The 63,830-nt window shown below is 43.3% G+C and overlaps 1 protein-coding gene across 1 annotated transcript; it reads left to right on the top strand.

The window, feature by feature from the left end:
- The first annotated feature begins 10,307 nt into the window (after positions 1-10,307).
- On the top strand, positions 10,308-63,486 carry Plcxd2 (phosphatidylinositol specific phospholipase C X domain containing 2). Its single transcript, XM_036203592.1, has 4 exons — positions 10,308-11,049; positions 45,651-46,111; positions 53,463-53,704; positions 62,048-63,486. The coding sequence occupies exons 1-4, from the start codon at positions 10,887-10,889 to the stop codon at positions 62,202-62,204; spliced, it is 1,023 nt and encodes a 340-aa protein (XP_036059485.1). The 5' UTR covers positions 10,308-10,886; the 3' UTR covers positions 62,205-63,486.
- Positions 63,487-63,830: the final 344 nt, after the last annotated feature.

The following is a 63,830-nucleotide window of genomic DNA, read 5'->3' as shown; positions in this document are numbered from 1 at the left end:
TGGGATTCGGTATCTGTGGTGGTCTTTTGGGGGCCCCTGCAATCTGGGCATAACATTAGATACCCTGGAGCTAGAGTTAGAGGCACTGTGAGCTGCCCGCTGTGAGTTCAGGGAACTGAACTCCAGTCCTCTAAGAAGCCACAAGTCTCTTAACCACCAAACCATCTCCAGTCCATCTCCAGATATAACATTTCAATCAAAATTTGCAATGCCAGACCAGCAAGATGATTCATTAAGTAAAGGTACTTACCACCAAGCCTGATAACCTGAGTTCAATTCTCAGAAACCACATGGCAGATGGTGAGAACTGACTCCAACAAGTTATCCTCTGACCTCCACATACACACTGTGGCACCCCCACCCCCACCCCAGACACACACACACACACACACACACACACAGAAAGAGAGAGAGGGGGGAGAGAGAGAGACAGAGAGAGAGAGAGAGACAGAGAGAGACAGAGACAGAGACAGAGACAGAGAGGGAGAGAAAGAAATTCAAGAATGAAAACACAGGTTGCAAGGACATCCTGGTTGAGGAAGATCAGGCTATGACTCCTAGCCTGGACTCCACCATTCTGAACTAAGGACAGCTGCCTCGGCTTACCCCAGCATCCCCAGCTTGGGGGCGAGACCTGGACAAGGTAGTGTTGGGGAGAATGCTATGAGAGTTAATGGCAAGGGACAGAGTGACTGACTAGGAGGGAACAAGTGCCTGGTGGAATAAATAATTATCAAAAGCATAGACGTGTCTCACTCAAGGAAGCTGAGCTCTGCTATTTTTGATTCAGAGTGTGTCATAGACCAATGCAGCAAACCTTTTCAATCAACGTTTTTCTAAAGACTCTTCTGGTGGCAGAGCACTGATCACTGAGGCTAGGAGAAGCCAAAGCCTTGCCGACTGGCTATGCCAATGACTTAGATTGAACAACTGAATCACATATATCATATATATATATATATATATATATATAGAGAGAGAGAGAGAGAGAGAGAGAGAGAGAGACAGACAGACAAAAATATATATGTATATATGTTCAATTATAGTGTAACACAGATCAGTAGTATCAAGCAAGAATCAACAAGTAAAAAGAATAAAAGCAAGGAATCACTAAGGCCCCAAATAAGTAGCTACAAACAACGTAGCCAGGCAAGACAAAGTGGTCTAAAATGTGAAGGACAAAGGTATCAGGCTACAGAAGAGTGTGTGTGTATGTGGGGGGGGGGGGGGGTTCAAAGATCTCTTGTTGTCTGCCTCCATGATATAAGTTCATCTGACTTTGATATCATCATTAGCTCATGAGACTGACTGGATCCTGTAGGTAAACTTTCTCATGATCAAACAAAGAGCCAAGAGGAGGTTTAAAAGAAAAATGAAGTTGTACCCAGAGGCTAATTTGGGGGACCAACAAAGAGATTATTAGAAAGTGACTTGTAAAACCACAGTCTCAAGCCTCTGGTGGTAATAGCATGACTTTACACTACCAGATGTGCCATGCTTACTATGGATCAGTCCTAGAGATCTCCATTCCAACAGAAGAGGCTCAGCAGAAGAGAGGAAAGAGAAAAGAGAGAAAGAGAAAGGGAAGTATATACATCCTTGTAAAGATGAAGGACATCTACAGAATATGGCTGGGGAGACCCTAATGTTCTGTGGCTCGGTTTCCCACTGTGCTGGCTAGTCTTATGTCAATGTAACACAAGCTGGAGTCATTTGAAAAGGAGAGAACCTCACTTGAGAAAATGCCTCCACAAGATCTGATGGTAAGGCATTTTCTTAATTAGTGATTGATGGGGGGAGGGCCCAGCCCATGGTGGGTGGTGCCATCTCTAGGCTGGTGATCCTGGGTTCTATATAAGAAAGGAGGTGGAGCAATCCACGGGGAGCAAGCCAGTAAGCAGCACCCCTCCATGGCCTCTGTGTGAGGTCCTGCCTCCAGGTTCCTGCCCTGTTTGGGTTCCTGTCCTGACTTCCTTTGGTGATGAATAGCAACATGGGAAGTATAAGCTGAATAAACTCTTTCTTCTCCACTTGCTCTTTGGTCATGGTATTTCTCTGCAGCAATAGAAACGCTAACTAAAACACCCACCAAGTGCTTCAACAACACCTCACTGTCTTCTTGCCATGCTTAAAGTCACAGGGACTCATTCCTACTGGACAGGAATATATAGCCACTATTTCCTAGCTCTGGATTTTAGAGCATGTTTCTCTTCTTTATACTAGATTGGACAAAAACAAAAAAGAGTAAACTTTACTTTCACGTTCATTTCCAAAGCCCCAAGGAAGGACAGGCCGCCCAGCTAGCGCTTCAAATGATGGCTGAAAAGAAGGGGTCAAGACAATAACTGGGTTCAGTTGCTGTTGAGATGAGAATAGAGCAGACCACATCATTTGAAACCAAAGTCATCATCAGAAGGCCAGGAAACACTCAAGCCTTTTCAGAAAAAAAAAAAAAAAATGTTGTCTCCTTCTATAACTCACAACACCAACACCAAATCCAAAGTCAACCCAACTGGCTCAAAGCAAACATTCCTTCATAAGGTTGAGTTTGTTAAATGATAGTACATGGGCAGGGATCTCTCTAATTATAATTACAGTCTGAGTGCTCACTTATGGACGGGGGGGGTGGGGGGGGGGGACGGGACACGGGGGACACGGGAGACACGGGAAGGGGTACAGGGAGGAGAGAAAGAACAAAACAAAGATAAGGTGGAAGAGGAGCTGGTTTTCCTGCCAATTTAGTTCAGACTAACTATTTGTTAAAGCCATAGATTGATATAGATATACAACGTGTATAATAATTGATTTTTCTGTCTTTCTACCAGTTTTTTTTGTTTTTTGTTTTTTGTTTTTTTTCCCCAATAAAATTTTGTTTGGTCTTCCATAGACTTAGTCTCAAATAGTTAAGACCTAAAAATCCCCAGGGAAGTTTACTTAAAGGATGGGAAATGTCACCCCACCTAAGACGGTCTGCACAGGCTTGGCACTTGAGCCAGGAATGGCAGGAACAATCTCTTCTGTTGCTCCTGCTGCTGGTGATTTAGACCTGTTGGGGGTCACTGGAAACTGAAAGGCAAGCTTCCGCAGGTCTGTAGTGAGGCTTCACTGCCAGCAGGGGGCTCTCTAGCATCTGAAATCACAGCTTTTGCTTAAGCGTTAAGGGCTTTTCAAGCGTGAGCTGTAAGGTGGGTCTTACTGCAGGGGTAAAACAGATTAGAAGGAAGGGATGGATATGAAAACACATGTTACCATAATCAATTTGGGGGAATCACCTTTAGGAAATTCTGTAGTAACACTGTGTTATTGCGAGAGGAAATTTCCTTTATGAAACAAAAAACGTGTTGCGCCGTGCATTTGAAAAACACAAAGGCTCAACAGCTCTGACTAAACACGCACATGTGCTCACACATGTAGGCAGCCACTGGCACGTCCCATTCTGCCTCACTCTGCAGTTATCAGTAGTGGACCACAAACAGAGGGTGGGTGTGTGGTAAGAGCCTCTGATTACTTCCTGCCTAAGACACGGCTATCTTTGCCAGTTTCACACACGTGTGTCCCGTCCTGCCTGGTACAGTCAAGGGACTGAGTCACAGTGACAACAAAGCAATGGGTTTTGGGCTCCGGCTCTGATAACAAAACAAGTGCACCAAACACATTAACGCTGCTGCCTCATGGGCAGGCATGTGTGTGTTGCATCACGTCTTCCTGAAGTTTTGCTGATGTGACGTGACAAAATGAAATAGTTTATACTGCATTTGCACTACATTCCATCTTTTACATCCCACCTCATTTCAGTATATTACCCTCTCCCTGCCTAATCTACTCTAGGAAAGGAAGGAAAAAACAAAGAAATACACATATATGGTGGTGGGGACGGGGACAGAGAGAGAGAGAAGAGGAGGGAGAATACAGTGTATCATATAGCCTCACAAATCTCAAGCAATATCCTTGGCCAGACGTACCTGGATCCTGACCCTGTTTGAGATCTGTACTTTTTTCACCTACTGCATAACCCGGAAGGTAAGACTACATGGTTTAGTAGCTCTGAATCTAAAGGCAGCCCCAGTCCCAATACCACTGAGGCAATAATATTACTTCCTTTGAGGATCTTTAGTGCCTCCAGTTATGTGAAATTCAGGCTAGGTATCCTGCCAAACAGATTTAGTCAAATGGTAAGCCACTTAGGCAGCTGCCCTGGCACTCGCATTAATCATTTATAGCACGAATTCAAACAAATCAAATAAACCAGCTTCAGAACATAGATATTTCAAAATCTAGAGTGGCCTTTAAGAAGGGACCAAGAGCTGTAGTCATCTTTTCAGGAATCCATTATATTCCTTATTCAAGCCTTCCAGAGGACATTTCAGAAAGCAAAATTTGTAGATGGATCTATAGGAGGGAACAGGTTTGGCATATATATATAAAACAAAAAGGGATTAAGAGCTTGATGAGGCTTTAACGTAATGGAATCTAATTTAGGAGGTTGTCTGGCTGCCCACCCAGGCTCCAGAATTATAGGTTCTTGGAAGGAGTAAGGCAAGCAGCATGCTTAAAGAAGACCGTGCGTTCATTTCTCAGGCTCTCCCATTTATTTTTGCTTAGACAAGTGATTTCAATCATTTACCTAAACTCTGCTCGTTTCTCCATCATTCACCACTCTGTTGTAGTAATCATCCTACAATACCATATAATTTTATCTCCCTTGTTCTAAAAACTTACAATAGTTTCTTTTGTCCAAAGAGAAGGGCCAACTCTTTAATATGCTTTGGTCATAAACATGCTTTGCCTGATTTATGATAATAATAGGTAACATAGAGTAGGGAGTCCTTGGCATAATAGTGGAGAGCCTTGGAGTCACAGCTTTGCTTCTAAGGAACTGTGAGGATTCAGCCTTTTCGCCTAAGAGAAGCAAGAGACTGAATTCCTCAGGCTGGTGTGAATGTTCAACGAAAGTAATGGTGTGATGTGTCCATTTCCTCCCACATGCCACTTCAGTGGGCTTTTCTTCCACACCTAAACTCATTGACATCGCTGTGCTCATGTTTTCTCAGCTGTTCCTTGTGGTAATATTTATTAGTGCTGAAAAGTGATATTTTAAATGTATGTTAATAAATATAGTTTGCCTGGGGATCAGAGGTCATAGTCAGCCATAAACAGAAGTCAGGCAGTTGTAGCACATACCCTTAATCCCATCACATGGAAGGCAGAGACTCTGTGTGTTCAAGGACACAGCCAAGTGTGATGACACACACCTTTAATCCCAGTACCAACTATAGAGACCTGGAGGTCTGTATAGACAGGCAATGACGAGGAAGTAAGGTGGCTGGGTTAAGAGCCAATGAGAAGGCAGAACAGCAAGGCAGTAAAGGTGCAGGTTAGACTCTTGGGAAGCTACAACGAGGTGGTAAGCTAAGGTTAGTTGGTGGCTATTGCTCTGATCTCTACAGCTTACACCTCTGTATTTGGCTCTGTGTTCCTTACTTAATAAGACTGTTTAGAAACTCGTCTTGTAGTACCTGCCTTTCGACTCCATCCCACCCCCACCTTCCAGGAGCAGGTCTTCTTGGAACTCGTTCTTCCTTGAATGCCTCCTACATCCTTGGCCTTCCCGCTGTCACATTCTATGTCTTTTCATTGTGTCCGCAAATGTCTGGGCTATGGCTTCATCCTGGGTCATCCCACTACTTACAGTGCACTTTTCATTATTTCCTGCCCCACTTTTCTACTGATTATATACTGCCTGGGAGTTATTTGGCTTTCTTTCTATTCTGAAATCTGTCAGAATGATTTGCACATAGTAATCACTTCCAGTTGGTTGTAATTATTCATTAGCATTAACTTTAAATTTTCCTTCCTCCTATTGGTTTCCTATCCCCTTGACTTCAACAACACAGTAGCATGAAAACATTAACTACTCAATTTCTGAATACTAATTTTTTATTTGAAAATTATGTCTGTAATGTAGTTTTGTTGTTGTTTTTAGAACAGGGTCTCTCACACAGCCGCCCATTATGACCTGGAACTCACTATGTAGCCTGCACTGGCCTTGAACTCTTGAGTCTACAGATTCAGTCACCCAAGTGCTAGGATTACAGGCATGATCCATCACATGGAGATCTTTGGTGCTTTCTTAATATGTTCATTCTTTCTGAGGCAGGGTAGAAGGAAAGGGGTTAGTGAAAGAACCTAGGAAAGGAGAAAGTCAACTTCCTACACTTGTTGCCAAGAATCAAGTATAGGAAGCCAGCTGATCTGAGACTTTCTTAAGAGGCCCTGATAAAAGGGCAAAGTCCAGGAATAGACTTGGCAAGACCTGTCTGAATATGGAGCTAGTGCCTCGTTGGAGTCTAGACTGCAGCTTCTGGGGACCTGACTCTTCTCTATGGGCGATGGTTATCAGCTCTTAGAGGGCTATGTCAGAAGTAGACCTTGTTCTCTTCGCCAACCTTGGCTGACTTAGCTCTCCACTAACCCTGACCATGTTCCCCCTGCCAATAGTCTAAGTGGTGCTGTGTTTCTTAATACACTGGCTCGGCACAAGTCATCAGCTGATGTGAGATCTCCGGGGCCCAGCTATTGCTTTTGTCCTCCTTAGTTCTCATCTTCTTTGTTCTCATCCCCAGTTTTTCCAGTCAGTGCCTCCCCATTCAGGACCCTTCTTCCTGCTGCTTTGGGATAATCAAGAAAACTTCACAGGCTGGATGTGGTAGTCTATACCTGTAAGACTTGGGAGTCGGACACCAGGGTATCATGAGGTTCAGGAGTCCAAGATCCCATTTAGCTACATAGTAAATTCTAGAGTATGTGTGGCCCTTTGTGACCCTTTCTGGAAAGAGAGAGAAAAAGGAAGGAATGAAGAAAGGGAAGATGGGAAAAGGAAGGGAGGACAAAGGAGAGAGTAGAGGGAAGGAGGAAGGGAAAATATTAGCCAATCAAGATTGAGCAGCCTGGAGCAGAAGCGCATACAGCCTGGAGACACCTGTACCTCTTTCTTTGGCAATCAGACTATTGAAGCAATGGATCCCTAGAAATTAACTTTTCATCTCTGGAGAAAGACTTCCAATTTGCCAGATAACCATGCAGGAGAAATTTGGAGCCAAGACAGCAGGGGTGGAGTGGGGCGGGGGGGAGTGAACACAGCTTGTCTGGACTGCTCAGTAATGCATATCTCTTATCTTCTAGTTACACCTTACCCTCATAAGGACCCTGAAGATGGACTTAGGAGGTCGCTGGATCCCTCTGTACATCTTCTCAATGTATATGGTTACATTGAGCAAATCTCCTTTCTCTGTTTTTCACTATTATTTTAGCTCATACAATGAGTTATCAAGGGCAGGGGCTGACCTTGGTGAGCTCCAGGTCTGGTAAGAGACCCCCAACTCAATGAATAGTGTGGAAAGCAATCAAAGAGGACACTGGTGTTAACTTCTGGCCTCCAAAAGCACTTGCACCCACATCCATAGCTGTGCGCATAAACACTCAGATACACATACCCGTACAAAACGATCAAACCAAAGGGAACAGAAAAGTGAAAATAAGGATACCTGTGCTAGACAGTTTCATGTCACCTTGGCACAAGCTAATGTCATTTGAGAGGAAGGAGCCTCAATGCAGAAAATGCCTCCATAGGATCGGGCTGCCGGCAAGGCTGTAGGACATTTCCCTAATTAGTGACTCATGGGGGAGGGCCCAGTCCATTGAGGATGGGCCATTCCTGGGCTGGTGGTCCTGTGGTGTTGGTTTTGCTCTTTTTATTTGGGGGGGGGGCACTCCACCCAGCTCCCACATAATCACACACGGAAACTTTTTCTTTCTTACAAATGCCCGGCCTTAGCTTTGCTTGTTTCTTGCCAGCTTTCCTTAACTCAAATTAACCTTTTTTTTCTCTGGGGTTTTATCTTTCTCTATTTCTGCATATCTTTTCTCTCCTTCTTACTCTGTGTCTGGCTTTGTGACTGGGTGGCTGGCCCCTCAACTCCTCCTCTCCTTGTTCTCATGCTCTTTTGTTCTTCTCCTCCCAGATTTCTCCTTCTATGTATCCTCTCTGCCTGCCAGCCCTGCCTATCCTTTCTCCTGCCATGCTATTGACTATTCAGCTCTTTATTAGACCATCAGGTCAGTAACACAGCTTCACAGAGTTAAACAAATGCAACATAAACAGATGCAACACATCTTTGCACCATTAGATAAATGTTCCATATCATAAACAAATGTAACACATCTTAACATAATATTCCACAACACCAGGGTCTATAAGGAAGCAGGCTGAGTAAGCCATGGGGAGCAGGCCAATGAGCTGCACCCTCCATGCCCTCTGCATCAGCTCCTGCCTCCAGGTTCCAGCCCTGCTTGAGTTCACTATGTACCTATGAACTTCTGGTCATCATGCTTCCTCCTCTGGAGTGCTGGGATCATAGACTTGCACCACCATGCTTGGCTTCTGTGGTTCTGGGGTTGGAACCTTGTCCATGCTAGGCAAGCACTCTTCCAACTGAGCTACATGCCAGCCCTATTCAAATCTCATTAAATTCCAGCTTGGCTTCATAAAGATTTAGCCTGAAGTTATTTTCTGCAGTGTAAGTCAAAGGTCCCTGCTTCCAGTAAGGAGGGTTTCTGAACAGAACTCCTCAACTCTTGCCACTTCATTAACAAGAAAATCTACAGGAGAAGAGGGAAGTACACAGAGCACTTCAGAGCTGAGCTACTAGAGCGCATTTGGTTTGGTTTAGCTTCCAGAAAACTGTTCTTGTCTGGGAATTCAATACATACCTATATGTTCAAAGGAAGACCAGAAAGGTGGAATTTCCAAAGCAAATCTTGAGATACGGCTCCACTGAGGGACTTCTTGTCTTATGTGGAGATTTTGTTGAGTCTACCAGCTAGGTGACATATTGTTGAGATCTTGTGGAATCATTAAAAGAACCATATAGACTGTGATGCCTTTTAAACACCAGAAGATACAAGATAAACATTATACACTTTCTTTTAACGAGCTGTCGAACAACACTCCTCCATGGAGACTTAGTAATTTTATGCAGTGAAGCTAGTTTAAGTGAATGTTAAGAACAGCCAAGAGGAAGAAATGTATGTATGTCAAAAGGCATTGTTGTGAATCAGGAACTATGGCTATGGAAAGGTGGCCTGGGGTACAGAGATCAGTTGGTGATTAAATGACATCTGGCCTAGGGTTCTGGACAGGAGCCTCTGGTGTTCTGCTTGTGTGAGTCCTGGCCACTGTTCTCTTTTCCCCTAGGCACTCCTGAGTCTCTAGGTCTTTCCTGCCATAAAGGACACCTCATTTTAAAATAAATTTGCCTGTTTGTCAAAATACCACTGTGGGTTTTTTGTTTGTTTGTTTGTTTGTTTTTGTTTTTTAATGACTTGATCCCTGGGATCCACATCATGGAAGGAGAGGACTGGAGCATTCAGTCTTCTGAATTTCACATGTGCATGTTCACAGATAAACACATATAAGAAATATAGAAATGTAATCAAAATCCTAAGCAATCATATCAGGTCATAAAATTCAGTACTACATTTAAGTACTGTTTGAAGTGGGGACATTTCAGGCAGCAGAGAAATGGGTCTGGTATTCTAGAGACCAAGTTAGGGAACCTCTTTTCAAAATGAGGTTTGCAAAGGCTGCCCCATGTGACCTGCCTCAGGCTTGTTTCATCCATTAAAAGGAAGTGTATCAGCAACCCTTTCTGCATTGTGGTAATACTGTGAAGAGCTGATGGGACAAATAATTCAAAAGAAGGTTCCAAACAACAGCAGTACAAATGTAAAACACCATTCATTTCCTCCTCCGTAAAGTGGGAATAACCACACTGATCGGCTGTGGAGGGCTGGGGAGGGGAACTGTCAATTTGCAATGTTTCAAACACAAACCATCCTTGGTTGTTCCCATCCAAATATGAGCCGCAGCACCTCTCGGCCTCTCTAGCTCTCCTGTTCTGGCTGCTTCCGTGGTTTGCGGAAAATGTAGTGTTTTCTGGGTAATTTTCACCACAGTGAGTGCAAGACGGAGGAAAGGGCGAGAACTATTTTGTGGTCGCGTTGAAGATCTAGGTGGAAAAATCAATCTGAAGACAGCCGGCACGGTGCACATTTCCCCTTTGGGAGCAGCAGGCCTCAGCGCGGTCGGTCCACGAGCAAGGAGGCTGGAGTGGAGAAGGGAGGAGCTAAGAGCTAGGGGAGGCGTGGGAGAGGGATGCAGGGGCGGGGCCCCGGGGCGTCGGCCAATCAGAACGGACCCCGCCAGCGGCCAATCATAGCTCGCCTAGCCTGGCAAATCTGCCCGGCAGTGCGGGGCGGGGCCGCCAGAGTCCCGGGGCCGCCGGTTACACTTCGGAGAGCCTTTCAGGAAAGCACAGGGCAGGGGGCAGTCAAGCCCGGTGGGGGCGGGTGGCAGGCAGGCCCAGCCTGGGTACTAGCCCAGGGACACCCACGGAAACACCCATGAACTAGAGATGGTGCAACCCGGGCGCGCACGTGTGTGCAGCCCGCTGCACGTCTCTATACCCTGTGGGCACCTGTCGTGTGAGTAGCTGCGGGTGTGGCTGTTCCTGGGTGCTGTGGGTGTCAGTGAGGTTTGTATCTTCAGGCCTGCCTCCCCCGTCTCCAGAGGGAAACTAAGAAGTTTAACTGAGCAGGGACACTGAGGAGATTAAGGGAGTTGGATCTCAGAAGCGAGGCGAAGAGGGTGGGGACTGCGGGCACAGCGGGTAGGGAAGCACCTATTTAACCCATCTCCCAGCCAGAAAAAGCGTCTTGAAAAGGCTGGCGTGACCCATGTGCTCTGAAATGTCTAGAGAGCCCCGAGCGGTGATGATCACAGAGTGAGTGGCCCTGGGCTGAGCCTGTTTAATTCGTGGACAAGAGGGATGCTAGCATTTAGAAAGGCCAGGAGGAAACTCAGGATGGGAACCATCTGCTCTCCCAATCCCAGCGGGACAAAGGCGGCCTCGGAGGTCTGCAATGCCGACTGGATGGCCTCGCTCCCCCCTCACCTCCACAACGTCCCCCTTTCCAATCTGGCAATCCCAGGTATTCGTCTATAACTACTTGTTCACACTGTGTTTAATTCTGCCATTTTAGTATTTGTTAATGGGCTGGGTTGTTTTCTGTTGTGATGAAATAATGATTGTCAGTGATCTATCTCTTTTATTTCCAAATGAAAACCTTAACAGGAAGGTAGCTGCTTGAAAGAGAGTCAGGCAGACTGCATCACTGTCAGAAGAATGTAATCACTGCACTGTTGTTTTCTTGTTTTTATTTTGTTTATACCTCACAGCCTCAACCTAAGATTGTTAACCTTCTTAATATTGAACTCTGGGTATGTGAAAGACTCACTGACTTGACTCATTCAAGGAAAAGGGGGAGAGATCAAGGATAATGGATAAAAAGTCGTTAACAGTCTTAGCTTTGGATCAAAACTAAAGCTGAAAAATATTTCTTTTCTCATTTATCTGACCTTGTGTGAAAAAAAAAATCAGATAAATATTAGAAAACAGGTTCAGACTCAGGGCTGGATATGGAGGCACATAGTTTTGTTGTTGGAAAATCCAGAAATAGAGGAGGCAAGCTGTCCTCACAGGCAGTCATTAGGTGTGATGAAGTGATAGCGTTTGAAGCTTTGTCTATATATACACAGGTGTCTGCCTGGCTGATCTAGAACTGTAGCCTTGAAAAGCACCTCTGCTCCTGCTGCATCCCCTGCCAGAGGCTTTAATGCTTGGTATCACTCTTCTGTAATCAGTTCATCTTTTTGCCGAAAAGGTTGTTAAAGCATAGTTATCTTGGGAAGGATGTTTAGACCACATTGAGTTTGGCTTGGTGAGGTGAGCAAAGTCCTGTGATGCTGGTACTTAGCGAACACTCAAGGAGCAAGGGGTGGACCAGTTCCTTCTCTTTCTTGGACCTTCAGATTGTCAGACAAACTCACAAACATTCCCTGGACCTATCTACTTTTTTTTTTTTTTTCTGCATTAAAAGATGACCTCATGCCACTTCTGTCTGCTTTCTATGCATAGGGAAGAGGGATGCTGGCTTTGGATGCAGGTTTTGCCTTCCTCCCTCTCCTTTTGGAGCTCTTCCAGGATTGTTGTCCTCATGGGCCCTCACTGCTGCTGAACAAGGGAAAGGTTGCAAAATTTTGTTGCAGTTACAACAATCCCTTCTGTTTTGCTGGCCCTTAACTACAGTTCCTTGGGAAATGCCAGATGGCCATGCTTTAGAACATGTCTTTTCCATGTTTAATTGATGCTTACAGAGTCATCTCCCAAACGATGCATGGGACACTTTTAACATGAGTCATTTGCCTTCCAGCTCCTCGATGGAATTATTTTGCTGAGTGATATGGCAGGCAGTTCATGTTTGCAAACAGAATGGCATCTTAGGCAGGTCCTAAATGACCCTGTCATTCAGGGCATATCCCGGTAGGCTGGGCTTCCTTCTTCCTTGTACTTTGGACAGTTCAAACTATAGCTCTACTGGCATTGACTCTGAATTCTGACTGACTCTACAAAGAATATGAGTGTTTGTTCTTGATCCATAGTATGTTTCAGTTATCAGAATTGCCAGAGGAAACACAATTCTTGAGAACCACTGCCTTACTGGGAACTCAGTATTAGTTCTAAGAAGCACTCAGGGTTTGTTGACCCTACTCTGTGAAGCAAAAGTCTTCCTGCTAAGTGGAAAAGAAAATAGTGTCCCTGACTTCCCTAAACATGTTGCATTTACTGCCATGAAATGTCTTTTTCCCAGAAATGGAAGAGATACATGTAGGTATGTCAGCTCAGAACAGGAAACTCAAACATTAAGTACCATCCATATATGCCCCACCCCGAATTGCTGGTTATCTTTACTGCACCCTGACTTTTAATATGTCCCAGAGAAAGGCTTGAAGTCAGGTTTAGCCTAGCTTTGATGAGAAATAAACATTCATGGAAGGTGTTCAGGTAGAGGGCTACATCATCTGCCCCTTCCTCTGCATTATTGTTACCTTTGCCAGAACCACCACAACCCCCAACACATACACACTTTATTTTTTTCTAGCCTTTCTTTGAGAAACATCTCCCTTGTGTAGCCTAGCCTGGCTTCAGCCTTCCAAATTGCAGCCATGGGCCACCATGCCTGGTAGTAACTATCCGTTACTGAGTTCCACCCTGAAGTACCCACTGTCATACATTACCTCAAGTATTTATACTTCCCATGAAATCAATAGATATTAGTACCTTCATATTTGAAAAAAGAACTTAAGGGTTGTGGTGTAGCTCTGTTGGTAGAGTGCTTGCCTAGCATGGATGAGGTCCTCAGTCTGATCCCCAGCAACATATAAATGGAGCGCAGTACAAGCAGGAAGATTAGGGGTTCAAGGTCACCCTCTGTTGCATAGTGAGTTTGAAACCTGTCTCAAAAAAAGAAATAAGGAAATTATCATCTAGAAAATTTACATTGTTTTCTCAAGGTTGCATATATGCTGAGTGGCAGAGCTAGTATTTAAATGCTTATGTAACAAAAACACTCATTCACTGCCTCGGTGCCCTTGAGGGGCCTTGGGAAGTACAGAGTTGTAGAGATGATTCCTGGCTGAAAGGCAGATTTCTGAGACCATGCTCTGCAGTATGTGAGAGGAGTGGTAAAAACTGGGTGGGTTTTTGTTGTTATTATTCATTTGTTTGTTTGTGACAGAGTCTCATGTAGCCTTGGCTGGCCTGGGACTCCTGACTCTTCACCTCCACTCTCAAATGCTGGGGACTGCAGGCCTTTGAGAGGGGACTGTAGTCCGCCACACCCAGCCTGAATTAGGTGGTTTTCATCTGAGCAATCATATATCAGTTTGAGCATTAGCTAGATACAGAGGAAAGCTGTCTAGAGGTATGTATAGAGAATATACATGGGAATGATATCAGGTACATAGATATTAGATATATGATAGAGATAGATAGATAGATAGATAGATAGATAGATAGATGACAGACAGACTTGTTTGAATTCTAACCCAGTAAAACTGAAATTCAGAATTGGTGCTTTGATCCCCTTGTGTCTGTGGGCTGAGCCAGATCCATCAGGAGGGGGCTATGGCAGCAGTCCATTGGAAAGGTCGGGGAAAGGATGAGGGGTCTGGCAATCATAGGTCTGGATGGAGTTAATTATGTCAAATGTGGGAGCACCTGCTGCATGTGCCTAGGCATTGATGGGAGACAACACATGTGGACGTGTGCTTTCAACAGAGCCCTGGTGGATTACTTTACTTCCGCAACTGTTAACCCCACCTGTTAAGCTCCACAGTCACTCATATTGAATTATCTTGGAGGAGAATCTCAGAGTTATTCTCATTCCCAACTGTGCCTAGTCATTTGATCTCTATAAGGTGAAAGATCTTGAAATTATAGATGCTAGTTTTTAAAATTAAAGTTTACTATACAAATACTTTCCCTGATGCTATTGATATTTTCTGAGAGGGAAAAGTTTTTCTTTTATTTTCTTTTATCTTTCTTTCTTTCAACTATATAATGTATACCATTTCCCTCCCTTTCCTCCCTTCCTCCCTCCCTCCCTCCCTTCCTCCTTCCCTCCCATCCTTCCTTCTTTTCTTCCTTCCTTCCTTCCTTTTTCTTTTGACAGTGTTTCACTCTGTATCCCAGGCTGGCCTGGAACTTACCAAATCCTTCATCTTCTGCCTCCCAAGTAGATGGTTAGGATTACATTGTGAACCGCCACACTTGGCTCTATACTGATTTTGAGTGAATTTGTTTTCTCTGTATATGTTACTGTTCTGCCCTTTTCTTCCTCTTTTTTATTTTTTCTTTTCTTTTTGGGAGTGTTTTGTTGTTTTGTTTTTCAACAATGTTCTTTCTCCTTTATTAAAGGTAAGATATTTGGTCTTGGGAAGAGCCTTCTTGAGTTGAAGGCTCTTGGGTCATAATGTTGATTCTGGCTGCGGTATGAAGTAGCAGTATTTCCACTTGTGATTAAGACACCGATTAAGACCTGGGCAGGGTGACTCACATTTATAGTTCTAGTGCTTGGAAAGTTGAAACAGGTGAATTGCTGCAAGTTCTAAGCTACTCTGGGCTACATAGTAAGTTTCAGGCCAACCTGGGCTACAGAATGAGACTCATCTCAAAAAGTAAGCATATTAAAAAATATACTGAGTTCAAAGAAATTATTAATCTTTTTCAGATTAAAGATTAATTCAGAGTTTGAGAGTTTTTGGTTTGTTTGATTGGTTAATTGGTTGGCTTTTGTTGTTGTTGTTTTTCAAGGCAGGATTTCTCTGTGTAACAGCCCTGGCTGTCCTGGAACTCACTTTGTAGACCAAACGGACCTGGGACTCACAGAGATCAGTCTGCCTTTGCCTCTACTGGGATTAAAGGCATGCACCACCACTGACAAGCTTGATTAAAGGTCTTAAAAACCAGTTCTTTATTAAAATATAGAAGTATTGGAAAGGATTTCTGAGTCCTTTTAGATATGAAGGACATTTTTTTATGTCCCTTTAAAACATGAAATTAATTTTAGTTCCAACAAGAACATAATTGTGTGAAAGGAAGCAGGATCTACCTCATTGTATCCTGAGTGCATTTTAAGAAAACCCCACTTTTAAAGATCTACCCAGCATTGCAAAGCTACCCCTGCTGACCTCCCCACCGTATACAGTTAAGAGCAATCTGAGATAAATGTCAAAACAGATGCAGGTAATGTGTGGCAGAAACACACAGAATGGGCAGAGCAACTCCATTTCATATTCTCAGCTTTGCTGGGAAAATGGCATTCGACCTAGTTTTGAGTAATGATTAGAGAGGGGTTCGGGTAGCTGGAGCCTCTGACTCCAGCACTCGAGAGGCTGAGGCACCAGGAAGGCCTCTATGAGTGTGAGGCCAGTCTGGGCCACAGAGTGAATTCTACATAAGCCTGGGCTACGTGAGACCCTGAGAGAGAGAGAGAGAGAGACAGAGAGAGAGAGAGAGAGAGAGAGAGAGAGAGAGAGAGGGAGAGAGGGAGAGAGGGAGAGAGGGAGAGAGGGAGAGAGGGAGAGACAGAGAGAGACAGAGAGAGAGACAGAGAGAGAGAGAAGGAGAGAGAGAGACAGAGAAAGAGACCGAGAAAGAGACAGAGACAGAGAGTTAGTTAGTAGGTGGGTCAGGACTACAAGAGATATTACTTGAAGATTAGGCTCGAAAGGGGCAGCTCCAAATAAAATATTTCAGTTGAGCTAAATGATGAGGGACGTAGATGAAGGCACCTTTCCCTACTCCTTCATGGCCCTTGTCAGTCTTTCGTTGGGACGTTCTCAACCTACTGTTTTTCTTCTCGTCTGTAAATTAGTTGCTGAAAGCATCTCTATATCTCTTTGTGACCCCAATTCTACTGAGTATGTGGTAGAAGCTCAGACACTTGTGACTGATAAGTGAATAATGCAAAAGGCAGCAGAGGAAGAATGGCGGTGTCTGACAGTCATTTTCTGTAGTGTTACATTGTTTCTTTCCACAGTCATCCTTTTCTGTAGTGTTACATTGTTTCTTTCCACAGTCATCCTTTTCTGTAGTGTTACATTGTTTCTTTTCACAGCCACCATTTTCTGTTGAGTTACGTTGTTTCTTTTTATTTTTAGTGTTCAGAGACAAGGACTCACACTGTCGCCCATGCCAGACTTGAACTCACTATATATAAGCCAAGTCTGGCTTCTATTTGAAGCTATCCTCCTGCCTCAGTCTCCTGAGCACAGCTCCTCCTCCAATGTGGTCAGAGCTAAACTGAATAGACTGTTTAGGTTCACCTTTAGGAAAAAGCCACAGGAAGCCATGTGAAAACTTTTGAACCCGCTCCTTGTTGGTATTCACTGTATTCCTGAACCTCTAGATAGGCCCTGTCACAAGCACCCTAGGAAATGAAAATTCTAGGTCAAAAAGATGAGTGTGAGGGTTAGAAAAGAAACAGGCCTTTGGTCCAGCATCCTTTCTGCTTTCCTTCTTCCCTTACCAGCCTGGAGCATCTCACCTTTCCCGTTGCTATCGCTTGCTGCTCTGGTCTCTCCTTCCCCTTTTCACCTTTCTCCCACTGACCTGGCCTGCCCCTGCCTTACCCACCTTCTTCAGGGCCAGCCTGTCTTGGGTGACTGACACAGCTCTAGTTCCCAGACGGTTCTGTCTTCTCAGGTTGCTGGCATTTTCTCCCTCCTCCTCCTTTCTACCCTTCTGCAATCCTGTCCTTGTCTATGAAGTTGAACTAATGACCACTGGTGATTTCTGCAACTATCCTCCATGTGGGTACACACTTTCTTCTCACTTGGGTGATGTGGAGACAAAATCACTGGGGATGAGAGGGACCAGGATGAAGGGGCCCTTGCTCAGATTTGGGAGTCATAGCAAGTGTGGTGCATCTAAAAGAAACTGAGTGATCACTTCAAAGGTGAACAAGGAGACTGTGTAAGGTGTTGGGTTGGCTCTGAGTTGAACCCAGAACCAATCCATTCACCTGGTGGACATGAGGCTATGAAAAAGCAAGGTCAAAGCCAAACCAAATAATGCTGACTCCATAATTAAAAATGTATCATAAGACACCAAGTGATTTCTTAAGTAGGAATGCTTGGTTTGGTTTGGTTTGGTTTTACAGTGCTGGAGAATGAACCCAGGGCCTTCTGCATGCTAAATAAACACTTTCTCACCAACCTCTATCTCCAGCCATCTTTTCACTTTTTAGTTTTGAGAATGGGTCTTATTAGATTGCCCAGGCAGGCTTTGTTTAGACTCACTATCTTCTGGCTCAGCCTCTTTAGTAACTAGTGTCACAAACCCACCAGCCCAGCTAGGTCTTCACTTCTGGTAGTCCTGGGGGAGACAGAGCAGCTTCAACATGGGTGTTTCCACAAACAGCCTTCTCTCCTGAGACAGCTCTTCACTTCCTGAACACATGTCCCAACATCACAGAAAAAGAACAAGAATTCAGGCATCGCTTGTACCTGTTAGAAGTGGGATCCTGGACTAGATGCAGTGGTGAAGGCCTGTAATCTCAATGTCAGAGAGACTGAGACAGAAAGATCTTAAGTTCAAGGCCACCCCAGGTTATGTAGCAAGACATTGTTTTAAAACACCAAAAGCTGAGAGGCTATACCTCTGGTAGGGAACTTGCCTGGCATGCACCAGGCCCCGGGTTTCATCCCCAATATTCATCCCCAATAGCACCACGAAATAAATATCAATACACACACACACACACACACACACACACACACACACACACACACACGCAGGATTGTGAATTGGTTAAGAATTTAAGTGCTCTACCAAATTGCCTGGATTTACCCCTTCCAAGTGTTGAAACCTAACCTTGGTCAAGATAAAGTATCCCACCTTATTTGCTAATGTGAGAATCAATTTATATGGTGTTCATTTTGGTACAAAATATGCTCCATACGATTATTACTATGTGTCTTTTTAAAGCCAATCACAAGATCCAAAGCTTGAGCCTAGATGGATCAAGGAAAGAGGCCTGAGGTGCAATCTATACCCTCAGGTAATTTGCAGTCTAATTAAGGAGCCCACTATCCAATTAAGCCCTGAGAGCCCCTCTGATCAGATTAGCATAATTTGACAGGCCATGCCCCTAGGAGGGTTAACTTTAGGGACAGGATAGAAAGAAGACCATGGTTGCCTAGCTGAAAACACCAAGGGAGTCTTAACCAAGGGAGTGTTAAATGCAATGTTTAACAGCTGGTCAAGAGAGCTGGAAAAATCTCCTTTGGTTGTTGACTCTGTCTTCTCCACCTACCCCTAACTCAGCTGCCAGACCTTGTCATCTGCAGACATCTGAAGCCTCTGGGAAAAACTCAGCTCTCTGTGACACACCAGGCCATGTTTGTGGTGTCTCTTCTGTTATTCCCTTAGCAGCTACCCTCCTTGACTCCATCATTTTGTTTCCTGAAGTATTACAGAATGCTTTCCTGTGAGCGTATATGTATGTGTATTTACATACATACATACATATATATATATATATATATATATATATATATATATATATATGTATGTATCCTCACCCCATGACTACAGGAGTGTATTCACCATCCATGCAAACAGATGCCTCAGCTTCCACACACCAACACACATGCACTCCCCCACAGGTACCACACAATTGCTCTGATCTTGGCCTCCCCCCAAGAGGGTCCAAATTCTGGTGTCTCTCATTGCTCATTCCTCATGAACAATCTGCCACCCTTCCCACCCACAGTTTGGTGGTTCTTTCCTGCCTGCTCCCCTGCCAGATCTTTCTGAAGCCAGAGGTTTGGTTTCTAACACATGGTCTGACCTGATCTCTGCCCAAGTGACAGATCACCTACCTCCACATCTCTCTCCAGCCCTGAGGAACCTCTGAGCACAGGCACACTGAAGGTAATGGGGGTGATGTGCTTTAGCTTTCTGTAACTTTGCCTCTGCAAAAGATTTCAAACAGCTCTCCAGATGCTGACTCAGTGACAGCTTAAACCAGGCCTCCAGAGATTAGTTAGAGACACTAGAATAAGTGGTGTGTTTCTGTGTGTGGAAAGAATTTGAACACACATCAGGGAACAGATTTAGGTGGTAGGAATCCGTCACTAAATATGTGTGTGTTTATGATCCTGGCTAAGTAGGAGGCCAGCTGGGTCTCACTTGTGGTGTTAAAAGTTTCAAGGCTTTTGGCTATATTGCTGAACAACTCTGAGAATCAAATGGTATGGCGGGGGAGGGTACAAGTGAAGGTATCCAGGTGACTCCAAGAGGAAACAGCTTGGGTTACAGAGGCCAGCAGCGCTCTCTAAGTGGGACATCTAAGTCAGGTCAACAGAGCCCCTCCTTTGTGGGTACATTGTCTTCCTGGAGCAGAAAATTTCTAAAGGAGTAACTGCTTGCTTGCAATTTCTGCTTACTCTCTAGAATTGTGTGTGTGTGTGTGTGTGTGTGTGTGTGTGTGTGTGTGTGTGTATACTATGTTCTATCAGTATTTTTTTTTTTATGAACAAATCCAACAATATTAAAATTAAAAAAGATAGAGCCAAGTGCAGTGGTCCACACCACTTGGAAGTCTGAGGTAGTTGGATTGCTACAGATCTGAGGACAGCCTGGGCTACACAGTGAGTTGCAAGCCAGCGAGGATGAAAGAAAGAGAGAATGAAGGAGCCATTTGTACCTCCTAAGTGTTTCAGAGTACAGCCACAGTCTGAAGTAATGGAGGAACTCAAATATTCAAGACTCTATCAGCCTGAGATGAATATCTTATGAACATGTATTATTTGAAGTCTTATGTTCTAAAAGCAATAGTCTTCAAGTGCAATTGCAAACAGATGGGGAAGAATGCCAAACAGAAACAGGTGAAAGTCTTTTCTTTCCAAAACTGTTTCAGTCTTTCTGAGAGGTGAGTTTAGATCAAGCACAGAGTCCACGTAGAGCCTCCTGGGAATTAGTGAGCCTGCAATATTAATTTGACTTTAATTATTGGTGGGTTTTTTTTTAACCACTCTTGCCTTTTCTGGCTCTCATTGCACATGTAGAAAATTATAACGTATTTAAAGGAAAATCATGAATTTATAATATTTATTTTGGTGCCATATGTTGTATCAGATCAGGTAAAATATTCTTCTCCCTACTCTTCGTGAAATGATAATCTTAGAAAAAAAACCTAAAATTCAAACATGACCGAGAAGAATGCACAGAAGCTGTAACACCCAGGAAACTAGCTCCCAGTCCTGTTCCCAGAAGGAAAACAAGGCAAGAGATTGTCCACGGCAGTGGAGCAGGGGTCACAAACTCTTACACACTGCAGAGTGTTCCCTCCAGAAAATTCTACTCACTCAAAGCCAGGATTCCTGGCTTCCTGCAGAATGTCAAGATCAGTGGTATGAAATAGAGGTGAAGTTTATTTTACTTTCTTATTTGGAGTGGGGACTGAGACAGGCTGTGAACTTGATAAATAGTTGAGGCTAGCCTTGAATTCCTGATCTTCCTGCTTCTGTCCTCCAAGTGCTATGACTGAAGAAGGGTGCCAGGAGTATGCTAGCATGCCCAACTGGAGTTTATAGACTTTGAACATAGATTAGGGTGTGTGGGTATGGTGATATATTGTGTCCTCCAATATACTGTACATTCTAATAAACTTATCTGGGGTCAGAGAACAGAACAGCCATAATATTAAACATAGAGATTAGGCAGTGGTAGCACATGCCTTTAATCCTAGCATTCCAAAGGCAGAGATCCATCTGGATCTCTGTGAGTTCAAGGCCACACTGGAAACAGCCAGGCATGCCTTTAATCCCGGGAAGTGATGGCAGAAAGCAGAAAGGTATATAAGGCGTGAGGACCAGGAACAAAGGTTGGTTAAGCTTTCAGGCTTATCGAGCAACAGTTCAGCTGAGATCCATTTAGATGAGGACTCAGAGGCTTCCAGTCAGAGGAAACAGGATCAGCTGAGGAATTGGCAAGGTGAGGAAGCTGTGGCTTGTTCTGCTTCTCTGATCTTCCAGCATTCACCCCAGTACCTGGCTTCAGGTTTGTTTTTTTAAATAAGAACTTTTAAGATCATGCTACATGTGGGTTAATAGAGAAATGCTTAGGGAAAAAGTGAATATATTCTTGATTGCAGGCATCTCAAGAAAGAGTCATACTTAAATGTCTTCATAGCAGGCATATACATGATTTGGAGCTCCTGAAGGTACATCTCAAAAGATGGCAAGGAAGTTAAATGAAATCCTGGGGTGTTTTGGCTGAGTTACAACTGAGATGGTAAACCTGTAGGCCAAAGGGTTTCTCAAGGGAATTAAGACATGTTATTGCTATAAAGACAGGTTAGTTTACAAGTCTTGTTTGTGAAAAATATTCAAAATTACATGTTTACATCTGGAAAAGGAGAAAGGCCCCACTCAAAAGTCATATATCCATAAGTATCTTTGGAGTCTATTTTAATTTCCCATCTGAAAAGATCTATATCTAAAAAGGAATGCTGTGTAGCCAACTTTTCCAGAAAATAGTAATTATGCTGAAACTCAACCCTCAGCTACTAGGAACCTTTAGCCAGACTCTGGGGTTGGAAGTCTCCTTTCTCTTCCTGAGTCCTCTCAATCTTCCTTTTTTTATTACCCTACATCAAGGGGACCTTTGAGTAGACTCATAAAAAACTAGAAGGTGCTGGAGAGAGGGGAGGAGAGTCACGTGCGAGAGGAACTGAGGTTTAGAAGATGGTGGTGACCTTGAAGAAACCCAGACAATCTGGTGTGATCAGAATAGATTTCATTTAAATAAAGGGATGGAGATGAGGAACGGAAAAGCAGGCAGGCAGGCAGACACAGGATCCTAAAGAGCTCCGTATGTCATGCCAAAATTGAGTTCTACATTCAAGTCAGCCACTAGAAGCTTTGTTCAGGAGTTATTGAAAGACCCCTGACTGCCTTAGAGCAAAAGGAATCAAAAGGACCCATCAGCTGTTAGAGATAGCTGGAGGCCATAAAAAAAAAAAAAAAAAAAGCAGCCTTGCCTTTGTTTCCTTTACTGTGTTCAACCCATGTGTCGATTACCTTCTGTACAGCAGACTCTCTCCCAGGCACTAGTAATTCAAAGACTGTCAATAAGAGCATGGTCTCTGCCCTCAAAGAGCTAGTTGGAGAAATGCACGTTTAATCAGCCTGTTACAGCATAATGTGCATGTAAGATAAGAGGGGAGGTTCCGGCTGCATCTGGAAGAGCATATGGCAGGGGCGTCCTAACAAGAGCTGAGAGTCCAGAGAAGCCCGTTAATGCACTGAAATAATTCATTATAGATGTGTCTCAGTTGACGAAGGGGAAAGGATAAGGGGTAAGGTCATAAAGTACTTAGAGGTCCAATAATCTGTGTTAGGGGCTTAACGTCTCCTTAACAAGAGTATGAAGAGGTCCTGGGGTGGGGGTGGAGCTTAGTTGTGAGAGATCTGAAAAAGCACATACCCAGTTCTAGTGTAGCTGTAAAATAGGACCTAGTGGTGCAAACCTGTAATCCCAGTGCTTAGGAGGAGGTTCATCAGAGTCTCCATAGTGAGTATGGGGCCAGCGAAGGCAACATGAGGCTGTCTCAAGGAAAGGTAAGGAGTGTGAAGGATTTTAAGCAGGTGACTGAAAATGTCAACCTCGTGGTTTAAAAGGTCACTCTGGCTGCAGTACAAAAGGTATGGGAATAAGTAGCAGCTGTACCAAGGCACATGGCAGGGGTCATCCAAATAGGAAGCAACCTGACCCAAAGAACAGTAAGGAACAATGTGGACCACAGAAAGGGGACAGAAGCTGGAGACACTTAAGAGGAAATGTCAACTAGACTTAGTGATGAGCTAGAAAGAGAAAGAGGTGTGAAAGTGACTTAGGTATTGAGGAGGAGGAGGAGGCTTTCCCAGCATGCCTGTACTGGTGTGCCAGCAGGGGTGAGCATCATTGAGAGGCATATCTGCTTAGTCTAGACCTGCTGAGCTTCAAGTGCATGGGGGACATCTCAGACTGGGGATATGACATAGTGGAGATGATTTCAGAGTTAAATCTTAATTGCAGAGTTGGCCCATCTCCTCCTACTCACCGAGGCTATTATATACAGTATCAGGTGATTCAAGTTTTAAGCTTGTATTCCTGTTTTGTTTTGTTTTGTTTTAAAGTAAATTTCTATGCATTCCAGGATAGCCTTAAACTCAATATGTAGCCAAGGATGATCCTCCTGGTTCCAGCTCTTGAGTGGTGTGTGCCATCATGCTTAGTTTTATGCAGACAGCATTGGGGATCAAACCTAGAACTCCTCCTGAAGTGTTATGCAAATGTTATTACTGAGCCATACTCTCAGTGACCCATCATTTAAAGTATATAACTTTGTTTAGATTTCAACTAATTTTTTCTTTCTTTTTACCTATTTTAAGAAATAAGGCTGGGTGGCGGCGGTGGTGGTGCATGCCTTTAATCCTAGCACTCAGGAGGCAGAGCCAGGTGGATCTCTGTGAGTTTGAGGCCAGCCTGGGCTACAGAGTGAGATCCAGGACAGGCACCAAAACTACACAGAGAAGCCCTGTCTTGGAAGGAAAAAACAAAAACAAAAACAAAAACAAAAACAAAAACAAAAACAAAAACGGAACTAAGTCTTGGAAGTCAAGTCTCAGAGAGCTGGTCCATTTGTGTGCTGATTGAGTCTTCTCCCTGTTTTTCTTGGATCTGGCCATTTCCTGGTGAACTCTTTCTCCAACCATGTCCTTTGCAACACTGGGGGGGGGGGTGGGGTGACAGTTACCTATGTGCAGCACACATGCTGCTTTCTATGAAGTGGAAACGGGGCTTGCTTTTCCACAATCATACAATACCACCCACTTTTCCTCCCCATACATCTGAGGTTTCACCGAGGAGCTCCATAAAGGCAGGAGGATTTTGTAGCAGAATATTTCACTTAATATGACTTTGCTCCTCTCCTAAACATTTGCCTGGTTTTTCCCACTATTACTTGTTTCTTCCATGTTAGAATGTTAAGGGAAACAGGATTACCTCAGAGTTGAGAAGGCTCCCTTCCATGAGAGGTGACTCCCATAAAGGTGGTGTGCTCTGCTTGGAGACAGAGGAGGACAGAAGTGAGAAGAGAGGAAATTAAGTGGGTTATCTAGACCAGGAGTTCTCAACCCGAGGTTTGCGACCCCTTTGGGGGATGGAACCACCCTTTCACAGGTCTCGAATATCAGATATCCTACATGTCAGATATTTACAGCACGATCCTTTTTTTTTTTTTTAAAGATGTGTTACATTCTTTTTTTTTAAAAAAAGATTTATTTATGTATTATGTATACAGAAGAGTGTGCCAGATCTCATTACAAATGGTTGTGAGCCACCATGTGGGTGCTGGGAATTGAACTCTGGACCTCTGGGAGAGCAGTTGGTGCTCTTACACTCTGAGCCATTTCTCCAGCACATACAGTACAATTCTTAACAGTAGCAAAATTACAGTTATGACGTAACAATGCAATTCATTTCATGGCTGGAAGTCAGCACAACATGAAGAACTGTATGAAAGGGTCACAGCATTAGGAAGGTTGAGAACCACCGCTCTAGACAGTGCCTATTCGTAGATGGGGATCAGAGCCTACTGGACATTTGAACACCAGGAAAAATCTTTTGAAAGACAATAGACACCCATGCTTATGGAGAGAGCTTTACAATGCCTGTCATGTGTGGCACTGAAACCCCCTAAACCTGCCATAATCAGGATATGGGGGCTGAACTGAGGAGAGTGAGTTATGGAGACTGTCTGAGGTGATGGCATATGTGTGTACCCTTCAGGGGCACGGGGAACGGAGGCTTGGTACAATCTTTCTGTTCTTAGGACTGCTCAGGGAAAGATAGGCCTGAGGAGTAGTGCCTGGGGCCAGAGAAGCCCTTCTTATATGTGTTTTACAAATAAATATTTCATTTGAAAATCACTTCGATCTGGAAAGCACCTGTGAAACCACTCCTTCCTACAACTTCCTTCCATTTAGGCACTGGTAGACCAGGTCCCTGGGTTGTGTCTCTCCTCAGACAGTGGGGGGCAGGGGGGGGCTCTGGGGTCTGAGCTTCTGCGCACATAAAAGCAATATGTTGATTAGGACCCTCTGCTTCTAGGTTTCGACTTTACACATTGGTTTGGTGTATTGTGACTAATTATGAATTCAATAGGCAACTGATTAAAAATTAAATTGGCCACATGGCCCTCTCCGATTTTGCTGGCAGTTTGATGGTTATTATTAACATGCTCCCACATGGCTCATGAAAAATAATCAAGCCTGAGAGTTGAAGTTTATCCCCTTGGATTGGCAATGAGGTATAATGATGTTCTCTGGTTTGGGAGACCCCTAAATGGTTCCCCTGATCCTGAATCTTGGCTCTGTTGGTTAACTCCAACTATCCTAAGGATGCTTAGCTTGGTGCTCTTGTTAATAGGAAGTCATGTTCTCTGCAGATGCTGCATTTCTCCAGGGACCTAATGGGTGTGTGACGTGGGAAGCCCCAGGAGACCATATGAGAAACTAACTCAGGAAATCTAGTCTCTAGGAGTTTTCTTTTTAAATTGTTCATTGTAGATTTTTCTTATAGCTGCTGTTTTAGCCATCCTTTTCCTGTTTATTTTAGTCTTCTGTGTCTTCTGGCACATTCCTCTTCATTGCCCTAGATAAGCCAGAAGGACCAGTGGCAATAAATGGAGCCAGGGGTAAACAGGTGTTGGGGTAGTTCGAAGGAGCTCTCTCTGGAAGAGGAAGATGGGTGGACCTAACAGAGGTTTGCAAATGGATCAAGGGACCCAAGCTTACTTGCATTTAAGCAAGTCTCTAAATGTCTGTTCCTTCAGGTAGTTGTGTTAGCACGTTCTCTGTAAACATGTAGTCAGTACCTTAGGGAATAGAGAGATGGGAATGCGTTCCACCTGACCATGTCCTGACTGCCTTACAGTCCAGTGATGGACACAGATATGGAGATTCTCTCCACACCGTGACATCAGTTCATCATGGCTGTGCCGAGTACCAGCAAAGCACAGAGGGCAGCGAGGGCACTTAGCAGGGCACACTGGCATCAGATGACTCCAGCTAATGATTTTGAATTGGGTCACACTGAAGTAATTAAGATGGAAAGGCCAGGTACAATGAAATAGCTCCCGAGAATGGTGAGGAATCTTCTAAGTGAATCTTTTGCTGTGTTTTCTAACCGTAAGGCTCATTTCTCACATAAAGCTTTGTAAATTACTGTATTTTTCAGCTCAGGCCACTGAAATAGCTCAGCATGCAAATTGATTTATTCATATCAAATTTGTAGAGATTAAATGCCTGGGCTGTGAGACAAAATACTTTTCTATAAACACTGTCCTGGCCAGGCATGATAGCTCAAGCCAATAAACCAGCAGAGCCATCAGTATTGCCACAGAGTGAGGTCGTCCTGATCTACATAGCAAGTTCCAGGCCAACCCAGCCTGCAGAGTAAGATGCTGTTCCCCAAAACCCAAACACGGAACAAAACAAAACTGCTCTAATCTGTCTTAATCTCAATGCTGCAAAGTTAAGAGGTTCCCAAGTTTGAGGTCAACCTGGGCTACACTGTGACACATTGTCTTAATCTGTTTCCAATCAGAAACACCTACCCTAAACACCAGCATTTAAGACCACATGTTTATTTTTATATCTGTTTTTAGTATTTTGTGTCTTATTCTATTATTTTATTATTATCTTAATTGATTTAGAACAATTGCACATTTTTACCAGGCACACTCTCATATTGTTTACATGATGCTACATTGTGTCCATCTTTAGGAGTTTGGAGTTTTTTTGTTCCAGTTTTATTAATTTGCCTGTGTGCCTGTATAGTTGGGTGTTGGCGGGGTGGTTGTGTTTTCGTGTGTCTCTATGTGTGTGATATGTGTTTGGGGCCATATGGGTCTCCACTGGTGTGTGGAGGTCAGAGGACCACTTTGCGGAGTCGGTTCTCTCCTTCTACCTTTATATGGGTCCCAAGCATCAAATATAGGTTGCCAGGCTTGCTTGACAAGCCCCATTACTCAGAGTCAGTGATTGACCTATTTTTCACTTTTATTTGTCTGGAAAGAAGTACAGCAGCACCCATCATTCAGGGTGTAATTTCTGTTCCTAGTGCCTGTAGGCTTGGCAGCTACTTGACCTTTGAGGAAAAGCTTAACCTTTCAGTCCCGTAGCTTCCCTGTCTGTAAAATGGAACTAATTATAACATCTGTGCAAAGATACACAATCCAGAAGCTCACCTCTACTCTGCTAACACAAGACTTCCTTATGTCCAATAATTTGCTAAGATTCATAGAACTCACCAACAGCTGTGTGCTCACGGTTATTGCTTATTTCCATGCAAGGCTATAGATTATAACTCAGAGAAAGGGTACATAGGGCTCAGTATAAAAATGTTCCAAACATGTAGCTTCCAGTTGCTCACTTCCTATGGGGTCATGGAGCTGCATTATTTCCCAGGGATTGATATGTGACAACTTGCAAAGCATTGCCAGACAACTGGCCTCCTATGTGCACATGTGACTGGACCTCCAACCTTTTCAAAATCCTACCTTAAGTCACATCCTTAGACTTTTCCATGAGGCCACAGAATCTCTAGGGAACAAAGGTCAAAACTAGACTTTTAATAAACTCAAATTCTTTTGTTTGTGTGTTAGGAAGACAGGGTCTTGTTATATAACCTTGGCTGATCCAGAACTTATTATATAGACCAAGTTGCCTCAAACTTGCAATAGCAATCCTCATGCCTTTACCTCCTGAATTCTGGAATCACAGGTGTGCATCATCAAACCTGGTGTTTGGGGTTTTTTTATTTGTTTGAGACAGGCCTTGAGAAGGCCTTGAACTCCTGATCACCCAGTCTCTACTTCCCAAGTGCTAAGCAAATAGATACCACCATGTCTAGTTGGGTATGGCTAAACTCTTCTCATTGAAAAAAAAAATGAAGAATTAAATAGGTAAATAGGACATGCTGAGGCCATCCTGAGCTATCTAGTGAGCAGTAGGCCAGTCAGGGCTGCCTAGCTGGACCACATCACAAAAAAAAAAAAAAAAAAAAAAAAAAACCCTAAAAGATGGCATAAACATTAGAACACTATCTAGCACAAAACAAATCTAGGATTTTATATAGCTACTAGTAACCATCCTTTCTGATTGCCTACTTTTATACCTAATGTGATCGTAGATACTATAACACATTCTAAGTGGATGAGCTACAGTCTATACACTTGTAGGCCATATCCAGCAGTTGGAATGAGGCCAGCAAGCTCAGCATGTGGTCAGTGCTCCCTAAGTCAATACCAGCTGGGCTGGAGGACTGCAGGCGAGGGAGCTTGCTTCCTGGTGGAGTTGACTACAGTAAAGCTTTGAGAAAGAGGGGGCCTGTGGCTGGGATTTGAAAGGGTGAGGAGGAAGGGCAGTCTAGAAGGCTACAGAAGGAAGCAAAGGAGAATAATTAGAAATGGGACACAGGGCCCCTTCAGGGAATCCAAAAGGGCTGATTTGGCGAAATGCAGAAGTGACAGGTGGAAGACATGGGGAAATCTGGTAGAAATAGAGTCCTTCCTGACTAAAGAAATGTCCAGCATTGTGCTTTGTTTTGTATGGAGCCAGACAATTTAGGGCCTAAAGGACCCAAAGGAAACCCCTGAAGTAAATGTGTTCACTTTATGACCCCAGTCTGTGAATTGCTCTTTTTTCTGCCCTAATACCCTATCAGCCAACACCCTTGCTTCAGTTGACCACCACTTACAATTCATCCTGCAGGGAAACAGCTCAAGAGTGACTTCTCTGTATATGCCCCCCCCACCCCACCACACACACACACACACACACACACACACACACACACACACACACACACGCGCGCGCGCCCAGTAGGACTATTTCCTATTTCTTCCTCTACCACACACAGCCAGGTCCTCGTCATCTCAGTCTATACTTGGTGTCTGGTTCAAAATAGGCATCTGATGAGGAAGGTGGTGGGAGGGTGAGACCGGGAAGGGGAGAGACATGGAATCTTGAAATATCGACAGAATTTAGACATGAAGAATGGGTGTTTTCTAGTTGTCCTAAGGAGAATCAAGCCTAAAGGTACAGATGCCTAGGATATGACCAGTGCCTGTAACTACATTGCAAAGTCTTAAGACGCCCAACACTTAATATAAGGAGTATGGAAATGCCAACAGGGCAGAGGGATAGCTTACTTAGTAATACTAATATAAGATTAACTAGGATTCCTGTACTGGTTTCCTTGTGTTACATAAGCCTAGTTAAATCCTTACAACAACTCAGTGATGGAGGTGCACTTCTCCCCAATTTGCAGATTAAGAAATAGAGGCACAGAGACTGCCAAACAGATTGCCAAAAACAAGACACTTGATATCAGTGGCAGAACTGTTAAAACTGGCTCTTGTCAAATTTGTTTTATGGAGTCTAAATAAAAGGAAGTTATGGAGCTGGCGTCTGAGCCAGTGTTGGGCTAAATCCTCAGTTCTTTTTTGTTGGTTGTAATAAAGGCTAATTTTCTTTTCATCTGGGACTGTCTGATTCCATGCCAGGCTTCTAATGCATGGTACCATGACGTTGAGTATGTATGTATGAAGGACGACCCACTGACCGTTTGCCTGAACAAGTTGTATTTTTTTTTTTCCCTTTCAAAGACCAGACATCCAAGAAGCTTTTTATTGACTCGGAACAAAAGCAGCCTGGTGGTTTAAGTGGTCTGTGTAGTGGTCACCCAGCAAGGCTTCTGCAGAGAGAAACTTTCTGCATTAGACAGAAAGAGCAGCATGAAGCTTTAGCAGATGCGGCTTTTCAGAGAGCCAGTCTTCGAGAGTGAGATGTGTTTGTGCTGGTTTTCCCTGCTGAGGCGGGTGTACAGACTCTCTTTAATCCTATCATTTTGTGTAATTTAGACGCTACTTATTGGATTTTCCCTCCTCCTTTCATCTGGCAGAGCACTTGGCTTAGTATTTCATTCACAGAATAGAAAGAAGACCCTGGCTTGTCTTGGAAGAGATCTGAGATCCTCCCCTTCCTAGATTTTAATATTGGGGAGGAAGCATGTGCGTGTATGAAGATAGATGCCCCAGACTCTATAGGAGGGTTTTGGATTCTCTTGAACTGGAGTTATAGGTGGTTGTGAGGTGCCCAATGTGGGTGTTAGGAACCAAACTCAGGCCCTTAGAGCAAGTGAAATAAATGCAAGCATGCTATTAATCACTGAGCCAGCTTTCTAGCTACATCAAATGAATCTTACCCTACCTACCCTGTGAAAAAGTCAACCAACTTAATGACTAAGAAGGTAGTTTGGGGAGTTTAGATGTCCCCCCAGAGTATTAATGTCCCTACAAAGCTGTGAAATGACAGCCTTTGGAATGAAGGGGAACTATCATAAATGTTAAGAATTGAATGTACCACCAATGGAATCAATGTGCTGTCAAGCCATTGTCCACCAACATGAAGATACTCACTGCAGATCTGTGGGAGGGAATCAGATTTCTCCAGCAATTTAACAAGTTCTCATATGAACCAAAAATCAATAAACACAACCCCAGTTTCAAGTATGGTTTGGGGTGCAAATACAGTTAAGCTAAATCTGTAAGCATATTTTCTGTTTAAATGTAGTTAGTAATAAATTAATATAGCTTAAAATATTTATTTATGTTTACATGTGTACTTGTGCATGCTTATGTGTACTACACGTGTGTAAATGTCCGTGGAGACCAGAAGAGGGCATCAGATCTTTTGTAACTGGAGTTACAGGGGTGTGTGGACTGTTGAATGTGGATGCTGGGAACTGAGCCCAGCTCCTCTGCAAGAGCAATAAGAATGCATAACCACTGAACCATCTCTCCAGCCTCAAAACCATGTCCTTCCAATGGTGAATAGAGCCATAAATTCCTTTCGTGAGCAGATAAGTGAGTAGCCACTCCTAAGAGAGAAGACACACAAAGGTTCATTCCTCAGCCTTCCTAAGTTGAGGAATGGGGAGGGAGGCTGAGTTCTAAGAAAAGCGTTTGTGTCAAAGCTGGGATCTGAGGAATGCAAAGAAAATGTTTCTTTAACTGAGAGAAGGCTAGAGTGCCCTCATGTGTCCTTGCATAGAAATGTTTTCAGTTCTTTACAAAATTGTAAAAAGGTTCCATCTCTTCATTGATCTTCCTGAGCTGGGGTGAAGACGTGGCATTTATCAATAATGGCAAGCCAAAGGGTGTTATAAAAGTAGGTGAGCAGCATCTGTGGCTTGCTTAGATGATACAGCAGCAGAAGCAGCAGTGTTCTTCCTTTGGTATTCTTATATAGCACCAGTAATAAAAACTTGGACTTCTGTCCTAGGTAGCCATTGGCAAACCTCGCAACTCTGAAGCCATGGCAAAGCCTCAGTTTCTTCATCCTTAATAAGTATATGTATCCAGTGCTGAAAGGATTATGACAGAGAATAAATGATGTAAGCAAAATGTCCAAGCCTGCCATTGGTAGTAAGAACACTAGAAACTGAAACAGTTTATTTCCAGACCAGAGCCTATGTGAGGAACCAATGACAAGTTAGAGGTGAAGCCTGAGGTTTGAGCACTGGGGTGGCAACATCTTCCTAGTCTTGAATGAAAGTCTTCCACAAGTACTGTGTGTGAGGGCAAGAGATGCTTTTAAAAGATATGTGACTGAACATGTGATTTCTCCAAGATAAATTACTCTTTTTTTTTTTCCCTTTTTTCCTTTTTGGTTTTTCAAGACAGGGTTTCTCTGTGTAGCCCTGGCTCTCCAGGAACTTGCTTTGTAGACCAGGCTGGCCTCGAACTCACAGAGATCCACCTGCCTCTGTCTCCCGAGTGCTGGGACTAAAGGTGTGCACCACCACCCAGCTAAATTATTCTTTTAAATGGGGAAAAATAAATGGAGTTAGCCATGTGCCCTCTCCACAGATGACAGAAGTGGCAGCTACCTGATCTCTGGCACTAAGGTCTGAGTGGTCAAAAAGACTCTGGAGGGCTACCTTTGTAGCTTGGTGGTAGAACTGGCCTCGTAGGCTGAGCCCCTGAGTTTCATAGCACCACAAAAAGAAAAAGAGGCCAGTTATGAAATAAGATATTCGAAAATTGGATTCGATTTCTGCCATTGATCAGTTCTTAAAGTTCCTTGAGAAATCTCTATTGATTAAGAAGCTAACCATATAAGATCAATAAAATCAGGGGAACACAGTAGTTGGGTGGGTCTATCCTTTTACTTTATTTTTTTGGTCTGTGACAAAAGCTTCCTCAGCTAAAGCATTCGGCAAAATTGCAGTAAATGAAGTCATCTGGGCCCAATGAACTTTCAAAGATTCCCTCTGGTAATCCTCACAGATTACCTATCCTTCCTATATGCGTGAAAGGGAAATATCATTATTTGTGATACAATGAGATCTGACCTTTAAATGTCAGCACAGTGCAGGGTCTGGCCATCCCTTCTGCATCTTCTACCTGCCTAGCAGAGAATTGAGGGAAGTGGTTCAGTAGTGTATAAATTAGGAGGGGGGGGGGGAGGTAAAAGGAACACATCAGTAGAGCTTCCGTCTTTCCTTGTATAACCAAGGAAAGAGAAGGAAGAGTTGGTCTGGCTTCCTTCCTCTAAATTCTTTTTTTTTCTCTAACATTATTTTTGGCTTATGTGCATTGGCATTTTGCCTGCATGTTTATCTGTGTGAGGGTGTCAGGTCCCCTGGCACTAGAGTTGCAACAGTTGTGAGCTGCCATATGGGTGCTGGGACTTGAACCTGGGTCCTTTGGAAGAGCAGCCAGTGCTCTTAACCACTGAGCCATCTCTCCAGTCCCCATCTTCTAAATTCTTCCTCTGGATGTTATCATCATCACAGGGAGGTATATGTAGATTGTGTGTAGATTATTGGTGAGAGCACATAGAAAGTGTCTCAAAGCTGGTGAACTTTGCCCCTCACCCCCAGCGGCTTGTCTACCATTTCTGGTAGTGTGTTACCTTTCAATACAGCAAAGGCAGCCCATGAGGCTGAAGTGTTTATTATTTACAGGAAGTTCCTCATCAGCTGCACATTACTTTTGTTCTTAGGATGCTCTCCAAATCTTTATCAGTTGATTATAATGCTTTATACTGCAAGCCTTTTTATAATTAAGATTTTTTTGTTTTGTTTTGTTGTTGTTTTTGTTTTTCAAGACAGGGTTTCTCTGTGTAGCTTTGCGCCTTTCCTGGATCTCGCTCTGTAGACCAGGCTGGCCTCGACCTCACAAAGATCTATCTGCCTCTGCCTCCAGAGTGCTGGGATTAAAGGCGTGTGCCACCACCGCCCAGCTTATAATTAAGATTTTAATTCCAGTATACCAAAAAGAAATCCTTGTGGGTCTCTAAGGAATCTGCCTGTAACTCACTCTGTAGCCCAGGCTGGCCTCACAGAGATCCACCTGCCTCTGCCTCTTGAGTGCTGCTGGGATTAAAGGCATGCGCCACCACCAAGGAATCTGTCTTGATCACAGGATCTTTCTTCTTGCATGTTTCCACCCATGTCTTCCCTGCCTGTGGCACCACATTCTACTTACACTAGATGTACAGCTGCCCAAGGACTCTGGTTCACATTCAAACAGGCAAGAGTCTCACAGAGCAGAACGTCTGATAGTCAGGGACCTCAAAGCAGAGTTGGACTAAGACCAGGTGTGCTTTCAGACAAATTAATGATCCATCCTCCGTTCCCATGGTCACTTCAAAACAGTCTTCATTTTGCCAGAAATGGAGAAGTGAAACTGTACCGGATCCTTGAGAAATCTCCACTGGGGTCCCTGCAGCCCTCTAGGAGGTCCTTGCCCACCCCGAGTCCCAGCATCTTCAGCTTCACATCTCCCCTTTTCTCCCCTCCTCAGCAGAGTGGGTGAAGTCTTGCCAGCCTTCTCCCTCTATACATGCATAGGCCGCCCAATGATGAGGACCATCTCAAGAAGTGCATGAAGAGCCCTTCAGCCGGGTGGCGGTGGCGCACGCCTTTAATCCCAGCACACAGGAGGCAGAGCCAGGAGGATCTCTGTGAGTTCGAGGCCTAACTGGTCTCCAAAACGAGTTCCAGGAAAGACGCAAAGCTACACAGAAAAACCCTGTCTTGAAAAACCAAAAAAAAAAAAAAAAAAAAAAAAAAAAAGAGCCCTTCATGCTTGAGATGGATGTTTAGCTGTGCATAGCAAACAGAAGAGAGCAGGGTTACCCAGAATCTTTGTGCTTGGAAGATTACAAATGAGTTGCTTTTCCTTATCATGTGTTTATATTCAAGACTAGGAATTTTTTATGAGTTACCTTTCCTCCCAAGTGTCTTGTAAAAAAAAAAAAAAAAAGCTTTTTGTTTTGTCTTAGCACTGTGCCCCATGTCCTAAGGAGCTTCTGGTAAAAACCTGCATCAACCAGCCCTGAATTGCTGTAATATCCTGGCCTCTTCTGTCACTGTACCACTGATGTGCCTTTCCGTGTGGCCATACTTAGAAACCCCCAAGCCCACAGAGCTGGCAGCTGTCACAAGTTAGGAAGATGCTGGAAAATGAAGTGAGCTAGCCAGAGTCTACAGAGGAAGTCGGGCTCACACACTAGAGAGTCCAGCTGGTGCCCTCGGAAGGGTCAGAGGTGCAACTTAGTCCTTGTTACCACTTTAGTCTGAGAGTATGGGCACATGCTGGGAGTGAGCACTTCCTAAATGGCTCTTCAAGCAGAAGCTTAGCCTTGCTCACTACCTCCATACTAGAGACATTTTTGTTTAGTCATTTGTAAAACAGCACTGTGTCCTTCAGTCCTTAGAAAAATATTCAGAGTTTTCAATCAAAGGATCTTGGATAGAAACATTGGGAGCAGGTGGTACAGGACTGAGAACTGAACCCAGGACCTCATGCATGCTAAGAGAGCACACTACTAACTAGCTACATCCTCAACCCTGAGTAGGAACATATTTTTAATACTTCAACTTTAATACATATTTTTAATACTTCAACTTTAATACATTTGGATTTGGGAGTAATTTCTTTTTTTTCCTCCTTTTTTATTTATTATATTTGTGTTTTAATTTTACACATCAGCCATGGGTTCCCTGGTCCTTGCCCCTCCCACCCCTGACAAAAGCCATAGACAAGTAAGCACTTTGAGTGAGATAATGTGTTTGAGGACCTGAACCTCATCTTATTTCTTACAGTTCTGGGGCTCAAACTCACAACCTTGTGCATACTAAGGCAAGTGCTTTACCAATGAATCACCCTAGCCCTCTTAGATTTTAGAAACTGGTTCTTATTAATAGCCTAGACTAGCCTCAAACTCTCAGACCCTCCTTCCCGGGCCTCCTGAATGTTTAGATCACAAGCATGTTCCATCACTCCTGCCATGAGATTTCTTTAAATAGAAATTCTATATGGACACTGTCTTTCAGTCTATTTAAATCAAGCATAAACTCCAAGCAAACAAGCCAACCACCCTGGAACTTAGTGTTAGAACATCCATCTGAGGAGCAGCTAGTATCCAGCTGAGCCTTTCAATTTCTGATTCCAGTTCCTGTTAGGACCTATTATTTTCTTCTTTAAGAGATAGGGGAAAATTACTTGTCATTCTTTGACTTAGACCCTAATGGCTTGTCTCTGCACAATATGACACTGCTTTGTCTTTTCTTGTTTACACAGAGCATCCTAAGTAAGGCCCAGCTTTGACTTCATTGCTTTCCAGAAGGCCTGGCCATCGATATCATGTGGCTGATGTAGCTTAACTAAGATAAAGTATGAGGTCTTCTGTGTTTAGGCATTTTTAGTATTTTCTTAATTTTGTTGAATTGGGACAGGAAAAGGTCCCTGTGGTGAAAATCTTATTAATTTTCCCAGGACATATAATTTGTGTATCCCACATTAATTTAGAAAAACACTTGACATTCAGTGTAATTTTATGCACCATCATTTCCAGTAGAAAGTTAGCTGTACCCAGTAGGCTTTTTGTATGGTTTGATGTTGGTTTTTTTTGTTTTTTTTTTGTTTTTTTGTTTTAAGCAGCTTACATTACTGTGGCCTCATATGACAAGTATAGATTAATAGTTGGGGAAAGAACATCCAAACTATATATCACACAAAGTAACATGCAGACTGAGGTAATATAGCCAAGCCCTAACTGAACACTGAAACTGGAATAGCCCATCTTAGTTGCAATAAAAATTATATGATTAAGTTCTGTTCTGGCTTTATTTTTGTTGCCTTGACCAAAAACAACTTGGGGAGGGAGAAAGGATTTAATCCTCACCATCATTTAGCGAAGGTAGGAACTCAAGCAGCTAGTCACACCCACAGCCAGGAGCTGAGAGAAACAAATAGATAGAAGCTTGCTTGCTTGTTGCTTGCTTACTTGTTTGCTTGTTGCTTGCTTGCACTACTTAGCTAGCTTTTTCTATTCTTACACAACCCAGAGAGTCAGCCCTTGAAATAGTGCCACACAGTGAGCTAGGTCAATTATCAACCAAGAGAATCTTTCACAGACATGCCCACAAGCCGGTTTAATCTAGGTAATCCCTCAACTGAAACTCACTTCATGGGCAATTCTAATTTGTATCAAGTTGATGGTTAAAAGTAACCAGCACAAATTTCACTAAGAATGTAGCATTTACATGGAGTTTAATGACTCCAAAAAGAGCTTAGACTATTATTTGCTTTAAAAGAATGCTTGTAGGATATATTCTTATACCTTACTTATGTTGATGTTAATAAAAATATTTTCATAAAATGACTTTTTATTTTAATTCGTTCAACACATTTTCCCAACTAAAAGGAAGGTAGTTTCTCCCTCCTTGAATGAGAATTAGTTTTGTATCTCTGTCATTTCAGGATTGACCAATCTGAGTGTCCAACTTTAGTCACATACTTACATGCAGATCTAGAGGTAACAGAGGATGTTAGATGTCAACTTACATGTCAATATTTAGATGTAACACTACAAAAAATCATATTAAAGATTAGATTTTTTAAAATTTGTTTTTCCATAGAATCACTTGAGGGTGTCTAATTCCATCAGGCTAGAAACAGAAAGTTCAAGAACATCTTTGGGGCTTTCAATAGCATGCTTTCACATTGAGTAGTCACTGTGTTTATGGACAACTGTTGACATAAGAGCAGACTAGAGATCACTAATAAGTTTAGTTGAGTTTTATAGGTTTAGTACCAATTTGAGCTATGTTATATAACACTGTAATCTAAAGTAATTATATTTTATGCTGAGTTTTGTAATAAAAATACATCACTTATACTTGGCTTTCTCCCTCCCAGCTTCAAATTTTAACCATTTAGAAGCTTGGCAGTTTCCCAACTAGAAATATTTGCTGAGATCTCAAAGATTTGGTTCTCAGATATAATTGCCAGAGATAAAGCAATAAATAATGAGTAATGATGAGTTTGGGCTTATTTTGTTGCCAGGGACCCCTCCAAGTGCTCACTTAGTCTTTGTAACAAACTGATGAGTGTTACTAATGTCATTCCCATTTCACAGATGAGGAAACTAAGGCACTACATTTCTGTCGCATAGTGAGTAAGCAGCAGAGGCAGGATGATGAACTCAGGCAACATAGTACTATGTGGGAACTCTCCATTTCACTTACTCAGAGCTATGGCTGTTTTCCAACTTTGTTTTATCATTCATCACTTGTAAATATCTGTGTCTTAAATTAGCAGCTTGTAAACTTGGGTCCTTTGCGGTTGAATAGACATAGAAACAACTTATTCTTGGGATGATACCTAGGAATACTTGAAAACAAAACTTGAGAGAGTTAATGGTTCCCTATTATTTTTCTGGGACAGAGAATGGGGACAAAATTTCCCATATGAGGTCCAACAGATGACCAGTGGGAAAGGGTTTCTGAAGGGACTGAGAGACATGCCCATTAAGAATAAGACAGTCAAGATGCCATTCAGACAAGCCTGGGGCTCAGTCTAGAGTAGTGTTCCTCGGTGTGCTCACAATAACCTCCCCACAGTGAGTCTTTTTAACATTTCTGTTCTGAACATGTAATTTTCAGTACTAAAGATCTGAAGAGCTGCTCAGTGGTTAAGAACGTACACTGACTGCTCTTGCAGAGGAACAGAATTTATTTCCTCACATCCATGTTGGGCAGCTCGCAACCTCCTGGAACTCCAGCTCCAGGGCATCCAATGTTCTATTCTGGTCTCCTTGAACACTGCCCACACATGGCATACATACACACAAACACAAATAAATTAAAAATAAAGTACTTTTTTAAATTAAACAAGTTAAGATTACTATATATTTGTTTGTGCGCTATGCATATAGCTGTGTTTTGACATAGAGTAAGATTTTTTTTGTTGTTGACTGCTCTCACCTGCTATAAGTTTTTATGATGTTGGTACCTTGAGGCACCATCTATAAAATTAATGAAGAAATCAGGCTAGGGAAGGTGGGGCCAGTGAACCACCTGGAGGGCCTATTGAACTTTAGAATTAGAATGTTCCCAAAGGCAGAGTTGTACCTGGGCCAGGTGGGAATGGACTGGTTCCCAAATATTTGAGGTCAGGAACTCTTTAATGTGGCATCACCATCCCTACCTCCATCCTCATAGCTTCCTCTTCCTCTTCCTCCATTCTTGCTTCTGTGTCTATAAGGAATGTCACTTCATTCTGAAATGCCACCGTGCTGTGATGTGATGTATCATGGCAGACTGTGTTGTCTGAGTTATTGCTGTGTTATTAGGAAGCTGGGTTTCCAGGAAATTCGCTTCAAATTCCTCTTAATTGAGCTCAGAAAATGACTCCCACTCCAATTTGTGAGGTCTATATAATGGCAGTGCTTTAACTAAAAACTGCTGCGTGCTCCCTTGAGCTTTTGGATCCCCAAGGAACAAACAGCAGAAAGACGGGAACAGAGATTTGTGTTCCACATAAAGAACAAACTGGTTATCCCTGGAACTCACAGGGCCAGCTCGTTTTCTTGTTCCTGGCCTCTTAGAGGATGCTGTCCAGTTATGCCCTCCAAGAGGGAGTAACCCTAACTCTGAACGAAGACACCGCTAATTCTCCTTCACTCCATCCTTTCTTCCCTGGTGACTTAGCAGCTTTGTTCCGAACTCACACTTAACTGAGTGCACATCACAAAGACCATAATCATTAAGCCACCTGTCTAGTCACCCCTAGAAGGCACACTAGTGAAAGCAAGGCCTCTCAATGGCCTCTTCTCCAATAATAAGCCATAACAATTCAGTTGGTCAGAGGGGACCTTTGTGGGTCAGTGAAATGATAAAAGAGGTATCCCTAGATGTGAGAAAGTCTAGCTACCAGATTAGTGCTTCAAATTTTGAAAGCATTCTTGGAACAACCTAAAACTGTTAGGCAAGGTTAGTCTTATATTTGTGGCAGTGGATGCCCAACCTGAAAATTCAACAGCATCATTTGGCGGGGGTGAGGGTGGAGGGGTTTCAACCCCCACATCAAAGAGATTCTGAGTTGGCGTGTCTGGGGTGGAATCCTGACACTGGTGTTTTTTTAAAGCCCTACCCTATCCCTGAGATTCAGCTATGTGTCCAAAGCTAAGAATTGCTGCTTTCTATTACAAAGTATTGTTACATATATGAAGGGGTCCCTGCAGGTATCATACAGGGAAGTACACTACTCGAAGAGAAGAATGAAAACCCAGTGCAGACTGACGTCGTCAACCTGGATCAACTCTGGGGAGTGTAATAACAGGCAGTTTATTCCCAATGTATTTAAGCCCAGTTTAATTTGGAAAAAAAAAAAAAAAGTTTCCTGGTATAATACGATCCCTGTTGCACAGGGAAGCATAATACATTGAAACTCAAACTCAGGGTACCTTTCTTCCAAAAAGATGGGTTCTTGGAGATATGCTATTTGTACTAGATTAAGGGCCTAAGGATCTGGCCTGGTCTAGGTCATACAGGTAACATAGAGGTCATTTGGGCTATTAGCCACCTCTGGTCCTAGTTGTGGGAACTTGGGAGAGCCTCTGGTTATCAAGGTCATTTAGATTACTAGCCACCACCAGTCTTGGTTTTAAGAGCTTGATATGGCCTGAACCAACAGATAATGCAGATCAGCAGCTGTTTATCACTCTTCCAATTCTCAGCTTTCTGGATGCAAGAACATGTTTTTCATCTTTCCCACTGGAAAAACAGTCCTGTGTGTTTAATATTCTTGGTTTCTCAGGAGATTCTGTGGTTGCAAGGACCTTCTTGCTATGCTCCCAACACATATATTATTCCAGGGTTTTGCATACATCAAGAGGAACAAGAAATGTAAAGTGTTGTTGATAGTATAAAAAACAGGAAGAAACAAATATAGCAATCGCTATAAAAATAAAGAGATTGCACACAATTTCTAGAACTTGGAGAAAAATACCTCATCTTTTAAAAATGACGTATTTATTTTTTTATTTATGTATATTTCTGTGAGCTTGCATGAGTATATGTGTGTGTACAGGAGCCCATGAAGGTCAGAAGAGGATGCTTGATTTCTCAGAACTGGAGAGAAACTGGTGAGCCACGCATGGGTGCTGGGAACTGAACTCTGATTCTCTGCAAGAGCAAAAAGAGCACTTGGTAACTGAGTCATCTCTCCAGCCCCACCTAAAATTAATCCTGGGAGTATAGACCATGAGGGAGGGACTCATATGACCAAAGTTCTTGCTATTCATTATGTAGTCCAGGTGGCCTGAATCACGGCATCCTCCTGCCTCTGCCTCCTAGGTGCTGGGGTTATAGGTGTGAGTTCTACATTTCCAGCTTTTTGGAGAAGCCTCCACCTGGTGGTCTGAACACACAATGAATTAGTTATTTCCAAAACCTACTTTTGATGTCACCCCCCAGGAAGTATTCCTTCATCCCCCTCATTCCCTGCAAAGTATTCTGGAACTTCTGTCGATAATTAATCCAGTCACAGGGACTTGAAATTTGGGACTGGATTTTAAGTCTTCCCTCCCCATCATCCAGTTCCCTTTACCCAACCGGTTACCAGAACTTTACATTGCCTTCAGTGTTATTTTATTCACTCTGTGTTAATAAAAATTTTGTTGGGGGAGGAGGGATAAATAGAAAGGACAAAACAGTTGAAAAGAATTCTTATTGGGTGAAGATTGCTTTTGACTTCTGTGGGCATAGGTAAGATAACCCCCATGGAGCATTCAGCAGCCTGCACCAACATCACACCCTGCAGACAACAGGTGGGGGGTGGGGGGTGGAGCACCAGATGTTGGGGAGGTTGAGGAGGACAGAGTCTAAAGGAGACAGACAGGCTGTTCTCAGAAACTCTGCTCTCTCTCACTCCTGTGGGGTGGGCTTCTCTTTCTTCGGTGGAGTGGGCTGGGAATGGTGTGTGTCCTGTGCAATCAGAAATGGTCCCAGGGGTCCCATGGCTGTCACATTTCTGTACAGTTCTCAGCTGAGCAAAACATTGGAGGTTGTTAGCACATCTCCCCGTGGAACTGAAATTGGGCTCAGCACCAGCAAGCGCACTCCAGAGGAGATGTGTCTGTCCTCCATGCTTGGCTCACAGCTATTCCCTGGTGCCCAGGCAAGAATGAAGTGGAGTGTGTGCCTTGCACTCTGTTACATACCGTGTCCCAAACAGCTGGCTCATTAATACAATTTAGAAGGAAGAGAGAACTGGCTGTTCACCATTATATCTAAGGGGTTTGTAATAAATCTCTCAATAAGGAGGTATAAAAAGGCCCTGTTTCTGTACAGCCAAAAGAAGCTGAGCATTAGGCAGAACCCAGTGAGCCTCATTAGCTACAAGATTCAATGCAGAAGGTCCAGGGGGACTTGCCCCACATTTCTATTAGTAATAGCTTTTCTTTACCTGAAATATGCTGGCAATTTTCTCACTTGTGAAATTTGGTTCACCTAAAGAGTCATAAATATGCTATTTCTTAAAATTTAACTGAATCTCTTCCATGCTCTGGATGCTACATAATAATAAAGCATCATTTGTAACCTGTTTTTCTTTTGTTCACTTTTACTTGTGAGACAATGGGATAAAGTCAGTGGAGGATGATTTGTTCCCAGAAGAAGGAAATAATATGACCAACTGTTTCATGTAATTTTGGTGTGGTGTGTGTGTGTGTGTGTGTGTGTGTGTGTGTGTGTGTGTGTGTGTGAAATGCTTGCTCTAAAGTTCAGTTCAACAGAGAGCTGATGATGAAGAAGTAGTATGAACAAAAGAATTCTGGTGTGATTGTGAAGGGAAAGGTTATCAGGGTCAGAATGAGGGCCTGCGGCCAGAGGCAAAAGGATGGTTGTGACTTGCTGTCACGGACCTAGTCCCTAGTCAGTGAGAGTCTCTTTCAAGGTTGTGGCCTCTGTGCACAAATAGGCAAATGTGCCCCCACCCCCAACACACACACATGCTTACACGTTGTGTGTTTGTGGGTGTTTTGTTCTGTTTTTTTGTGCCCTAGTCTCGGTGCCTTCTGATTAAGGCTAGTGAGTACAATTACTTGTTAAGGTTATTTTATTTTGAAATTAAGATAAATTAAAATACAGTATTTAAGAGAAATCAGATTATTGAAGATAAAATTATGGTTCCAGTAATACACAAATTAGTATGAGATTAAGTACACCGTCCTTTTATATAATAGCATTGTATAGTCAAAGATATGCCCACATTACTTACAGAAATATTCCTTTACTTTTTATTTGCTATATTTTAAACAAATAGGAAGGCAAAGCCTATTTCACTAGTTCCATCACAATATTTGAGGTGACTATAGAATCACCTGTATATTTGAGAAAGGTACAAGAGGTTTTCTGTTTTGCTGAATTCTATTGTGTATTCATTGCACATGGTACTGTTCCATACAGGCATTTATGGCATACAAGTATATATATTGTACGTGGAGCACACACACTCCATGCCTCCTTATTCACCTCTCTCAGCCCTTCCCCCGTTAGTCTCTTTTGTTCCCCAGTTCATTTTGCTTCTATTTTCATGTTAAGCATGCATATTTTATGTGTTGAATTAAAATCTAGGAACCACAAATGAGAGAGAACATGCTGTTTGTGTTTTGGAGACTGGCTTGGTTCCCTGCCTGTGATTATCACCAGTTGGATTTGTTTTCCTGCAGATGATATAATTACATTCTTTTCTTTTTTTTTTAATGATTTATTTATTTGCATTGGTGCATCTGTGTAAGGGTTTTGGATCCCCTGGAAGTGGAATTACAGACAGTTGTGACCTACCATGTGGGTGCTGGGAATTGAACCAGGGTCCTCTGGAAGAGCAGCTAGTGCTCTTAACCACTGAGCCATCTTTCCAGCCCCAATGTCATCCTTCATTATGGCTTGGAGAGTTCCGTGGTGCATATTCACTACGTGCTATTTAACTATCCCTCTGCTGTTGGGCACCTAGGTTGGCTTCGTGATGGTTGTTGTGTAGAGTGCTATAATGAACACTGTGCAAGTGCTTCTGTGATGTGTTAGGGACCTTTGGGATAAATCCTCAAGAGTGGTGTGGTTGGGTCATATGGTAGATGCATTGTGAATTTTTTCAGAAACCTCTTTCTGATTTCCATAGTGGCTGTTCCAGACATTGCTATCATTGGTCTTTGAAAGTTCTATTATGTCTACATACTAACTAGCATTTGTTTTTCTTTTCTTTTTTTTCTTTAAGATTTATTTATTTATTATGTACACAGAAGAAGGCGCCAGATCTCATTACAGATAGTTGTAAGCCACCATGTGGGTGCTGGGAATTGAACTTAGGACCTCTGGAAGAGCAGCCAGTGCTCCTAACCTCTGAGCCATCTCTCCAGCCCTTGTTTCTGTTTTCTTAATGGCTGCCATTCAGGCTGAAATGAGATGGAATCATGATGTATTTTTAATGTGCATTTCTCTGATGGCTACTGAGCTTAAACTTTTTTATGATTATTGGCCATTTACATGTCACCCTTTGAGAGCTGTCTATCATTTCATTATTCTGCCAATCCATGAGCATGAAAGGTCATTCTGTCTTCTAGTATTTTCTGTAGTTTTTTAGCATTTTAAATTTTTATTGTGAGATCCCTTACTTCCGTCATCAGGCTGATTTCAAGAGTGTCTGTTTCCGTGTTTGTTTTGAGGCTACTGTAAATAGTATTGTTTCCCCATTTCTTTCTCAGAATATTTGTTATTGGTATTAATATTATCTGTTAATGTTATATCTTACCATTTTGCTGAGAAAAACACTATCAATCTAAGGATTTTCTGGTAGAACCTAAACAAAATTGCACCATCTGCCGATAAGGTTGTTTTGACTTTTCCCTTTCATATTCATGTCCCCCCCCCTTTTTTTTTTTTTTTTTGGTTTTCCAAGATTCTCTGTGTAGCTTTGCGCCTTTCCTGGAACTCACTCTGTAGCCCAGGCTTGGCCTCGAACTCACAGAGATCCACCTGGCTCTGCCTCCCGAGTGCTGGGATTAAAGGCGTGCGCCACCACCGCCGGGCTCATATCCCTTTTATTTCCTTCTTAGTTAGAGTGTTCCAGCTAAGACTTCAGGCACTACATTGAATAAGAGCCATTCTCCATTTGGCATAATGGTGGCTGTGGCTTGTTGTATACAGCCTTTGCTGTGTGGAAACATGTTCCTTCTAGTCCTTATCTTTCCAAGCTTTTATTATGATGGAATCAGGAATGGTTGTTATTCTTTACTGATATGCCTGCCCCAACATTCCTGAGCTCAGCCCACATTTCAATGGAATGAATAACACAGATAAACGTTCTGGGAGAGACACTTAAGCCTCCTCCTGTTCACATCTATTGAGACAGCCTCTGGCAGCCATCTTCTTTCCCCCCAAAGGTTTGAGTTTATTTCCTCCAGAATAGCTTCCCTGAAATGAAATTACTAGATCAAAATGCAATGAATATTTTAAAGCTCTGATTTCCAAGCATATTTCTAAATAGCTTTCTAAACAGTTATTAATTTACCTTACACTAGCAATATGTGAGAATTATAGTCTTACTCTAGGCTTAACGAGCTGCTAATAAGACAACATTACTTTCGTTTGTGTTTATTTTATTCCCAGCGGGGTAGAAAGTTTTTGCAAGTACTTATTTATAATGTATTTGTGCTGTTGTTTCTTATCAGTTGAATAGTCTCAACTCTGGTCTTCTTCCTTTATTACTTTGTTCAGGCTCTCATGATTCATTCAGCTACTGGGTAGATGAAAAGTCCCCAGTGGGGCCTGACCAAACCCAAGCTGTCAAACGCCTCGCCCGGATCTCCTTGGTGAAGAAGCTAATGAAGAAGTGGTCTGTAACTCAGAACCTGACCTTCCGGGAGCAGCTGGAGGCTGGCATCCGCTACTTTGACCTGCGCGTGTCTTCCAAGCCAGGGGACACTGACCAAGAGATCTACTTCATCCACGGGCTCTTTGGCATCAAGGTTTGGGATGGATTGATGGAGATTGATGCATTCCTCACTCAGCACCCTCAAGAGATCGTCTTCCTTGATTTCAACCACTTCTACGCCATGGATGAGGCCCACCACAAATGCCTGGTCCTGCGGATCCAGGAGGCCTTTGGGAACAAGCTGTGCCCAGCCTGCAGTGTGGAAAGCATGACCCTGCAAAGCCTGTGGGAGAAGAAGTGCCAGGTGAGAGGGAGGAGTAATGTGCTTCTGAGAACAGGCACTTAACTCTGCTTTCCGTAGGCGGCCGTCTGTGAAATAGCTCAACCCAAGGCTTAGGGGCTGGAAGAATAGATGAACGGTTGAAGTACTGGGCATGTGTAGAATCGTACCTGGACCCTGAGATGGCTGCAAGAGATTTAGTGGGCCTGGTAGAAATGGGATTCATGTTTGGTGCCTTAGTTCCTTTTTTATTGTTATGATAGAACACCATGACCAAGGCAACTGATGAAAGAAAGCATTTGCTTTGGCTTATGGATTCAGAGGGTTCGAGTCAATGACAGTGAAGCAAAGCAGCAGCTGAGAGCTCACATCTTGATCCATAATCATAAGACAAAGAGAGAAAGTCCTGAGAATTGCACAAACCTTTTGAAACCTCAGAGCCAACCTTTAGTGAACACTTCTTCCAACAAGCCTACACTTCCTAATCTATCCCAAACATTCCTACCAACTGAAGACTAAGAATTCAAATATGTGAGTCTACATGGGTCACTCTTATTTAGACTATCACATTACACTCCCTGGTCCTCATAGACTTGTAGCCACATTATAATGCAAAATGTGTTGATCCTAATTGAAAAGTCCCCATAGTCTTTCACAGTCCCAACACTGTTTAAAAGTCTGAAGTCTCTTAACTATAATCCCTGTAAAATCAAAAGCAAAATGCAAATGATATAATTCCAACATGTAATGGCATAGAATGTACATGACCATTCTCAAACGGAGGAAAGAGGCATGGTGAAGAAATACTGGACTGAAGCAAGACTAAAACCCAGCAGAGAAAACGCCAGTTCCTATAGCTTCATGTCCAATGTCAAAGAACGTGCCTGGTTCTGCCCTTCCAACTGTGCTGCCTGTAGCACACTTCTCTTCTTAAGCTGGTTCCACTTCTTGCATGTAGCTCTCTTTGGCAGACATCCCATGACCCTGGCACCTCTAACACAATCCAGGCTTCACTTTCACAGCTTTGACCTCTCAGGGCCTTCATTCAGGGACTCCCCCACCTTAGGTCTGGCTTCAGCGGCTCTCCACTATGGAGGAAGATTCCAGAACCCCCTACTCCTGCATCCTTCATGATTCCAAAGCCAGAACCACGGGGATGACAGTGCCAAGTTTGACTACCAACTTGGCACCCTGGGATCATATTTGTAGCAGCTTTGGTTTGTTGCTGCTCTTTTGGAGCAGAAAATTCCTTTTTGTACAAGTTGACAGCTTATCTAGGTGAAGTCTTGCCCTAAAGGTACCCCTGCCTTTATTTCATTTCAGATCAGCCCTCTCTCTTTAATCATCTCGTCCCTTTCAGCACAAGTCTTGGCTCCAACATTAAATTTCCTGGTGCTCCTTTTCCTCTTTAGATCGTATATTTTATATTTCTCTTTGCCCAATCTGCTCTTCTTCATTATTGACCTGTATAAGCATGATTACTGTGTAAGTGTGATAACCACATGACAGAGTTAATACTAAGCTGTCTTGACCTCTCCTTTGCCAAGGAAATTAGTTCACTGTTCTTCAGTTTAGCCTCAGGAAAATTCATAGGACAAGGACAAAAAGCAGCCACATTCTTTGCCAAAATACCACAACTGGGGCTCTAGCCTAGTTGTTAATATTGTTGCCCTCTGAGATCTCTTGAGCTGGGACAAACATTTCCACCAAATGAGGACAAAAATATTCAAATATATGAGTCGGGGGGGGGGGGGGGGGCAGGGAGGGCATTCCCATTCAAACCACCACACCTGCCAAATAAAGTTTGTCTGCAACCTATTGGACATCTACATTTACTTTTAATGGCTTGGCTAATATCAGCCCAAGGCAAAGTTGTGAAATTGGCCAGTAGAATACTATTCATTTTCCTCTAAGGTTTGCAGGGTACTCTCTATCCATGTCCTCCCTGGTAAAGATGAGCCTACAAACCTACTTGAGTGAGGAAAACACTCAGTAAGAAATATATATATATATATATATTGGAGAAGGACCTCTGGTCTTTCTGCATGCTAGGCAAGCAGCTCTGCCACTGTGCCATATCCCTGGTCTTATGAAAAGTTTATTGAAGAAGTGTTTATTGAAGGGCTAGAGAGATGTCTCAGCAGTTAAAAACACTTGCCCTGAAATAATGAGGACAGGTGTTCTGATCCCAGCCAGCCCTAACATCAGAAGCCACATGTCCCCCACAAATGGTTAGAACCCCAGCTCCTAGAGTGAGGATTCAGGCAGGTCACTGGGGTTTGTGACCTTCCAGCTTAGCCAAGAAAATGTGAGTCTCAGTTTCAGGGAGAGACTGTCTCAAAGGATTAGGTGAAGAGTGACAGAGGACTCTGGTGTTCTTCCCTGGCCTCAGTGTGTGTGCAAGGCTTGCATGTGTATATACTCACAGGCAGGCACACACACACACACACACACACACACACACACACACACACACACACAAATAAATAAATAAATAAAAATTTTAAAAAGAAACATTTAGCTCAAAGAATTTGATGCTTTGAAATTAGATCAGTTATCTGTTTATAAACATCTGTTGAGCACCAAGTATAAGTATTTTTTTCCAAATATTTATTACATCTGTCCTCCTACACCTAAGTTTAATACTTTTCAGTTGCACAGGTTTAATCGTTTATTTATTTGTCGTGGAGTCTCACTATGTTGCAGTCCAGGCAGCATAGATTTATTAATACACCAGAGTGTGCTAGACTAACTTGTTTGATCTTCTCAACAACACTATGAGATAGGCATTGGCTATTTTGTAACCCCCACTCCTAACCCCACCAAAAGCTGAAGACCAAACCCAGGGCCTTGGGCTTTCTGTGCAGACACTCTGCCATTGGCCTTAATCCCCAGCCCTGAGATAGGCATTTGTTATTGCCCCCCATTTTACAGATGGGAAAATTGAGGAATGGAGAGATTGAAGCAACTTGCCAAGGAAGCACTGTGAGGAAGTGGTGTGGGTCAGTATGCCTTCCCTGGCTGGTTCCTCTTGAGTATCCCATAGCTCCTGCTGCTCACTGTGGACTTGCCACAGGCCTTGATGATCTTCACAACTGCTTTCTTGTGTTGTGAGACAAAAAAAATACTTTCTTTTCATTAAGGACCTATTCTGAAAGGGTCCCAGACCATTCCCATTGAGAAAAGGGGAATGGCATTTGAATGTGGGGATCAGGTAAGGTTAAATGTGAGGTTGGTTAACACTGTATAATTTGGTACACAGAGGATATTCTGGATGGTTGGCAGATATTAACAGGCAGGTCCCTGAAAGTCACTGGTCAGCAAAGTCTAGCTAAATAGAGCTTTAGTTTCACCTAGAGACTCTGTCCCCAAAAATAAGGGAACAGAAGAGGATTCAGCACCTAAAGGAACTTGCTGTTAACCCCAACAACATGAGTTTGAGCTTAGGACCCACAGGGTGGAAATAGAGAACAGAACCCTGATGGTTGTCCTCTGACCTATACATAAAAAAAAGTGAGAGGCTATCAAGGAATGATACCCAACATCAGCATCTAGCCTCCACACATGTGCACATTCATGCATGTGTACCTGCATGCACACATGCACATACCCACACTAACAAGTGCATATACCATACATCACACACACACACACACACACACACACACACACACACACACACACACACACACACACACACACGCTAATTTAGCTGCATTAGCCACTACAAATAGTCTAGTTATGGGAGAAGGAGATTGGAATGATGTATTAGAGAAAGGGAAAATGTTGCCATTTAAATTCTGTGTCTTCCCCTGATCCCTGCTTCTCCTGTCGCGTCTCTTTAATAGCTGAAATAAGAGCACTCAAAAGGAGCCACTAGTCATTGGCCCCACGCTGGGGCCGTGTCACACTTATGGTCAGGCTTTAAATATTCATTGTGTAATGAGCTGCCTTGCACATACCACCCCCCAGGGTATTTTATTACTGGAATTTAATATCAGGAAATGTGGTAGCTCCAGTCACATTTCATTTACTCCACATGTGTTCATGTCACAGCTCACAGAGTATATCTGCATACTTTAGTAGATAAGGCTTTAAGGGCACAGTGAATTAGAGGGCTTAGCCTACAGTTGGGAAGTATTTGGGATCTTAATGAGAAGGGAAGAAATACATAACTCTAGTGAATGACAGAACAATCAAGCTGGACACGGTGGCGCACACCTGTGATCCCAGCACTTTGGCTGAGACAAGAAGATTCTTCTGCTACATAGCAGATAGTTCCAGGCCAGGTAGGGCTACATAGCAGGACCTGTGTCAAAAATCCCAAACCAAAAAGGAAAGCAAGGTGGCTCTGGGGTTAAAAGCATTTGCTGTGAAAACCTAGTGACCCAGTTCAACCCTCCAGAACCCATATTGGAAGGAGAGAACCAACTCCTGAGAGCTATATTCTGTGTACCATGGTATGCACGCACCTGAAGACAACAATAATCATAAATGCTAATCACAATTTATCAACCCAAGATAATAATAGACAAGAAGATCAATGTGCAAATTGCAGGATAAGACTGTGTCTGGTCTTCTGTATGGTCTGAAGAAAGGGGTTTTGTAATTCGTTGAAAAGTAGAGCACACCGTGAATCTGCATCCCAGAGGCTCCCACTAAAGCAACCACCACAGTTAAGGAGAGGTCACCCGAGAGACTGTTCTTAAAGGAAATGAGATTTTCCATCTTAGTCTCCAGAGAAAAACTGAACACGAGCTGCTGAGCTGGAGGGGGAGATATTTCAAAGGAAAACAGCTCAGTGAGACAGGGAGGGAGGTGCTCCGAACAAAAGCTCCATGAGTGTCCCTGCATCTGTTTCTGTAACCTGGGCCTCGGGTGTAGGTTTGCCAGCCAGCCACCCTCCTCCCACTTCAACCCTCAGATCGGACTGCCCAAGAAGTCCCCCCCCCCCCCCCCCCGGGGCGGAGGGGGACAAAAAGCTCTTTTGTGTAATTTGTATTGAATACACATTTTTCTGAGTCAAGTTATTACTGTCCTCTAGTACACAGTAGCAGGCCCAGGGGCAGGTGTCTTGGGTACCACCTGCTGGGCCTGTCATAGGGCTGCCCAGCCTCCTGCCCATCCCCTACCCCAGCCCATTGCCCAGGGTGGCTCTCCCTCCAGGCTTCAGCCTTCCAAACCATCTAGTTACATGCCAGGAGGAAATCTTGGGCTCTCCCCAGCAATCTGCTTACAGTGAGCCTGTGATTAACCTCATTAGCACACGAGTTTTCTCTAGTCATCATCAGTGCCTCAGCATTACTCAGAACCATTAAGGACCAGGAGGGTAGACATTACCCCCGTTTTGCAGACCCCTGCCTGGCACTCTGCCTCTGGGCCTTCAGAAGGTCAAGTCGCCTTCATCGGCACCTGAACACACTGGGAAGGAGATGAGCATGTGGAATCCCTGCTCCTGAGTGCCTGGAGGACTACTCTGAAGATTATAGTCCAGTGTAAACATGAGCTGGGCATTCCTCTGGGAAGAGCTCACCCGTGCCCCTAAGGGGAAAAATACAGCTCTTCTAGAAAGCCGCATGGCAGAGCTTGCAATTGGGACAATCAGAAGAGCAATTCTCTGTCCCCCAGCTGCCTCCCAGAAACTAATTAATGCTGTGGATATAGCTTGCTAATTATTTTCAAAATTACCAGCATCTCGAGTGGCCCCACTGGAGGGCCATGGCCTCGGTAAAGTCTTTCCTGACGCTTAGTGGCACATCGGTTTCCTCCCCTGGGAAGGGTAATTTCATCAGAGTCAGTGCACACAATTGAAAATCTATTCACTCACAAATGAGTTCACAGTGTTTATCTAAACTCCAAGAGCAAAGTGTCAATGCCATGAGCACAGGAAACATGATTTCTGGACCATAGGCATGGTTTCAGCCAGCATCTTGAGACTTCCCAGGGAGCATGGGATGGAATTTAATAAGGCTGGGTTTGGTTGGTTAAAACAAACAAACAAAAACAAAATAACCACAACAAAAACCTACATGTTTACCTTTACTCACCTTGAGTCCACGTGGCCACCAGTCATGCATGCTGGCAATAGTATCCCACTTCTGCAGGGTTGGCCTTGCCTGTCAGCTATGGCCATGTCATGTTCTCTGTAGATTGTCCTAAAATACCGTTCATCCTCATCACTAATTCATAGTTAATGGAGCTTATTAGACTCTATCAAAATAATTTTATGCATTTATCATGAGGCTGTACATTAATTTCCTACAAATATAGTTGTTGTTTCAATAGGTATAATTCCTTTATTTCATGTCAATTTCCTTTATAATCTTGTTTTTTATTTGTTTGTTTTTGTTTTGTTTTTTTGAGACAGGGTTTCTCTGTGTAGCTTTGCGCCTTTCCTGGATCTCACTCAGTAGACCAGGCTGGTCTCAAACTCATAGAGATCCGCCTGGCTCTGCCTCCCCAAGAGCTGGGATTAAAGGCATGTGCCACCACAGCCTGGCTATAGTCTTGTTTTCTTTGTTTTGTTTTGTTTTGTTTTGTTTTGTTTTGTTTTGTTTTTAATGTGTGCATTATTTAAGACATGACTGTGAGAAAGTAGTCTGTGGTTTTACTATTTGCATAGCCCAAAAGGTTAAATTCCTAGGTCCCATTTGATTGGAGATAAGAACTAACTCCCAAAAATTACCACCTCACCCCTCTTCCATGTAAATATAAATAAATACATCTAATAAAAAGAAAAAAAACTATCTGTGCAAAATATAACTCTCACCTCAAAGAAAATAAGAAGTAGTTTATTTGTAAGCTAACTAGGAAAGGGCTGGGAACATGGACTCAGGTGGCCTGGAAGGACATGTGCACTGTGGAATCCTGTGAGATTTGATTAGCCTGAGAACTAAAGAAAGCCACACAGCAATGCATTTACCAACACTGGTCACTACCACAAGTAGGCGGGTTATAGCAGGAGAACTACTATAGCTTTCAGAAGCAGTCTGTGTATACTTTTGCTCTTGGAAGCTGGTGGTCTGCTACGAACACATGTCAAAGGCTTGAAGTAGCCAAAGGGATGTTAGGTGTGGTATAGGTGTGAGCAATGAATGGCTATTGAGAGGATCAAGGCTAGCCCAAGACAACACGACTCTAGACTTCAACCGTCTATCTTTCCACAATCATGAAGCTATAATCTGTCATTCAGCACCACAAAATCTAGCACAGAGATGTGGATTTTTTTTTTTTATTTCAATTTACGGGAACAATTCTGTTACTTCTGAGCATGTTTGTCCACCCCACCCTACCCTGCTCCCTCCTGCCCCCCCCACCCTGTGTAAGTATTCAGATTTTAAATGATGTTGTCCTTTTTCTGCTCTGAATATTTCAGGTTCTCATTTTCTACCACTGTCCCTTCTACAAGCAATACCCATTCCTGTGGCCAGGAAAGAAAATTCCAGCACCCTGGGCAAACACCACAAGCGTGCAAAAACTGATCCTCTTCTTGGAGACCACCCTGAGTGAGCGAGCCCCACGTGGGGCCTTTCATGTCTCCCAGGCCATCCTCACCCCAAGAGTGAAGACCATTGCCCGAGGCCTGGTGGGGGGTCTCAAGAACACACTAGTTCACAGGTAAGAAATGTCTTCACCCTACAGGTAGGGTTTGTGTTGCTTTGGTGGTGATTGGTTGGTTTAGTTAGTTGACTGGTTGGTTGGTTGGTTGGTTGGTTTGGTTGGTTTCTTGAGACAGTTCAGGCTGGACTTGAACTCATAATCTTCCTGACTTGCTTCCCTGATACTGGAATTATAGGTTCACATACCTAGCCCCACCTCCAGAAGAAGTTTGAATACACACACATAAACACACACACACACACACACACACACACACACACACACACACACACACACACACATGGCTATGAAGATACCTCAGTTCTTGTTTTGCAAGCTTGAGTTTAATTTGCAAGATCTGAGTTTAATTCCCAGAACCCATGTAAAAACAACACCTGAGCACAGTGAACCCACATAATCCCAGAATCTCAACAATGGAGAAGTAGAAGCAGCTGGATGCTTGAGGCTTACTAGCCAGCAAACCGTCCTTACTTGGCAAGTTCCAAACCAGTAAGAGATTGTCTGAAACAAAATGGATGACATCTGAAGATTGATAGCTGTTATATGGTATTTTGTTTGTGTTCTGACAAATAAAACTTGCCTGGAGATCAGAGGGCAGAGCTAGTCACTAGTTAACCACAGAGGCCAAGCAATGGTGGCACATACCTTTAATCCCAGCACTTGGGAGGAGGAAGCATAAGCGTTCAAGGCCACCCTGGGCTACACAAGAATGATCCAGTCTCAAAGAGAAACAGAGCCAGTGGTGGTGGTGCTGGTGGTAGTGGTGCATGCCTTTAATCCTAGCACATGGGAGGCTCACATCTTTAATCCCAGCACTAGGGAAGTGGAGATAGGAATATATGGCAGGAAGAGACAGGATCTGGCACATTTGATCTGAGATTTTGTAGAGATAAGATGTCTCTAAGTGGCTGCTGCTCTGCTTCTCTGATCTGTCAGCTTTCACCCTGATATCTGACTCCAGGTCTTTATTGTTTAGACTGATTAGGGTCACACTTCAGACAGCCGCAGTTGTCTTCTGGCCTCCCAGAAAATCACAGACATGTGCACTCAAACACAAGTGAACATGAAGGTACACACACACACACACACACACACACACACACACACACACGCGCGCAACATTTATCTTGATTTTATTCTGAGTACACAACAGCAACACTCTAGACTTGGAGAATTACAGCAAACAAACAAACAAAAACCATTTAAAAAACATACTGTTTTGAAAAGCTGTGGATTATGGGATTGCATGAACAGTGCCCAAAGAATCCTGGGACACTTTGCTAAAATGTTCACATTATTCCATAAAGACTCACTATATTTTGACACTATGGCAAGCACTCTGAGACAACGTCACTGTGTGTTTTCTTGATGACACATGCCATGGTGATCCTGTTACTACTCATGCAGGTGGCTGTGGCACCCACTGTTTCAGCATCAAACAAGCCACTGAGCGCTGTGTGGGGACTGAAAGATGGTCCTTCAGGAATTTGTTCGTTCTTCTGTGGTGTCCTTGAATGAGTCTTGAGTACCATGCCACAGCCTCAATTATTCCCTTGGGACAGAATTAGGTTTGATATACAGTTCAGCAGGGGTCTTCTAGTTGTTTTTTAATGAGATGATGTTCTTTGTCCTGGGCGCCAGTGAATGCTGGATAAAGGGAGTCAAGAAAGTATATGACACGTGTATACATGTATGGGTGTATATGTAGATTGTGTGTGTATATGTATATAGAGGGGTGTTATAAGTGCACTTGGCAGTGAGCTATACTTTGTGGTGCAAGCTGCAGAAACTAATGTATTTATGTTTTCTAAAAATTGTATTGGCAAGCATTTGTTCGGTTCTTGAGTTCTGGGTGGTGACTGCAATTCGGATAGTGAAAGCTTTGGCCAGTCACACGGCCAGCCAGTCTGCCTCGTTGGGTTCTGAGTTGAGAGAGCATCGTTTCAGATAATAGCCATATGCCTAGTCAGGAGTTTAAAAGGCAAGCAACAACTGTGATCTTCCTTCCTGTTGGAAACTCCTGACCATGTCAACCATGGACAGAACAAGAGGTTCTTTTCTATACAGCTCTTCCAAGTCTCAACCAAAGAAACTGTCTTCTACTGCAAACAAAAAACCCCACAGGCTGGCCATAGTTCCCACACCTGCAGTTCCCAGCTCTTGGGAAGCTGAGGCAAGAGGATTGGGAGTTCAAAGCCAGGAGAGGCTATGAGCAGGCTATATGGTAATCCTCTTTGTGTGCTTAGGTGGGAGGGGAGGAGTCCAGGGTATGGTAAAGTGAGACAGGATCTCACTCTGGAGCCCAAGCTGGCCTCAAACTGACTGACTAATCCTCCTGCCTCAGTCTCCAAGAGTGTTGAGATTATAAATGTGAGCTACCATGTTTGACTTAAAAAAAAAAAAAATCTTAAACCAGTGTGGATTCTCTTTAAAAGACCTAGACTTACCTTTTCTTTTCACAAATTATATGTTCATGTTCCCAGTCCATTTTCCTCATGCTTTTGGTAAATTTGTAGCTTAATAATATTTAGTTGTTCATTCAATAAAATTTGAAATTTCAAGAAAAACAGAAAGGGTAGCTAGGAAGAGGCAGGTGTAGAGACAGAGATGAGTCCTGCAGCCCCTACCCAGTGAACAGTCAGTCTTTCAGCAGAAATTGACATGAACATTTCTATGGAGCTGTGTGACGACCACTCCACTGCAAATCAGTGTGGGCAGCTGTCTTGAGAGACCATTTCGGACTAAGGATAAGTCCTTTATTCTGAATAAGAGGTGCCTCTTTTGCAAACCATTTAATATGATTCTTAAACCCAGGCCAGCCTCTTAAAGGGGAGAAGGAGGCACCATCTAAGACACTTTTTGTGCTCAGGTAGGAAAGTACTCAGGGCAGCTAAGTGATCCAGCCCCACAGAGCTTCCAAAAGCCAAGAGTCTGTTGGAACTGCTGGCCTTCAGCCTGTGTAGTGTGAGCACTGATGTGAGCAGAGATGATGCCAGTGCCCTGTTCCTTGGTGGTCCCGAGCCCATGCTTGAGTTAGTAGTGCCTGGATCTGGTCAGTTCTCACTGGTTAACCCACATAACATTATACTTTGATGCTTCTCCTCTCTGGCTGCCGATGAGTCCCAGCCTCCCTTATGTAGTTGTAATGAAGAAAGCGTGAGCCCAAAGGCAAGGTCTCCTTGTTGGTAGTGCCAATGTGTCCCTTAAACAGAAGCTACCTTTCTGGTCACGGGTGTATCAGGGGTGTGGTCCTACATTCCTGTGGCTGCACATCAGCTGGAAAGAGAAACATGGCTCTGGTCAGGAATCTCTTCCCAAGTGTCAGCCAGTCACATGACTGTCATTTCATCACTGAGTAATCTTAGCCCCACCCCCCCCTCAGCACCAGCACCCCAAGATGATGTCCTATCTAGTTAACCACACAGGGGAGCTGTCTAGCTGATCCCAGCACTGATCAGCAGCTCAAACCCGGAGAAGACTGGAAGTATCTTCCTACTGCCTGAGGTAGTTTTTTCAGTGGGAAGCTGATCCCCAATCCGCAGTTGAACTTTGCATATGATATTCTGTTCCCATTGGTTCATCACTACAGAAAGAAGCCACAAACACATACCACCTGTTTAAACTGAATTTCTGATATAATTTAGACTGGGAGAAATCTGGAATTCAAATCCATAGTACTCACAGTGAAATCAAATGCAGGTGAGTTTTGCCTAAGACTGAGGACTACATGGCCACTGGAACTCCGGAAGGGGACAAGTACTGAGTCAGGAGGCCCAAGACCGAAGCCTGTAAGGGTCCTTATTAAGGTCATGAACTATATACTTCCTCTCCCCAACTCCTTGAATTAAAATTCTAACCCAACCAGTGTGGTTGTGCTTACCTTTATACCCAACACTCCAGAGGCAGAGGCAGACAGATCTTTGTGAGTTTGAGGCCACCCAGCCCTATATAGTGAGCCCCAATTTGTCTCAAATGATAGCAAGCTTTCTTGTTGAACTTTCTTTGGGACTGCCAGCCCCCAGTAGTGACATGGAGACTTATTATGAAAGTCTGGCCTTTGGCTTAGGCTTATTCCCAACTAGCTCTTATAACATAAATTAACCTGCTTCTAGTAATCCATGTCTGTCACACAGATTTTCACCTGTCTTTCATTCTGTGTGTTTGACTTCCTCCATGTCTCGATGACGTCTCTCAGGCTCTCAGAGTCAACCTGAGTTCCTCTCTCTCCCCAGAAGTCCCAACTAATCTCTCCTGCCTCGCTATTGGCTAGTCAGCTCTTTATTAAACAATCACAGTGACACATCTTCACAAAATATAAACAAATATCCCACAACATCAAATAGAATAGAACCCTAATCCTGCTGCCTCTGAGTGGGAGTGTATTTGGGGAAATTGGCTTTTAAAGAAGTAATTACATTGAAAGGCCTTTAGAGTGGGTCCTAATGCGCTCACAGCCGAAGTCCAAAGGAAATTTAAACCTAGAAGAGACAATAGAAGCTGAGCATGGAGGCACAAGCCTGTAATCCTATGACTCTGGGAGGCAATGAGCAGGCATTCAAGGTCCTCTTGGAATATATGATACTGTCTCCAAAACCAAACAAACCAAAAGCAAAGAGGCCACAGAGCTCTGTGTATGCACACAGAGAAAATATCATAGGGGTGCAGGGAGGTAGGAAGGTGGGGGGAAGGAGAGGGGAAGGAGGTAAAATATGGGGAGGAGGAAATCACCTCCAAGCCAAGAATAAAAACCTCAGATAAAGCCCAGCCCAGCAGCATTAATCTTGGGCTAGCAGTCTCTCGAACAGGAGAAAATAACTTCAGTTCTTTGAAGTCACTACTCTATGTATTGTTACAGCAGCCAAGCGAGCTGACACAGTCCCCTGGGTAACGGGGTGACCCTGCACAAGTTCTTGAGGTCAGTGGGTTGTGCTTTTCTGCACTACTGGGAAATAGCAGCTTATGGGACCATGGTCTAAATATGCCTGCCACAGTGACTGGTGAAGAAATGAGGTGGCCTCAAGTCAAAGGGAAGCTTTGAGTGCTCCAGCCTGGGAGATTGTTGTCAGCAGTACCTGGCCCAGCCTTCTGCAGTGATCTCTCTTCCTGGTCAGTGCCAGTGGGTTCTACATTTCCCTTTACGTCATCTGGTTCATCTGATACTGGACTTGGGGAAGCTTGACACATGCAACCCAAAGCTAACACAGACCTCTTTGTCCCTGGAGACCACAGGTACTTAGCTTTCCCCCAAAGCTCCAAGCATACTCCTGGAATCCTCCAAGGTGCAGCACAATGGGAGCGGTAGTGGGGTGCCTCCAGGCTGTCAAGTATCATTTCCCAAGAATGACCAGCAGATGGCGAAGGAACTCCAAACATAGACATTGACAGAGGCTGTTTGGAAACCATGAAAGCAACAGGCTCACCACCACCAGTGTCCTTCATTTAGTGCTGTGAATCATTGGTCTTTGTCTCTAACAGGGTTCTGTGTCTTCAGCTCCTCTCCCCAACATTTTGTTGTGTGGACATATGAAGGAATTTCTCACTCCTCCTCCCCAAATCTTTCTAGCTCTACTTTTTTACTCATTCATTTATGATCCCCTTTCCTTGGCCAAATACATGACGCATGTGCTAAGCAGGCATTGCTCAGAATGCTTTCTACCTATTGTACTATCTTTCCAATGCATCCTGTTTCACGGGGAAGTGGAGCAAAGGGACTAGGAATTTTAGTAAAATAAGATCTTCAAAAGTCCTAGCTAAAAAAAGGAAGAGCAATTGTGAGTCATAACCAGCTGTTAAAATAAAAAGTATAAATTGATCTATAAGACTTATTTTTAAGCCCATGGTAGATGGCAGATCCCACTGAATGAGAGCAGAACTTAGTTTATGACTGTAAGATAAAAAGAAAGAGGAGGTAGAAAAATGCAGCCAAAGTCTAAACATCACTCTAGAAGACAAAGAAGGAAGGGTACATGAGGCAGAAGAGAGGACAACTTCAAAGGATAATAGAAATGGAGTTAGTGGCACCCAGGGAGGGCATGAGCAATAGAAGAAAAGGGGTTATCAGTGTTAGCTAGAGCAAATCCAACCTGAAGAATTCCTAGTCCTACCATCAAATGTAAGCCAGTTTCCCCCTTCCTTTGCTGAGGAGTCTTTAGTGAGCTGAGCTGTGTTTACCATACCAGACAGCGTGTGGCCTTGGTTGCTCTCTTCTGCTCTTCTGTGTTCCTCACACTTAACGTCACATTGGATTAAAAGTGTTGTACATGTCTACCCTGAGCCTCTGTCGTATTGGAAGCCTTCTGTTTATAAAAAAAAGTCCCAGCAACTATAGTCAAGAGACAAATGATTAAATATTAGTCTATTAAGGAGCCCTGCACAGTACTATCTATGTGGAAAGCAAACCCTGACCCTTACAGTATACATTTTGCAAAAATTAACTGCTCTCTTGGGGTTTCTGTTGCTGTGAAGAGACACCATGACCATGGCAACTCTCATAAAGAAAATAGAGGTGGCTCGCTCACAGTTTCAGAGGTCCAGTCCATTATCATCATGGCAGGGAGCATGGTGGCATGCAGGCAGATATGGTGCTGGAGTAGTAGCTGAGAGTCCTACATCTTGCAGGCAACAGGAAGTTGACTGAGACGCTGAGCAGTATCCTGACCATAGGAAACCTCAAAGCCCACCCCCACAGTGACACACTTCCTATAACAAGACCACACCCACTCCAACAAAGCCTCACCTCATAATAGTGCTACTCCCTCTGAGATTATGGGGACCAATTGCATTCAAACTACCATAACTGCCAATAGCTTTAGAGAGTAAAATAAGGGTGAAGCCTCTGAAGCTTCCAGAAAACATGGGAAGACATCTTTGAGAATTGAAACTAAATGAGTTTCTTTAATAAAAAAAAAATCACAGAAATTAAAGTAAAAATAATGATGGGGATTGGAGAGATTGCTCAGTGGTTAAGAGTACTTACTGGGCTCTGGGAGATCCAACTCCTTCTAGAGTCTGTGAACACCTCTACACATACATACACATACCCTCATAAGGACACATCAAATTTTTTAAGAAAAATAAATAATGGACAAATTACACTCCTTCAAAATTAAGGAATTCAGGCCCATCAAAATATTTCATTGAGAAAATTAAAGGCAAGCTACAGGACAGAAGAAATATTTGTAAAATATTTATGACAAAAGAATAGTCAATCCAGGATGTAAAAATAATTTCTTAAACTCAACATTTAAGAGAAGAAAGGGCAAATGCTATCTAAACATATTGCATGAAACCCTCAGAGAATGAATGAAAATGCAAAAAAAGAAAAAGTTTGAAAACTACGTGGGGAAAAGTCGTCAAAGGGTTGGATAGATATTTGTAAAAAGGAGGGACGCAAGTGGTGAATCTACATTCCCCTCCATCCTCCTGCTTCAGCCTTCCATGTGTTTGGGTCACAGACATGAGTCACCACACTTCCTTTGGGATGACGAGCCTACAAAATACTAGTGGCACCAATTTTTAGGGATAGTAGTACCTGTCCAGAGCTTCTCTGCTCAGCCACTGGGACTTCAAAGTGGAACGGCTCTCTTGAGGAAAGGTCTGGCAGTTTCTTATAAAACTAAATATAAACTCCTATCATAGACCAGTTTTGTTTCTTGATTTTTATCCAAGAAAAAATAATGTGACGCCCATAAAAGGGCTCATAGAAGACATAATAACCCCAAATTAAAAACAACTGCTATATCTAATAGTAGGAAAATGGATTAGCTTTGTTTTAACCATACAATAGAACATTATATGGTACTATAAAAAGAAAAAAAATGCAATTAATCACATGCATGCTGACGTATGTAAGGGATTTTATGTATGTTTCCAAGTGGAGTATGTCAAAAATAGAAGCAGCATTGATAGGAAGATAGAGATGCATCAATAGGTATGTGGCAGACAAAATAGTGAAGTATTAATGGTAAGAGATAAGTGGTGGACCTACTTACTACAAAAATTCTGTCAGTTTGCCATATGTTTGAATTGTTCCATGAAGACCCCTAAGAACCTAACAATAAGAGAACTGTTAGACTTGGTGTTGTGAGGTTCTGTTAACATGGCTGTCTTTCTGATACTGCTCTTGCACGAGAGAAACCTTGGAAAGGTGCCTTCTCCAGTGGAATGCTGGCTCCACATCCCCGGGAATATGAGGCTTATGTGAGTGGAGCCCCAGGGACTTGTGTATTTCTGATGTACTTTTTCTAGTAAGGAAACGGGTCTTATTTCCATTTCTAGAATTGCCATTCTAACCACTACTGTCCATCTCTTTTCTTTTCACCCAATACTTTCTGCGTGTAGGAATCTCCCTGCCATCCTTGATTGGGTGAAGACCCAAAAGCCTGGAGCCATGGGTGTCAACATCATCACATCTGACTTCGTGGACCTGGTGGACTTTGCCACGACGGTGATTGAGTTGAATGACCTTCTAGAGGACCGAGCTCTGACTAAGTGTTGAATTGATGCTTTGTTTAATTTGATGTTGAGATTGTTGAGCTAAGGTAGGATTCTTGAGGGTTCCAGTTAGGAAGGCTCATTGCTGGGCAGTCCTGGTGAAGTGAGGAAGAGAAAGAGGGCCCAACCCCTTTCCTCATGTAGCTATTTGGATAAAACTCTGGGGATTTTCACTGCATTTCCCTAAATGAGACTCTTAAAAAACTTAAGTCTAAGGGAAAAATGCATATTTTATAAGGTCAAGGTCAGGATCTCCCTAGTGGCTTATGGTAGCAAATGGAAGGTTGGTTCCATGGGCTATATGCTACATCTTGATCGACCCAGCTTCCTATCGTCTTCTGGGGGCATTTAAGCCTGTGTGAAGACTAAATTTGAAAGGCATTCCTGGTCAGAAGAACAGCAATGGCGTATGCAGTCATGGACCACCCTCTGGGAGGTCTTTGCCATTAACCAAGAACTCTGAGGGGCTTCTAGGGAGCCAAGCTCCAGGTCCTCTCTTGAACTGTACAATATCACCACTTCTGTATGAGAACAAGAGGTGTTTATTACCACACTGTTCAGCCACAGGCTGGCTCCAGAAGTGGTCCCCTTAATTTTTCATGTAAACAGTGCACACTACCCTTGGCATCAGAAAATGTATTTCCCTGTCTTAAAGTATTGATTGCTTTCATTTCCTTTTGGGCCCCCTCTTTAAAATGTAAGGAGTGGTGGTGGGAATCATTTGTCTGAGTGCCCAATAAGAGCTAAACATGCATGTTTGCTGCATGCCAGAATTTTTTGATTGAATCCCATAGCTTTCTCCCCCAAGTGACTATCAGGAAAGTATCTGTGTTGTTTTGGCACAGTCTTCTTTGGAGGGAGGTCTTCAAGCTGACACTAGAATCAACATTTGATGGTTGTCTGCCTGGGACCTGGTCTGCTGCGGGGACATAGTGCTAAGCAGAACACAAGGCTAACCTGAAGGCTGCCTGTCCGTGACACACTGGAGGCTGACACAGGATGTGTGGGAATGTGCAATGGCATAAAAGGAGAAAGTTCCAAGTGGGTTTGGAGCCAGTCTTTAACTCCTTGCAAACAAGACTACCTCGGGGATATTTAGGGTGACTTGTGTATCGTCAAGTGAGGGGAAAAAACAATGCTGGACCATTTCCACTTGGTTTTCCCTTTGGTCTTTTTATCTGTGGGTCATTCCGTCAACTAACCACCACTGCCTGAGGGCTTGGAAACTCAAGAGGGGATTTTTTTTAATTGATAAGAGGTTTTTTTTTTTATTGATAAGAGCCCTCTTTTGGTTCCTTTGCTTTGTTTTCTGTATTTATTCATTATTTATTCAGACTGTAAGCATCTACAATGCTTCTTGCCTCAAGAGCACTCACACAGATGCTTACTGGACTTTTCCTACCCAAGACAGATGCTGCTGTGGTCTTCCACCCATGCACTGGATGGTGCATCTCAGGGCTGTGAGTGATCTTGGACTTTGCTGTAGATGTCCTACTCTCCCCCAAATCCTTCTGAGGATGGTGTATAGGTATGGATGAGATCCAGATCCAGGAAGCCACTGCCGAAGGCATACACTGGGGCAGAAGTGAAAGGGTCATAGGAAGCTACATGGGCACTTCTCTAGAGCACT

The sequence above is a fragment of the Onychomys torridus genome, chromosome 12 (assembly GCF_903995425.1).
Source record: "Onychomys torridus chromosome 12, mOncTor1.1, whole genome shotgun sequence".
In the NCBI taxonomy this organism is placed as follows: domain Eukaryota; kingdom Metazoa; phylum Chordata; class Mammalia; order Rodentia; family Cricetidae; genus Onychomys; species Onychomys torridus.
This window is presented reverse-complemented; position numbering and strand designations above follow the sequence as displayed.

Bases quoted from the DNA above. Each gene is read 5' to 3' on its own strand.
- Plcxd2 (XM_036203592.1), top strand. From the start codon at position 10,887: ATGCTAGCATTTAGAAAGGCCAGGAGGAAACTCAGGATGGGAACCATC. The intron at 11,050-45,650 runs GTATTCGTCTAT...TACTTTGTTCAG, and splicing joins TTCCAATCTGGCAATCCCAG to GCTCTCATGATTCATTCAGC. The intron at 53,705-62,047 runs GTAAGAAATGTC...TTCTGCGTGTAG, and splicing joins AAGAACACACTAGTTCACAG to GAATCTCCCTGCCATCCTTG.